The sequence below is a fragment of the Podarcis melisellensis genome, assembly GCF_964234715.1.
Source record: "Podarcis melisellensis genome assembly, chromosome: 6".
NCBI classification, from domain to species: domain Eukaryota; kingdom Metazoa; phylum Chordata; class Lepidosauria; order Squamata; family Lacertidae; genus Podarcis; species Podarcis melisellensis.
In genome coordinates this window covers 25,368,739-25,440,827 of record NC_138538.1, presented here as the reverse complement: position 1 = coordinate 25,440,827, position 72,089 = coordinate 25,368,739, and positions in this window count along the sequence as shown.

The window sequence follows — 72,089 nt, the reverse complement described above, 5'->3', positions numbered from 1 at the left end:
GCACTTAGGGCTGATTTCCTGAAGAATGGATACGTTTGATCTTCTTGCAGTCCATGGGACTCTCAAGAGTCTCCTCCAGCACCATAATTCTAAAGCACCAATTCTTCAGCGATCAGCTTTCTTTATGGTCCAGCTCTCACTTCCATACATCACTACTAGGAAAACCATAGCTTTAACTATATGTACCTTTGTTGGCAAGGTGATGTCTCTGCTTTTTAATATGCTGACCTCATATAAGACCCTTTTAAGGGTTGGTCTCCAGTCTGAAAGAAAGGGTTAAACTCACTTTCCATGCTCCCTTGTTAGTCCATCCTAGACCATGTCATCTTCCTCTGGCACTTTGGATCCTTGTCCACTTGCTCTGGAATTTAAGCACCAGCCTCTCTGGACCTCACTGTCTGTCTCTAACGCCACTGGAGAGCTTTCTGATTCCTTGGATCATTAGACCAGTGTTTCCCAACCTTGTGCCTCCAGCTGTTTTTGAACTACAACTCCCATCATCCCTGACTAGCAAGACCAGTGGCAAGGGATGATGGGAATTGTAGTCCAAAAACAGCTGGAGGCACAAGGTTGGGAAACACTGCATTAGACAACCCTCCCTCCACACCATATTCTGCACCACACACGGTAAAAAAAGAGTTCAGGCGTAGAAGGAGAGAGGTGTTATTAATTGGCTGTGTCCATTTCAAGACTTTGGCATTTCAAATTTCAATTTCAAATGAGATAGTTAAGGTTTCCACAAGTTTTTTTGGTCATCCAGTGTTCTTTGTTCTTCACAGGATGGAATTTGAAGCTCCGTGATATTCAAGCAAATAGATGATCTTTCAATAATGTAACAGAATTTTGAGATTCTTCTGGATGCAATGTATTACCTCACCAAAAAAGTCAGTTTTTAAAAATAAATTAGGCCCTCAAATAATTATGAGAACAAACAGATCACTAGCTATTTAGGGAGGTTCAGTTTTTATAACTAACCCAATGACATTGCATCTCCCTGCCAAAAGAAAGAAAGAAAGAAATGCAAATATACAGTTTGCTTCTTAATGTGACTTTACAGTCTTAATGGAGTTGTTGACTTCAGGAACAAATCCAAGTTGCTCCCCAACCCCATAAGAGTGACTCATTGGCTCTCATCAGTGAGCAATTGGAATAATGATGCTGTATAACGAGCACATTATAAATTGTAGCAGAAAACAGTTCAAGCTAGAAGCTGGATTCAAACACTGAAAGAGATTGGATAAAATCTGGGCATTTTTCTATCAACCCTACATCTCTCCCTACAAACTGCTTTGAGTCCCACCCCCCTACAATCAAGTCACAAATAAATGGTATGAAATAGCATAAATAAATAAATCCAGTTGAATTTCTACTGACAAACTTTTTTAATCACAGTAGGATTTGCCCCTCCTCAAAGCAGTTTCAGCAAAGACATGTCCCTTCCTGATTGGGGAACAAATGGCTATTTTTTAGTGGTGGGAGTGTAAAAAAGTAAAAAGTTTCTGGGAAATGATATACAATGAGATGAAAAAAATGTTAAGATATACCTTTGTGAAAAAACCAGAAGCTTTTCTTTTAGGGATGGTAGGAAAGGACATAAGAAGAAAGGACTTTAAACTTTTCCAATATGCTGTAACGGCAGCCAGAATCCTGTTGGCCCAGAAGTGGAAACAAGAGGAGATACCGACGATAGAAGAATGGAGACTAAAATTGACAGACTATGCGGAACTGGATAAATTAACTGGGAAAATAAGATACACTAAAGACCAAAAGTTCATTGAGGACTGGGGAAAATTGGTGGATTATCTGAAAAACATATGTGGTATAAACACAACGTTAGTGGGATTTCAAGAGGCACTGTAAAAAAACAAATAAGTATTGTTTATTAAAAATAATGGGAGTAAGGAGGAATAATGGCAATATGAAAAAAGGGACTGCGTATTAAAGATATAAAAATGGATGACTATCAGAGACACTGAAGGAAGTTCAAAACAGGCATAATTTGTTGTATTCGGGTTAAAATGTATAACTGGATGAAAATTAATAAAATTTATTTTTTTAAAAAAAGGAATAATAGCCCCATTACAGCTGGGAAAGTAGTCTCCTAATGCTGTACATAGTGCTTTTGCAACATAATAATCAGTCATTTGTTTCCAATCATTAATATACTCTTGTTAAAAAAAAATGGCCTTTTTTTCAATTTAACTTTATTTTAGATTGCAAATTGTGACTGAAGTAATCCTGAATATGTACTTTGTAGAGTCTCATCTTCATACACACTGAAGAGCAAAACAGGTACAAAAATTGACTTTCATCAATTAATTTATCAGTGAGAAGTCAACAGACAGCTCGGAAATTTGTTTGCACAATGAGGCTAATCTGCCATGGATGTAGGTCACTACAGCTTCTTAGCTGCCAGTGGTTGCTAAACTCACGCACACCAATCCAGGAGTTTGTCCAAAGTGTTATCAAATGTCTATGAATAATGGATAAATTCATAAAGCTGAAAGTCTTTTCATAGATAACTCGTGAACACAAAAGGAATGAAAATTTGCTGGATAAATTATTCTTGGTGCATAATTTTGCTTGCTTTAGTTTACAGATATTATGTAAAGTGATTTTTAAATCTTAGTTTACACAGCCTTTATAGCTAAATAAATGAGGAGCAAATTATATGTAAATCGATGTAAATCACTCATCTATATACACACAATATTTTCCATGTGGGATATTTCTAATAATAATAATAATAATATTTTACTCTTTCTTGGCACCTTTCATCAGAGAAGCACCGAGTGAATTACAAACACTGACTAATTAATTTCTCACAGGATTATATGAGGGATGTCCATTCATGTTGCTTCATTCCCCAATGCCCTGCTCTGTTCTGAACAGGAATGAAGATGATCAGCATCATAATAGGAAGAGATTTCAGCAGGTAAGATTATGTGAGTCCTGGGAGGGTTCTGCCTTTTGTCTGTCTGTGGCCTCTTTCCTTCAGTTGCAAAGTTCAGCTAAGGAACTAGACACCATTTACTTTGACCTTGTGAATAAAACCTGGATTAGATGACAGAACGCCAGCTTTTCTCTATTGTACCCTTGTGAAGTGCTTAGAACTCACAGCTTCCTTTTAAGCACATACACAAACAGAGACTGTACACAGCCCCATGTGTTAAGATCAGCAGCTGATGACCTTCTGGTTATTCTGCATCCAAGGGACATCTGTTAGGTGGCAAGTCAGGAAAGGACTTATTCTGTGAGGGTGCCCTGATTATGGAATGTCCCTCTTGAAATGCAACTGGTGCTGATGAGCTTTCAGCATCGGTTGAAGGCCTACCTATTTCAACAAGCATCTATGGATTGACAACATGGCTGGATTTTGATTATTATTGTTGTTGTTGTTGTTGCTGGTGCTGTGAATTTATCTTGTTGTTGTTGTTTAGTCGTCTTGGTCATGTTCGACTCTCCGTGACCCCATGAACCAGAGCATGCCTTGGAAACTCTCACTTTCTTCTCAGAGCTTCTCCTTTTTTTATGTCCATGGAGTTTTCTTGGCAAAATAATGGAGTGGTTTGCCAGTTCCTTCTCCAGGTGGATCACATTTAGTCTAAACTCTCAGCTATGACCTGTCCATGTTGGGTGGCCCTGCACAGCATGGCTCACTGCTTCTTGGGGTTAATGAAGCCTCTTTGCCACAACAAGGCAGTGATCCATGAAGGGGGTGATTTTATAATTCCATATTATGGAAGCACTTTGACGTGCTTTCGAACTGCTGGGTTGGCAGGAGCAGGGACCGAGCAACGGAGCTCACCCTGTCGCAGGGATTCAAACCGCCAAACTTCTGATCAGCAAGTCCTAGGCTCTGTGGTTTAACCCACAGCGCCACCTGCATCCCGCAATCTTCTGTATAGATCTTAACTTCACCCCCGGAGGCACACTCCATTCTCTCTCATGACAATGCCAACAACAACAAATATTGGTTTAAGTTTATATTATTGTACCATGCCTACGGCTAATCAGAGAGGGGCTCAGATTTAGACACTTTTTAATTGTTTGGTGTTTGATAGATTTCAAAACTGGAGCTCAGGTGAGCACACCCACCCTACCCCACCATCTGATACTAAGCATACCTCAGATTTGAAGGCATGAGCTCTGCCTCTTCCCAAACAGAGAGAGAGAGAGCTCTCCGGCTCTCCTCTACAGTACTTACTTCCCTTTGTTCCAAATCTGTTGCCAATCCATGTCATTGACCGGCTAGCCTTTCTTGATGATGAGAACATTTCTCTTAATTCCATGCTTCCCTTCCAAACATTCTCACTACAGTACTCCAGATTTGTTCTCCCTCTGTCCTTAGAAGCACAACATGTTGCTTTATCATAGCTCAAAATATCCTGGAGCACACAGAACACTCTTGTGTTATCCTTATTCAATTCAGCAGCTACAAAGACAGTTCTATTTGATGAGTAAATCCACTCTCACATATTAATCCCAGAAAGCTCACGGAGCATGCTCAGCAGACTTTCTGAAATAAAGTAACTGGCCTGTAGCTAAGACAAAACTGATCCAATTTCTGAAGGAAAAATATCCCAGCCTTATAGGAGAACGAACTGTCTTGAAGATGTTCTCGATGTTTTCTTATCTCCGGGCCATGCCTGTAGAGCTGCATCAGCATGAACAGCTTAACAGCCAATGTCCACGATGAGTTAATGCCAGTTAAACCAAGAAGAAAAGAGCATAATTTGCTTCCTCAGGCTACGGTCCTCAAGTTGGCAAAGTACCTCATAAAGTGAAGTGCCTTTGAGGGGCACAGCCAGAATGGAGAACTGGCACTGATTCAAGCAGCAAGGAGACAAGATTGCCTATGGGATCCAGATTAAATTTGGGAGAAGCTATCCCAGCCGAGGAAGTTGAATTCTTTTTCTCTCTTTAATTAATTTCTTCTCCCTATCTAAAATGTACCGCGTTGCCATCACTTAAACTGACAGAGTGCTTGGTAAAGTTAAAAATGAGCACTATTATGCATCACGAAGAGTCCTAATATATGATATTTTTTCCTGCTGAATCAACTTCTCCCTCAGAAAGGGATGGCATAAAGCCTTCACTCGTATGGACAAATAACAGAAACATGCGATGAAATTCAGGCAGTGAGAAGCAGATACGGTATAATGTTTCTTCAGAGGCACGTTGTCTTAATAATAAATGTTTTAGCTGTTTTTATTTGTTTGATGGTGCATTTCAAGATGCATTGTTGTTTATTTTTAGATTTATTTGGCTGGGTTTTTTTTTATTTTCTGTTCTGCACCCTGCCCTGATCATCTGTATTGATGAAAGCTGAACTATAAATACTTGAAATGCAAATACATGGTAAGGATGGAGTAGGTGCGATTTTATCTCAGATGAGGCTCAGGTGGCAAGCTGTGGAGTTCAATGGTCATGGATAGGAGCTCAAAGTCAGCATGCATCAAGCAGCCAGACCCCCTTTTCAGTAGAACTGAGCTGGCTATTAAAATCTTTCCAAAATCTTTATGAAGATGTTGCCTGGGCTATGTTGCTCTTCTTGTTTTCTAACATCATCAAACCCAGATGATATGCCCAGATTCATTCATGTCTATAGAGACCACAAAAGAACCTCAGCGGTAGATGTTGTGATACATCTGCACCATGGCAGGTGGTCAGAGATGGTGGGGCTTGTAAACCTATTTCTGATGTGTACCAATTTCACATATATTCATAGAATTATAAAGTTGGAAAGAATCTCAAGGGTCATCTCTTACAACCCCTTAGAATGCAGGAATCTCAGAGCATCCATGAGAGATGGCCATCCAAACTCATTCATAAGTTTATCCCACCCCATGTCTGCATCAATCTGCAATTTTTAGAAAAAAACAACAGGAAAATACATTTTTATACGCATGTTATCCTTAAATATACTTGTACACATTTTATAATTAAGCATGGATGTTAGTATGCATTGTCACCTAAAACTAAGCATTTTATATGCATCTTGTGAGCCAAGAACTGTATTGCTGGAAAAGTACAAAAACCAAAGGATAACTCTGCCCTAATCCATGTACTAGTCTGGAAAGTGCAGATCAGGTTGTTTTTCTTAAACATGCTGGCTGAACATACTTCCAGTGACTTCCTTCCAAAGGAACCCCAACCTGAATAAGTGCTCCAGCCCCCTAGAATGTCTCCCCATTCAGAGAACTGGGATGGGCGTAACAATATATTTGGTGTGACTCAAATCAAAGCTTCTGCTGTCTTCAAAGCATCTCTGAATGTCAGGAAAAGGAGAAAAGTAACAAGAGCCATGCTGATACGACACCCATTTAGAAACATCTATTCTCTCATAAATGTCAGTGTTGCTCATTCTGCCCCGACAGAAATGTGGTTGCATCTCCTGAAACCGGCAGAATGATTTCTCTTCCGATCAGACTGTAAATAAAGGTGGCACTGGGCTTTCTGCACAGCCGTGTGGACATAAACACACACACATACACACAAACACACACACAGTGTGTGTGTGTGTGTGTGTGTGTGTGTGTGTGAGAGAGAGAGAGAGAGAGAGAGAGAGAGAGAGAGAGAGAGAGAGAGATTTTGTCATAAAACACCATTTGGGTGTCAGATTTGCTCTTCTTTTGATATAAAAGCAAAAAAAAAAAATTTGCATTGTATATCTCAAGCAGATATTACCACTTACACCTGGTATATGTAAATCACATTGCTGTGGAATGACATTACAGAACGGCACAGGGTTGCTTGCTTTAAACAACTGTCAATAGTTACAACCATAGGAGTCCAGCAGTAGATGAGTATATAATGTGTTCTGAGCTACAGGGCTCAGAATATTTATTGAATCTATTCCAGCTATTGAATTGTCATAAAGAACTCTGTCAGGCTGATGGCATTCTATCAGATCAGAATGATCTAGCAAATTCACATGCACCTCTTACACACTGGAAAGAGAACATTAGTCAGCATATGCCGTCTGTGTGCGTGTGTGTCTTTCTGTGTGTGTGTACAAGTACTGTATGTGTACATGCATACACACATACATGCACACACTTGAAACAATGACTTCAGTTAGTGCAGATCACAATGTAGGATTATAAACCAAGACAAATGGGGTCCAATAACAATGGCAGTTGGGAATTGTGAAACCTGACTGAATCCATATCTTTTTTGGGGGTAGGCAAACAAATACTCAAAAACTAGTTGGATCTCAGCTTGGTCACATCAATCATCACCATCATTTTACCTGCCTTTCATCTCAAGGTCCCAGGGTGACTCATACATGGACTCTTGGGTTTCATTATACATAGGCAGGGGAAAGCTCAGTGTAGTTCGACATGCACTATGGACTTTAAAAAGACCAATTTCAAAAACATTAGGGAACTACTGGGTGAAGTCCCATTGTCAGAAATACCCAAAGAGAAGGGAGTCCAAGATGGATGGGAGTCTCTTGAAGGTGAAACACTGAAGGCACAAACGTAGACAATTCCAACAGGAAAGGAAAGTGGGAGGCATCTAACGAAACTGTTGTGGTTGCACAGGGAGTTTTCAGATGAGCTGAAATGTAAGAAGGGCTTATATAAGGAGTGGAAGAATAGGATGAATACTGTAAGCACAATCCTATACATGCCTACTCAGAAGTAAGTTGCACTGGATTCAGTAGGGCTTTCTATGAGATAAATGAGTACAGGGCTACAGATTTTCTATTTACTATTTGATGAGGTGGCCAGATGGTCTTCAAACCTGGACTACATTTCCATCTGGGTCCCCCCAAATCAGCACCCTAAGGCACACTGCAGATGTATAAGAAAGTCTTAGCTCTGATCAGGGATATTAGTTTAATATTTAAATATTATGCAATGGTTTCTAAGTGTTGGGCATCCTAATTTTCAGAAATACTTGTTTTATTTTATTTATTTATTGCATTGACATGCTGGAACAACTGATAAATATTTTCCATTTCCTTATAATTTTTCAGAGCCTAGAGCACAGTGGAAGAGGAAGGATAATTAAATTAATTTTCTCGTTACTGTAGTAGCAGAATGCAAGGCAGCCATATTTGAGAGGTCATGTGGGGCCCCTTGGCTTGTAGTAGCATATCTGTGAGGGAGCGGGTGGTGCTGTGGTCTAAACCAATGAGCCTCTTGGACTTGCTGATTGGAGGGTTGGTGTTTGAATCCATGCAATGGAGTGAGCTCCTGTTGCTTTGTCCCAGCTCCTGTCAACCTAGCAGTTGGAAAGCACACCAGCGCAAGTAGATAAATAGGTACTGCTATGGCGGGAAGGTAAATGGCATTTCCGTGCACTCTGGCTTCTGTCATGCTGTTCCGTTGTGCCAGAAGCGGTTTAGTCATGCTGGCCACATGACTCGGAAAGCTGTCTGTGGACAAACGCCGGCTCCCTCGGCCTGAAAAGTGAGATGAGCTCTGCACCCCATAGTCGCCTTTGACTGGACTTAATCGTCCAGGGGTCCTTTACTTTACCTTTGTATCCCAGTAGCATATCTGAACCTTTTTGAATCAGTAGCACTGCAACATAATTGTACACCAATTCTCTTGTTGTGAGACCTCAGAGACAATCCTGGCTCTACATTTCTGCCAGTGTAACTGGTGAGAACAGGACATACTATCTCCAAAGTAGCTATTTCCAATGCAGTGAATCTGTGACACACTATTTACTGAGTAATGGGTCCCTCCGGGATATATCATGGATACAATGATTATCACTGAGCTATATCCAAATTCTTCAGTCACATTCAATGGTCCTGAATCCATTGACTCTCTGAACTTCCAGTCTGCTACTAACCCTCCCTTCCCCTTCTTTCTTAACAAGGGGTGCATCCTGCACTGTAGCCACTGTATCATGCTCCTGTACATCTTTTCCCCCAGGATTGGTTTATATAATTTTGGAGAATCAACCATTTTGTCCTGATCATCTCTGTACATCATTTTGCTTTATGTCATCATGACACAAAGTCTATTCAATGATGTATTACTATTTAGATGCCTCAATAACTTTGTGTAACATTCAAGTGACAGTGTAATCCCTGAATTGATTTCCCCCCACCATTACATTTAAATTTCAATTTAAGTCTACAGATCTCTCTCTTTCTCTCTCTCTCTCTTTCTTTCTCTCTCTCTTCCTCTTCCTCTTCCTCCCTCTCTCCTTGTTGTTCAAGAGATATTCTGGTGGGTATATTTTGGATTAGCATGAGAGAAGCCGTCTTCAGGTGCATGCTTGGGAGTAAACATGGTGGGGAATAAGCATCAGGAATAAGCACATTAGCTCCCCCAGCCCCATCACTGGGAAAATCAAGATTCTTAAATGTGTAGGGAGCCTGTTTTGCAATGTGGGGACAAGGTCAAGAGTAAACTATTGCTGCACTGAATTTTCATGATGTTCTGTTTGCAGTGCAAAAATTGCCATTTGAATTTAAGAGTTCAGAAAGGTGCATAGAAATCCCCTTCCCAGCTACACACAATAGAATCTACTTTGTCAGAATGTGTGTATGTGTGCGCGTGCACACGCACATGTGTAAAAATAAAAATTGATCTCCCAAGTGCACAAATGTTTTGTTGTCGTTTTAGTCCATCAAGTTTCAAACTGAGCTCTTCCTCAGGGGCACTCTTGAAGAATCAATTTCAACCTGGTCTTTAGAGTGCTGGGCTCGCTTTTTGTGTGGGGAAAGGACTTTGTTTGCAATTCTTTTTCAGCCCCATTGCTGCGAGCTAAAAGATATTATTTAAAAAATCTTGTTGTGTACTGTTAAAATGGTTAAAAAACATTTGTGGAATTAAAAGAGTAATCTTAAAGTCTCTTGATATGGGCTAATGTTCATTAAAATGTGCTTTTTAGAGCTTGTTGTTGATCAATAACATGCTTGCTAATGCACGTTAAGCACTCTTTTAAAACCTGTTGATGTGTGCTAGTGTGCATTAACATACTTGTTAAACCCTCTTTGCTCTGCACTGATGCACAGTGATGCCTGGAGTTAAACAATAAAAATTCCCCTCTGTCAATATCTTCAAATCTTTGGTTTTATTTTTATTTTTTTTGCTGTAATTGCAGATCACTTTCCTAGGACTGTAGAAATGTCGACAAAATTCTTTCCATTGGGTCAGCTCAGCAACAGACGCCATACTTTATTCCACAGTCCATTCAAAACATGCAGAAATTGTGTGGAGACGAGCTTCTCTCCCCTTGCAATTGCACCACATTTTGGTACCTCAGCTCCTCATGGGAGGCATGTGTTCTTTCAGACATGGCACAAAGTTGCAGTGATCTGCAACTAGACAATCACACAGCTAGTGTGGCTTGTAGCTGTGGCCAGCATTAAGGACATGGAGCCTGCTATCGCTACAGGGCACAAGGCTCTTGTGAACTACAAGTGGAATGATGCTTGCTGCACTGAGAAAGGTAAATAGTGGTACCCAGTGGATTCCCAGATGATGTGCCAACGACAATTGGCTAAAGCTGTGTCAGAACATTCAACTTGACTGCTGAACACCGGCAACACTCACAAGATGTACAAAGGCATTTGGTCTTCGGATATTGTACTAAAGACAACCTTTCAAAATACAACTTAGGTCTCTCTTTCTCTGATCTTGCCCTCGAAGATCATCTCTAACTTTCTAACTGATTCACTTTTGCTCCAGAGTTGGCTAAAAGCTTCCTGGAGTTATTTAACCACTTTTTCATCTCTCCTTCAGTGATATAGTACTAAAGTTTATAATCCGACTTTACAAGACTTCCACATGCTAAAACTTTAAAGCGTGGACACTTTGGTTTTAAATTGGTCGTGTCACTCTGTCCTTCTAGTTTTGGAGAGGTACTATTCCCCATTGGGATGTATCTACTGAGAATGACTGGACTTCTGGTTTTGCTAGCTTCTATCCCTTAACACAACCCTTAACACAAAATGTGAAGTGCTCTTTAGACTGGCGCCAGAGAGGCTTCATTCTAAAGCCCGTTAAAAGAATATACGACACAGCTGCCTATATGAGTTTCAGCAGCCACCAACACTCTGCACTTTCAAATCTAATCTCATTTCTGATTAAACTCCCCCCCCCCCCGGTCCGATTTGTAACCCATGCTTGGCAATATGATTTGTACAGCTCGCTATAAATGTATGCTTTGGCATTAAACTGGGTCAGCAATTCTGACAATGATTTCTCCTGGAAATTGGGCTCAGACAATTTATTTGGCTGGGACAGATCATTTGAAACATATATGATGGAAAGACTATAAAGCGGTTTTTGAAAATCATTACAGGCGGAGATCTCATTTGTGTCTCTTTTCAAGGGTACAGTGAAGATCTCCATGGGGAAGTGCTGCCCTCTGGCAGAAAGTGAGAATGGTGTTAAGCCAGAAAGCAAATAATATAATAAAGAAAGCACCAAGATCTATGTACTGATAGCAACTCATATCTGCCAAATGTCCCAAAAGAAGGAAAGTTTTATACAGCTGCTGCTATATTATTATTATTATTATTATTATTATTATTATTATTATTATTATTATTATTATTATTTCTATAGCACCCTTCAACTGAAGATCACAGGGCGGTTTAAAATATAGAAACACAAAAATACATTCCATAATAATAAACAAAACAATCACTTTTAACCCCCCCCCCCAGTTTAAAAGGCCATAGGTAAAGTAAAGGGACCGCTGACCATTAGGTCTAGTTGTGGCTGACTCTGGGGTTGCGGCCCTCATCTGACTTTATTGGCCAAGGGAGCCGGCGTACAGCTTCCGGGCCATGTGGCCAGCATGACTAAGCTGCTTCTGGCGAACCAGAGCAGCGCATGGAAATGCCGTTTACCTTCCCGCCGGAGCGGTACCTATTTATCTACTTGCACTTTGACGTGCTTTCGAACTGCTAGGTGGGCAGGAGTTAAAAAACCATATCTTGTTTAATTAGCCAAAGGCCTTGGAGAAGAGGAATGTTTTAAAGAAATCAAACCATGTATTTCTTATTGCTGAAAGAGTTCTTCACTGTGCACCTCTTAAATGCACAGGTAAGTACAAAAGAAAAGAAAAGAAAAAAATAAATTTAGCAGTTATTTAACTGCTAAATGCCCAGTAGGGATAAGTTAATCTATTTTGAGCTCTCCACATTTTCACATCACTTTGTGAATGTCTTTTTTAAAGAGTCCTCATGAAAATTCACCAGATTTTTTTACTGTGAATTTCTACTAAGAAAGACATTTTTTTGTATCCAATTGTGTCTAACGTCCACATCTTGAGCAAACCATTTCCCCTAATATAATGTGTTTTTAATGTTACTTTCACTAATAGGGGTGTTAGTATGGATACTTAGCCTCAATATATGTATTTTCGCACAATTTACTTTGCTGGAGAACTGTGCTGCAATATTTGGAGAAGTACGAATGTCAAAAGAAGGCTGCATTTCAGTCTGGTGGTTGTTTTGGGATATTCAAATGAGGTTTGTTTGCCTTTAAATGCAAACTGAAATAAATTTCTCCCCGTCTCAAAATAGGGGAAGATTTGTGCCCCCCTCTGTTTAAAGAAAAGCTTTAAACTTTCACCTTCAGATGCCTCTTCCCTTGAAGAGTAGACAACTTCTGAATCATATTTCAGGGCACTGTTCTCTTCTGATTCATGCACACCTTTCTGGAACTGCATTCAGATAGGCATTAATTGATATAAACATGCTCTATTGCTCCCGGATGCTATATTCTTTTAATTGCCCGCAATTCATAGCATGCACTAGCCTAATAATTGTGTGGCAAGACCCTCAAACCAACCCCCCATTAAGGTAAATAAATTCACACAGACACAGATATTTTCTTTAAGGTTTTTGGGCCAAAATGTGGCCAGAACTTTATTGATTACAGGAATGAGAGAGAGAGGTACAGTGGTACCTCGGGTTACATATGCTTCAGGTTACATACGCTTCAGGTTACAGAGTCCGCTAACCCAGAAATAGTGCTTCAGGTTAAGAACTTTGCTTCAGGATGAGAACAGAAATCGTGCTCCGGCGGCGCGGTGGCAGCAGGAGGCCCCATTAGCTAAAGTAGTGCTTCAGGTTAAGAACAGTTTCAGGTTAAGTACGGAGCTCCGGAACGAATTAAGTACTTAAACCTGTTGGTTTCTGCTTTCTTCTCTGTGCAGCGAAGTGCTTGTCACGAGACAGGTTGTTTACATTCCACAGAGTCTGTACTGTTGGAGGTTTTCCCACGGGAACGGGAGACTGGATGTGACGTATACTGGTTTCCTGTTTTTCCCTGCTCTTTGCAGTTTCAGTTGGTGATTCTCTCCGTGCCTTAGAGGAGAGATGACGCTTTCTCTGCTCCGGCAGAGGGAAAATGTTTTTCTGTAACTTACCAGCTTTGAACTGTAAATAAAGTAGTATAGAGCATGTTGGCTCATACTTCTCATCATTCCGCTGTGCACTGGACACTGCTTATCAACAACATTTGGTTTCGGGCCCAGAAAAATGCAGTGTTTTGAGGATGCACTTCAGAAGTCGGGCTCCTGGCAGAGGAACAAAGGAGCAAGAGACGAAGTGCCGGCAAAGCATCGGAAAGCGGCAGAGAGACGGAACGCACGGTATCTGCTCTGCGCGTCAAAATGATTGATGAAGGTATGTGCTACTGCTCCGGGCAGCCTGCCAGCTTCTAATTAATGGCTTTATGGCTGGACTTTGAACTTTTAATAGCCGGTTTTGCCGTGGCACAGGCAAAAGGCTACAAGAAAAAGGGACGCTATGCTGGGAAAGTGAAAGTAACTTTTAGAAGTGCTGTTGTTTCAAAGCAGCTGCAGAATTCAGTGATGCAGCAGGAATTAGGACATAGAGAAAGCACTTGGGGACTTTCGCTTTTGAACTTGCTTTTGGAATGCAGTTTGAAACAGCTGCAGATAAGCAACGTAGCATACAGAAAGCAGCACAGGCAAGGCAGAGGCTGTTTTGAGATTGCCTTTGGATTGAAGCAGCTGTACACAGAAGCAGCATGTATACAGCAGCTTGATTTAAAGCAGCATAGATGATGCAGGAGGCAAATGCCAGAGTCATGATGGTTAGCTGCAAAAGGCTGGATGAGACAAGTGGGGAATTTGATACCACTGATCAGCCAAATGCTCAACTCACAGTAGCTTGTGATACTGCCATGATTCAGCATGAAGCAGATCGCCGAGGTGCTGGCTGCATGGGAAAGGGGGAGACTTCACAGACGTCATCCCATAGTGCAGTGGAACCACCAGATGGCGCCAAAGCTTTGAAGGCAGTGAAATGCTACTCGTGTGGACGTCTAGGCCATATGAAGAGGGAATGCAAATATCCCAGGGCCAAGACAGAGCAGCGCAGTGGAACCTCATCGCGTGGAAAAGGCCAGAGCAAAGGCAAAGGTCCGGTGTCCAGGACAACGCAGCACAAGGCAATGGTCTCACGCTACGCTCCAAAGGTTACAAAGGTTGCAGAGGTTGCAGAGGTCCAGAAGACGTCTAGATCTTTCTTCGTTGTTGATTCAGCTGCAACGCATCACATGTGCAACGATAAGCGACTGTTCGTGTCTTTTACACCGCAGGAAGGTGCGATTCACCAGGCGGATGACCACACAATCCCCAGTAAAGGCTACGGAACTGTTGTTCTTCACAGTTTGGACTTATCGATACAGGACGTGCTTTATGTGCCAGACGCGAAACATAATCTGCTTAGCGTTGGACAGCTGATGGAGCGGAAAATAGACATTTCCTTTAAGAACAATAGATGCATCATCACCAAGAAAAATGATTATCAGTTGTATGCTGAATTTGTTGATCGTTTGTTTGTTTTGTATTATGATGATGTTGTGCAGGATGACACTTGTTGCATTGCAGGTTCTAACAAAAGTTTGCATGCAGATTGTATTCATGCTTTTCACAGAAAATTTGGACATTTGCATTTTGAGGCAGTATCAAAAATGCCTGCCTTGGTTGAAGGTATGACTATTAAACCCTGCAGGTACCACATGAAGTGCAAGGCATGCGCAGCAAACAAGGTGAAAATGGCTGCGAAAGGTAAGGTGTCTAGTAGGCAAGCTACAGAACCATACCAGGTTGTTCATGCTGATTTGGTTGGACCACTAGCGCCCTCTTTGGGTGGGAATAGGTACTTCATGGTTCTCATTGATGCATTTTCCAGGTATATTTTTGTGTACAATCTCAAGCAGAAATCAGAGGCTTTTCCTAGGTTCAAGGAATTCTGTGCTTGGTTGGGAAATGTGCATGGTAAGAAGATAAGGATTCTTTTCACTGACCGGGGGGGAGAGTTCACTTCTCAGCAGTTTGAAGCTTTTCTGGCTGAGAAAGGAATTCAACACGATTTGTCTAGTCCTCGCTCGCCATGGCAGAATGGACTTGCGGAACGGGCAAATCAGACTTTGCTTCAAGGGTTAAAAACCTTGCTGCATGATGCAAATCTTCCAGAGAGTTATTGGGCCGAAGCTCTCTCATGTTTCACTTACAGTTATAATCGCAGGTTATCTTCAGCGATTGGTTGTACCCCCTATGAGAAGATGTTTGGCAAGAAGCCATACATCAAACACATGAAAATTTTTGGTTCGGACATGTGGATTCACTCACCACAAAACTCCAAGTTAGACAAGCGTGGATTGCATGGTATCTTTCTAGGTTATCAGAAAGGGTCTTACAGAATAATGATGACTGACTCTAAGGAAATTAAGCTCACAAGAAGTGTTGAGTACAATGCCAAGTGGGGGGAGAATGTGGGAATTTTCCAATGTTATCCTGATGACAGTGATGAAACTGAGGATAGTCAAAAGCAACCGCAACAACCCACACCCACTGATGAAGGTTCTGATTCTGAGTCTGAAACTGAATCAGATGATTCAGAGGATTTCAAGAGTGCGAAAGCCTCTATGCGACCCTCTGAAAGCTCTGATCAGGAATTGGAGGAACCATTGTTCACAATAGGTCACTTTTCTCCTAAGAAGGAAGAGGAGAGTGTTGAAGACCTAAGGCTAATTCGTAGGTCACAGAGAGCCACAAAAGGCAGACCTCCAAAGAGATTTGCTGATGAGTTTGCTAAGATAGCAGTAACAGCTGTTAAAAGCTCCAAGAAGGTTTTTGAACCTTCAAGTTTCCAAGAAATCCAGGATTTGGATTCAAAGGAAGCTGAGCCATGGTTAAATGCCATGAAGGCTGAGCTTGATTCCTTGGAAAGGAACAAAACATGGGAGCTTGTTCCAGTAGTTCCAGGAATGAAATTGCTTGGAAGCAAATGGGTCTTCAAAGCGAAGACTGATCAAAATGGCAAGATAGTCAGACACAAAGCCAGATTGGTAGCCAGAGGATTTGCTCAGGTACCAGGTGAAGATTATCACGAGACCTACTCACCCACAGTGAGGTATGAGAGCATTAGGCTTATGCTCAAGCTAGCTGCAGAGGAGAATCTACACATTAGTCACCATGATGTGAATACAGCTTTTCTGTACGGATCTCTACATGAATCACTTTATATGCTTCCACCTGATGGCGTACAGGTAAAACAGGGATTTGTTTGTGCTCTGAAAAAATCCCTTTATGGTCTCAAACAAAGTGCACGGTGTTGGCACACAAAACTCACTGAAGTATTGTTTTCTCTAGGTTTTAAGCAAGGGAAATCTGATCCATGTGTATTTGTCAAAGAGGAGGGGCAAAAGAAACTGTATTGTTTGTTTTATGTTGATGATCTTTTATTCTTTTGGAAAGATGTCACAATGTACAATAACGCCCTAGCTCAACTGAAAGAGCACTTTGACATGAAAGATCTTGGTGAGGTAAACAACTACCTATCTCTGGAAATAGAGAGAGATCAAGATGGTAACATTCTAGTACACCAGTCACGGAAAATTGCTGATGTGTTAAACAAACTAAACCTGATGGATGCTAACCCTGTGGACACACCGATGATAACAAGTTATCAGGTAGATGACACTGAAGAAGCATTTTCTGACACTACACTGTACAGAAGTGTGCTAGGCAAGCTAAACTTCATTGCCAGATGTTCAAGACCAGACATTGCTGTTAGCTGTAATTTGCTAAGCAGACAAGTCAACAATCCTACTGTTAAGGATTGGAAAGCTCTGAAACGCATAGCGCGGTATTTGAAAGGCACTATGCATTACAGACTGAGATTTAACAATCAGAAGTCTGGTGGTCTTGAGATATTTGCAGATGCAAGTTTTGGAAGTGACACTACAGACAGGAAAAGTACGTCTGGAGTTTGCTATAAGTACAATCAGGGTCTATTTGATTGGTCGTGCAAGAAGCAAACAACAGTTAGCTTAAGTACTTGTGAAGCTGAACTGAATGCACTGTCTTATTCACTTAAAGATTGTGAATGGTTGTTACAATTGTGCAAAGACATGAAAATTCCTGTCAAATGTCCAATCCAGGTTTACCAGGACAACAAAGCATGTTTGGCTTTGCTGAATTCTGAAGGTTGTAAGCAAAGCACGAAGCACTTGCAATTGAAGTTGCAACATGCTAGGGAACGTATTCAGAAGGGACTCGTAATGGTGTCCTATATGCCAGGTAATGAAATTCCTGCTGATGTATTGTCCAAGATTGTATCAAGGGATCAACACTGTACCTATGTGCAGAAGTTGGGTTTGTACTGATATTGTACGAACACGCTGCCCAGAGATGTTCACAGAAAGGGGGAGGATGTTGGTTTCTGCTTTCTTCTCTGTGCAGCGAAGTGCTTGTCACGAGACAGGTTGTTTACATTCCACAGAGTCTGTACTGTTGGAGGTTTTCCCACGGGAACGGGAGACTGGATGTGACGTATACTGGTTTCCTGTTTTTCCCTGCTCTTTGCAGTTTCAGTTGGTGATTCTCTCCGTGCCTTAGAGGAGAGATGACGCTTTCTCTGCTCCGGCAGAGGGAAAATGTTTTTCTGTAACTTACCAGCTTTGAACTGTAAATAAAGTAGTATAGAGCATGTTGGCTCATACTTCTCATCATTCCGCTGTGCACTGGACACTGCTTATCAACAACAAAACCGAGGTACCACTGTATTGGGTTAGGCATTGGCAAGACTATATCTGACTCCTGCCCCCTTTGGAGAAGTCTGTAAGGGTAAACCACCCAAAGGGAAATTGCTTCGGAGGAACCCGCCTGCATCTCCCCTGGTGTTCCCAGAGGCCTGGCATGGCCCTAGCCCCTCAAATGGACTTCGAACAGGATCCAGGCTATGGATTCCTTTAATGGAATACCCTTGAAATGGAGGGGCCGGCGATGGCCGACCTCCCCTCCCCCATTCACCATAAGCCAATGCCTAATCGCCAAACCTTACAAAGTTGTGACGATTGCTAAGGGGTAGGCAAAAACCAAGTGGCCCGTGCCAATTTGCCAAATGGAAAAAAATCCTACCCAGCCCCCAACTCAAGACAGGCAACCAACCAAAGTCCAAAGCAAGGCCAAAGGATCTAAATTAAAGGGAGGGTGGGTGGGTGTTCGGCAGCGCAAAGCAGTAGACTGGCACAAGTTGTGCTGCTGCTTTTATACTTTTCCCCACCATCACCCAATAACATGACTGGGCAATAGCCCTGGGTGATTGTGGTGCCACCCTGGCACGAGGGCAGTAGCTCCACCCACGCCAGGGTGGGGGGAACCAGGTTGAGAGCCTGCCCACAACCAGGACCATCTTTTAAGATGATCCCATTTACCACAAACAGAAATGCATGCAGACAAAACACCCTGTTTATGTAAGAGAGCTGGGATAGTCAACCTTGTGCCTTCCAGTTGCTATGGGGCTAGCTCCCATCATCCCTAAGCAGTACACAAACATCTTGATGGAACCACATCATGTGATACAGGAACAGTAAACATCTTCTGAATGGTGTGGTACAAGAGGAGCAAAAAAAAAAGGCTAAAGGGATTTTTGAAGTTTTCAAAAGGCATCTGAATTCTTTTCAATCACTTTTGCTCCTGCAACCAAAACCACTTGGTAACTCAGCTTTATTTTATTCATCTACACTGAATGTCTGAAATTCGTTAAATATCATGATTACTGCAAATGTTAATAATCCCAGAAAAAAATTCACAAGCATCCCGAAAATTCTGCCTAGGTGTATTTGTCATGTGTAGAATATGGTACTTTCAGATAATGTACAAACTGGGACAGTGTTCAGTGGTCTGTGTCTACAACAGTGGAAAAAGGGGAATTATGTATTATTTTGGACCTCCCTTGATTTCAGGTTGCCGTCATTGATTTTGTTAATATTTAATCAAATTAAACAATTTGGTGATGTGGAATCCAAGCCTACTGTAGATCAGGGAGGCTGCATTCTGCAATAGAGCCTTGAAGATCAATGTTTTACTGTGGACTTCAGTGGATGATTATACATGAAGCTGAACAAATGGTGCTGTGACTCAGTTCCTGTTTAGGCTATGCTGATTTACTGTTATGTCGACTTTTTTCATAGTATTTTGAAGCAGATGTTTCAAAGGTTTTAAACTGATATTTTACTGATTATGTGCTGGTGTGAATTTTGTGTGCCACTTTAGGAAGAAACGTGAAGAAGTGGGTGACAAGCTTGTTTAATGAACTTTAAACATTTTCAACTATCCCAATTTAAGCCCTTGCCATTCCGTATTGATGTATTCCCTCCCAAAACACACACACACACACACACACACCATCATCAATCCTTAAGAGATCACACACCACAAAATATCTATTGATAGGCCTGGCCGTGTAGATTCTGAATCTGTTCCAAAAAAAATAGCAGCATCAAAACACATATTCCTTCTATAATCTAGAAACTAATAAGCTATTTTAGGTGACTGAAGAAGCCCATCAAAAGAAGAATAAGAAGATAGTGTAAATGATTGTTAACATAGAAATCTGGGATTATCAAGTACAAGAAATTAACTTCAGCATGTGGTAGTGGTGTATTTTTTTTAACTTGCAGAAATGTATTTTAAATAAAGCATTTAATAAACGATTATCTTAGTAAAATAATTTCCCCAACATCTTACTGAGGTGGTAGACAAGCTCAGCCAATAACACCAAAAGAGCACTGACCTTTTCCCATTTATCTTCAGCTTCAAAAGGCTGTGCTTGACAGGTAACCTACCAGCTTCAAGCAAAAATACAAACACCCAGCTTGAGTAATTGAAATGTAATTATAGGGTTCACCTTAGAGAGCTGTCTCCGAGATTTCTACCATCTAGACATAAGCCTGGAGAAATGAAGGCGATGCATAATTACCACGAAGGACCACCTTGGCAAATTCTTGAACTAACATCTATTAGACAGTCTTCGGGGGGGGGGGGACACGTGGGTTTTTAATAAGCTCTTGCAAGAGGTTTTTTTATTCATAGTGGACATTCACAAATGGCTTACATGCTTTAAAGAGCCATTTCATTTCTGAACATGTGAGGGCCACATGTAAATTTCAAATGTAGAAGATTTGTGTTCTGTTCACGGGACAATAGCTAGGTAGAGAAGAGCAGATAAAACAGAATCTCATAGTGCCCATGCTGTCTGTCTGAGCACTGTTATGGGTCTATGACATACTTTATTTTTTTCTGTCTCTTCCCCATTGGAAAAAAGTATGTATTTCATAGTATATCAGCAACAGGTATCTCAAAACAAACCCACTGTTTGATCTGGGTACACCAAAGTGAAAAGCATAGAATCACACTGTCCTATGTTAAGTTACACTCATCTATCTATTTTGGGACAGGAAGTTATATAGCAAATGAGATTGCCACATCATTCAGCTTTTCCTTCTGCACTCTTGCCATTATATCCTTGGCTGTATATATTCACAGAGGAAACAGTAACCTAATCAGTCCATAACCTAATCAGTCCAACCGACAAACATATCTACATGCCTCTAGCTACCATCCCAAACATACCAAACAGTCCATTGTATATAGCCAGGCACTACGTTACAGCCGCATCTGTTCCAATTCTACAGACAGAGACTCTCACCTAAGAGATCTACAGCAAACCTTTTTAGAACTAAAATACCCAGCAGATGAAGTTAGACAACAGATCAACAGAGCCAGACTGATACCCAGAGAGAACTTGCTGCAAGACAGACCCAAAAAAGAAAATAACAGAACACCTCTAGTCATCACATACAGCTCCCAAGTTAAAACAGTACAACGCATCATCAGAGATCTACAACCTCTCCTGGACAATGACAGTTCTCTTTCTCAAGCTCTGGGAGGAATACCTTTCATTGCCTACAGACAGCCACCCAATCTTAAACAACTCCTAACCCACAATAATACTACAACCAGACCTAACACGGACACTGGCACCAGAGCCTGCAATAAACCCAGATGCCAACTTTGCTGCCACATACACCCGGACAACACCATTACTGGCCCCAACAACATCACACATACCATCTCGGGACTATTTAATTGCTCATCGTCTAACATTGTGTATGCCATCAAATGCCAACAGTGTCCTTCAGCTCTCTATATTGGACAAACAGGCCAGACCTTACACCAAAGAATAAACGGACATAAATCGGACATCAGGAATCACAAGACAGAGAAACCAGTAGGAGAACACTTCAATCTCCCAGGACATTCTATACAAGATCTCAAAGTAGCTGTTTTACTACAAAGGAATTTCAGAAATAGACTGGAAAGAGAAGCTGCTGAATTGCAACTTATCACCAAACTTAAAACCATGGAGACACCTGGTCTGAACAAAGACCTTGGATTCTTATCTCATTATACATGGCAAAGCCATTTTTCACCTTCTCACCCCTTGCTTTTTCCTGTAAGACCTATTGCAGTCGTTAAGAGTCGTCAACAGGCTCATCACAGCTATCTGCCAATCACCCATTTCCACCACCCTTCTGAGTAATACCCCTCCCCACCTTCTCACTATATAGAAGGGTCTGGAAACTTCTATTTCAGTGTATCTAAAGAAGTGTGCATGCACACGAAAGCTCATACCAAGAACTAACTTAGTTGGTCTTTAAGGTGCTACTGGAAGGAAATTTTTTTTGTTTTGACTATGGCAGACCAACACGGCTACCTATCTGTAACCAGTCCATAGTTAGTTTCTCTGAAGTCTCCTCTTCTTCTTTGGCAATCAGTCATAGCCAAGTAAGATTTTCTTCCATAAAAAAATGGTTTTAACAATGAGTCAGTCAGAAAAACAACAATAAACCTTGGAAGTCGGACATTTTGGAAGTCTGACCGACTTGCAGAACGGATTCCGTTCAACTTCCAAGGTACGTCTGTATTGATCTCCATTTCCCCCCTGACCTCTTGGACATTTTCCTCTAAAAGCAAACAAAGCAAAAGCATATGGCTATGGGCCTCACTATCTGGCTAGATACCCCTTCTTCTTCATTACTGTCTTATTGCCTTGAGCTATGGGAGTGCTTTTTGGATGTTTTTGGGTGGGATACAGTAAATCAGGGATGGGGATCCCAGTGCCCTCCAGATGTTGTTGGACTGCAACTCCCATCATCCTTTACTATTGGCCATGTTATCTGGGGCTGAAAGGAGTTAGAGTCCAACAGCATCCAAAGGGCCAAAGGTTCCCCACCCGTTTACTCAGTCCTGCCATGGTAGACATATAGTCCATAATTTAGAGGTTTGCTGTTGTTTTTTCTGACTGGCAGGTCCCTTAACTCAAAATAGGAACTACCTACTATGGAACACTGGGTAGGGAGGGAGCTGCTGTAGATCTTACTCTGTTCCCCCTCCTTTCTCTTCATCCACACTCCTCCCTCAAAGAAATTCTAATTGTGCTCCATCACAGTTACATGTGTTGGGGCAGGTGAAGTGAGGAATGGTTTGCAGCATTTACATTTGCCTTCACCATTTCTTTGTAAACAATATATGCAGCATGGGTTAACTCTCTACAAAACCCAGCAAGTGGTCAATCTCAGATTTTAGGTAAGGAACTTGAATGGGGCAAATGACATCTTGGAGGCTGAAAGTCAGAACTGTGTGTTTAGTACAACGTGGAGGAAGGGATCAGTCATAAATCTGCTGGAGTTTTGTAGATTTTCTTTCCTCTGGTATTGTGGCTATATAATGCTAAAGCTACCTGATAAGTAATTTCATGTCCCTGAATGGTTTAACTGAAAAAGAGCAACCAGCAGCACAACAAGAACTTATTTTCTAACTGCTCTCCAATCCCAGGCAGCCAAATAGGCCAGCTGGGGCTCTGTGTGCTACAGCAATACTTTCCTGATGTACATTTCTATCCGATGTAATAACTCCTCTGCCTTTCCAGGCAACATCTTGAAGCAAAAGAGTAATTGAGGCACTCAGGACCCTGGCACCTACTAGTTTTGTCTGCCATCATAACAAAGCTAAATGACTGTACTTAGCAAGAAAGCTCTTCATCTGGATTAGGCTGCTTTCCTTCCACATCCCTTCCTCGGAGAAGTTTAAACATTTGCACAATATTGCCAAATAAAAATAAATTCCTTACTGAGCACAATCATGGCTTCATGAGGTAATGCTTGGGGAGGGGGCCAGAGAATACAGAGCGAGACACAAAGGGAAATCCACGCTCTTGCAGTCGATAAAGCAGAGGAAGACTCTTCCACAACAGCAACAAAGACAAATAATTAAGATGCAGTCAGCGCTGCAAAATGTTTGCTAGAATTCCTTTATCCCAATTTGGCAGTGCTTCCCACCTAGATTTATTGAACCCTAATAAAGGCTTTACATTTCTGAAAGATAGTGCAATAACATTGTTAAAAAATTTTCAGAGGCACCAAATGGATTATGTTTCTATAATGTACTAAGAAAGCCAATTAGAGATGGAAAAAACAGCTACCCTTCAGTAATAAATATAATCAAGATAATGGCCTGCTAACATTTAGCTGAAGCAGAGAGGCATATGGGGTGAAAGATTCCCCCAAGCTGCTAAAAGCACACCTGCTTTTCAGCAGTTGGAGGGGAGCTGCAAACAGGGGCAAAAAATGTTTCCCCGTTCCAAGTGAAAGTGGGAAGCATTGTCCTCACTCCAAATTGGCTTTGTGCTGTTGTTACACTGTAATGCCATTGGCTCTGTGGCACTACTGTTGTGTCATAATATCCTCAAGATAACTGCATGATCATCAACAGGCTCGCATTTCCTAGCCAGCATGAAGCAGCCTCATTGTTTTTAATCAGTGGCAAAGCAGCTGCTAATTGAGCATTGAACAGCAGCAAAAATACAGCATTTCATCATCTCCAAGAAACATTGTCAAACTGAATATATTAAAACACAGGAAAGGCCCTGTGGATCAGACCAAAGCTCTATCTTTCTCTGCTTCCAAAGTGGTCAGAAAGTCCACAAGCAACAGAGTCTGAAGGCAATAGCCTCTCTTGTTGATGCTACAACTGATATTCATAGGTGTACTTTGAACCTGAAGGTTGCATATAACCATCACAGCTAACAGCCTGCAAACATTCACCATAGCCCTAATTGCATTTCCTGGTAGCTGCAGCTCTCTGGCTGTCACAAAATAAATACTTAAGAATAATAATAAGTATGGAGCCCCATTTGGTGGGAGGAAGGAGATTCTTCAGCCACAAGTTTCAGACTATTTGCAACAATTCCTCTGGAGTATCTGTCAGCTCGTTAACTCCACATGGTAAATGACTTTTATAAACACGCTGGTGGCACTGTGGTCTAAACCACAGAGCCTAGGGCTTGCCGATCAGAAGGTCGGAGGTTTGAATCCTCGCAACGGGGTGAGATCCTGTTGCTTGGTCCCAGCTCCTGCCAACCTAGCAGTTTGAAAGCACGTCAAAGTGCAAGTAGATAGATAGGTACTGCTCTGGCAGGAAGGTAAACGGCGTTTCCGTGCACTGCTCTGGTTCTCCAGAAGTGGCTTAGTCATGCTAGCCACATGACCTGGAAGCTGTACACCGGCTCCCTCGGCCAATAAAGTGAGATTAGCACCGCAACACCAGATTAGTCCACGACTGGACCCTAATGGTCAGGGGTCCGTTTACCTTTACCTATGTCAAAGCAAGAAACAGGCCCCAGGATAGAGCACAGCTGGAATCCTTTTAAGAGCCACACTGTAGTGACCACTGATCTGGGAGCCACTTGCCAGAGGTAACAAGTGACAAGGGCAACAGATGAAAGTTTTAACCTTTGTTTTGTAAACTATTCCAGCCCCACAAATTTAAGAGTTTTTACACCCCTGCCCCAACATCTCTCCATCCAAGCAAGCAAGAGGCATCATCAGGGTCCAAGGACAATTTCCAGTTGGGAAAAGCACAATGAAAGTGTGGATCTGGACCTGGGGGATTGCAAACAGGGTTCCGAATTTAACAGCTCAGAACCAGCTTTCTTGAAAAATTGCCCCATATCTACTTACTTAACTGCTTCAATCTGCAGAACTTGCACTTTTACAAGTGCCACATAATGTTTATGAACACTGCCTAGTTCTTTTTCTTTTCAAAATAAAGAAATAAAATACAAGTTGCACTTACAGATGAAAATCCATAGAGTTTCACCTTCCATTAATGAGCAAAGTCAGGGGTACAACTCCACCCCCCTTGCATGCATTTGAAGTTCATGGATGTGAGGGTGCAAACTTTTCCACTTCAATCAATAGGACTTAAACAGAGGAAACTTGTCCCACAGATTTCAGTTGGACTTTGGTAGGGCTAACTTTCATTGGACTGGGTCGTCACCTAAAATTGAATGATCTACAGTGGTACCTCGGGTTAAGTACTTTATTTGTTCCAGAGGTCCACTCTTAACCTGAAACCTTTATTTGTTCCAGAGGTCCACTCTTAACCTGAAACTGTTCTTAACCTGCCACAAGAAGTGGCAGAAAGACATATCCAAATTTGTCTGGCAGGGCAAAAAGCCCAGAATAAAATTTAAGATTTTAACTGACGCAAAAGATAGAGGGGGCTTTGCCCTGCCGGACTTAAGACTCTATTATGAATCAGCAGCTTTTTGCTGGTTGAAACATTGGCTGCTTCTTGAAGATACAGACATTTTGGATTTGGAAGGGTATGATAATAACTTCGGTTGGCATGCATATTTATGGTATGACAAGGCAAAGGTGTATAAAAGTTTTAAAAACCATATTGTTAGGAAAGCACTATATGACGTTTGGATTCGATATAAAGATTTGTTGGAAAGTAAAACCCCCAGGTGGTTGTCACCAATGGAAGCTAAGGCGGTGAAAAAACTTAATATGGATTCTAAATGGCCAAAATACTGTGAAATCCTAGAACAAGATGGTGAGAAGTTTAAACTTCAGAGTTATGAGAGACTAAAGTCCAAAGTTCGAGATTGGCTACATTACCGTCAGATAAATGAGACATTTAAGCAGGACAGGAAAATAGGATTTCAGAAGGAGAGGTCAAAGTTAGAAACAGAACTGTTAGAACCCAATACTAAGAACTTGTCTAGAATGTACAATTTGCTGTTGAAATGGAATACACAGGATGAAACAGTGAAATCAGCTATGATTAAATGGGCACAGGATATCGGTCATGACATTATGTTTGCTGACTGGGAACAGTTATGGACCACCGGTGTTAAATTCACGGCATGTAATGCCTTAAAAGAGAACATAATGAAAATGATTTACAGGTGGTACATGACCCCAGTCAAACTAGCAAAAATATACCATTTGCCCAATAACAAATGTTGGAAATGTAATGAGACTGAAGGTACCTTTTACCACCTTTGGTGGACCTGCCCAAAGATTAAAGCCTTCTGGGAAATGATCTATAATGAAATTAAGAAGGTCCTTAAATTGACTTTTCCTAAGAAACCAGAGGCTTTTCTCCTGGGCATGGTTGGCCAATTGGTGCTAAAGAAGGACAGAACCTTTTTTATGTATGCTACCACAGCAGCAAGAATTCTTCTGGCAAAGTATTGGAAGATGCAAGAACTACCTACTCTGGAAGAATGGCAGACGAAGGTGACAGACTTCATGGGACTAGCAGAGATGACCGGCAGAATCCGAGATCAGGGGAAAGAGACAGTGGAAGAGGAATGGAAGAAGTTTAAATTATATCTTAAAAACTGTTGTAAAATTGAGGAGTGTTGAGATGTCAAGGGGTAAGAAGTAGAGAAATACAGCTGTAAATATTAAGTTTAAAGAAATTTAATGAAAGGGAACCAATAGATAAACTGATTAAAGGGTTGCTAAAGAACTTTGGAATAAGGATGCAGCGAAAGGGAGGTACGGGGAAGTCAGTATATGTTTAATGTGGAGTATGTTTTTGTTTTGTAATGTGTTTGTCTTTTATTATGTGTTGGAAAAATCAATAAAAAACTTTTATTAAAAAAAAAACACTGTTCTTAACCTGAAGCACCATTTTAGCTAATGGGGCCTCCTGCTGCTGCCGCGCTCCCAGAGCACGATTTCTGTTCTCATCCTGAAGCAAAGTTTTTAACCCGAGGTACTATTTCTGGGTTAGTGGAGTCTGTAATCTGAAGCATATGTAACCCGAGGTACCACTGTATTAGGCTACAGTTTATGCCAGTGGCATTTTTCAGTGGTTAAATTTTACTATTGGTTGGGTTGGGGCAGATGCTGCCTTAGGTCCTTACTTGATAGAAAAATTGGAAATATATAATTTAAAATAAAGAGTAGGTTGGCAAAAAAAAAAAAAGTTAATGGATTTCAGCAAATACAGCCACACATGTCAAGATAGCCTTTTCATCAGGGATCTATGACATTTTAATATCAGGCCAGGCCAAAGAAGCAAAAGATAATGCACTCTGAGCTGATCAGTAAAAGGTTGCAAGAGATTAATTTTTCAATCTGAACTAAGCCAAATGCTACTTTTTTATTTGACTGTTTTCAGCACATCCGATCAATATTTCAGAACAGAGACATCAATCAACACAGACAACTTTTTCCAAGTTTCGGCCTTCCCCGCCTTGTATTGGGGGGTGGGAAGCAACCAGTTAGGGTTTTTTTTCCTCTGAACACTAGAAGTTAAAGCATTACAAGCCAACACTAAAGGGTAACAATCTTCTCTTGTAGTTCTAACAAGCAGCTTAGTACCTGCCCTAGCATTTGAACTAGATCCAGGAATGTCATCTTGAACAGAACCAATGTAAAAAATAAAAATAAAAATCATTATCATGTCCATATGTTGTATCCTCATTGTTGGTGCTTATTCTCCTGTTTGTTCTGAATCCTTTCTCTGTAGAGAGTGCATTTTCTGGTCCTTCCCAGCAAAAAAGCTGAGTCTAGTTGCTTTCATTTTTGACTAAGCCACAATTTCCTATTACATGTAAACTTGGATAACTGTGGTTTATTAACTTCAGTTAGTTGAATCAAACCAGGATCTAACCTTGCCCTCAAATGAACAGAAACTTTCAGTTTCATAATGCTAAGTACAGTGGTACCTTGGTTTTCGAACGTAATCCATTCCGGGAGTCCGTTCGACTCCCGAAACTGTCCAAAAACCAAGGTGCGGCTTCCAATTGGCTGCAGGAGCTTCCTGCACTCAAGAGGAAGTCATGTCGGACGTTCGGCTTCCGAAAAACGTTTCCAAACCAGAACACTTACTTCTGGGTTTGCGGCATTTGGGAGCCAATTTGTTCAACAACTAAGCGATTCAAGAACCAAGGTACCACTGTATTTGTAATACATTCAATATTCAATCACATGTATTTTTTTTCTTATTTCAATAACCAGTAACGTATTACAAAGTCTCCTGAAGGCTTATGAAGTTCTTTTATTTATCGTGCAATCTATCCCTGTTGTCAGTCTTCCACAGCCATAATATGATTCAATTCCAGGCCCAGAAAAAGAGGAAGCTACATTAGCACTTGGAACATGGGTTACACCTTTTATCTGGCTTTTTATTTCACATTATTTTTGCAAAGAGATCTCCTGCAACCTTGTTTAAATGCTAAAAGTGATTATGGTCACCCAAAAATATGTTGTGTCTACAGTACTTCCAGCTAAATTGTGTGATGTATCTAGGCACAGCAGTTCTTGTGGTGTTTTAAAATTGCAATCGAATGCAATTCTTTGGTGCCTGTAGAGGAGTTTTTTCAAAACAAGGGAGAACAATGCCCATGACACACTCTCTTTCTGGTTCTTGTTTCCCTTTCCCTCTACATCTGCTTGAATGAATAGCTTCATTTTCTTGTCTCTGGTTATTGAAAGTCATCATGCATTAGGAGTGAGGGGGGGACGACTTGAAATAGGCATTTTCTATGAAATGATGTTTACGTTTCTCTTTAGAGATTGTACACCATCCATCATTTGTTTGCTCTGCAGTATAATCATAATTCTTAAACACAGCTATTTCACTGTGTGTACTGCAGACTTGTTCTGCTTTCTTTTGGATTGGACTTTATGTGGTTTTGGAGAAGGGGCATAATTTGTGGCAATTGCCTGCATTTTTCCTTTTATTATTTTTGGCATGTTTGACTTAAGCCTCTCCACATTGTTGGAAGTTTTCAGTGAGGTATTCACTGGGCTGTTGCCTGCTTTCTTTGTTACAAAATTGCCCACTGGCATCCTATCACCAGGCACCTTAGATTTGTTTAGTAAAGAAAGGGCCTGCGACAACCTCATTCCATCAGCAGTAAACTCTCCTCACCTGCGTGCATAATAGTATTTTATTGATCAACAAGAGAATCCAATAATCAGTATGCATACAGAGAAGATAGACAACTATCTATTAATCCCCCGGAGAACTGAAAATAGCAAGAGAGCATATAGGAAAATAGGTTAGTCGGAAAAAAGGAGGGGGAAGCAAAGCCAATTCTTGGTTCAAGTGGACTTCTGATAAAGTGCCATCTGGCACTCATAACCCGGACATCTGTGAGTCCTTTCCTGGCAGCTTAATGGCAGCAGCAGTGCCATGATTATTGCATACAACTGGAAATTAATCTTGAATATATTTTGAATAGTTGAGTGTGGGGTTTTTTTTAAGCAGTTTTAAATTTTGTCACATTTTAATTATATTGTTTTGCTTTATGATGCTGTATGGCCACTCGGAGGGTGGGGAGGTGAAGAGGGATTTAAGCAGAGAGTTATAGAAACATCATTTTTGATGTGTACAGTGGTACCTCAGGTTAAGTACTTAATTCGTTCCAGAGGTCTGTTCTTAACCTGAAACTGTTCTTAACCTGAAGCACAACTTTAGCTAATGGGGCCTCCTGCTGCCGCTGTGCCGCCGGAGCCTGATTTCTGTTCTTATCCTGAAGCAAAGTTCTTAAGCTGAAGCACTATTTCTGGGTTAGCAGAGTGTGTAACATGAAGCATATGTAACCTGAAGTGTATGTAACCCGAGGTACCACTGTAGTTCGAGGAGGAGATACCTGATTGCTGCTGCTCCTATTAGCGGTGGTTCTTTAGCAAGGTGCTTCCAAGGGATTGTGTTATGTTATGGATCTTTTCTCTATTTGTCTGTTGTAAACCACCCTCTGTCTTGCGCAATGGGCAGTGTAAAAATCATTCAAATCAATCAATCAATCAATCAATCATTGTTATCAAATGCAATGTGCAACTGCAAGCTGCTCATTATTTTAAGTGTACCTCAATGGCACAGTGTCATGTTGTTCTGGGGCATTGTGGAGAATTTACATGATAGATAGTTCCCATCATTAGGTAAAAACGGAGACTGGAGGGAATGGACAGGAACAGAGCCCATCCCATTTCTGGAGGCGGAGTTGACTCTGGGGTTGCCAAGGAAACTTCTATGGGTGATCATGGGCATCACATTTGCACTCCCTGAACTGAAGGCTTGCAGAATTAACATCTCTGGCCTTGGTTATACAGATAACTCACACATTTGGGAGGGGGGCACCTGTTAAAATGGAAAAGGGATTTGCTAAGCCTGATTCCTAATCTGTTAACCACCACTGTCATATAAAAACTGACTAGAGCAAGCCTGGTGCCATTTCTGCTGTGCTCAGAGTCTCAGCAGTTGGCTCATGAGCAATTATCTCAGACTACACATGGTAGAAACCGCAGACAGGTTTGTCGAAATGAATTTTTCTTCTGAAGTTTATTACCTCGTTATAAGATTTTATGAGAGAGAGATTTAATAATGCCCATATATGTGTAATAAACCTAAGCCACTAATGTGACTCGCTATTGAAAACCATTGTGCCATTGTATACTTCCATTTGTCAGGATAATCTACTAATTATTCTGCACTGGAAACAGCATGGAAAATTGTGCTTCAAAATACAAGGGTGGCAGCTCATAAGGGTGCTAGCCTTTCCCCATTCATTTTTACATCAATTCCCATTCTTTTCTATCTGCAAACAGATCAAAAGGCCGGGTACATAAATACACAGATATTCAGCAAATAAATATTTGAAGTTCACTGTTCACAGCATGTCATTTAATTATATTCTCATGATAGCAATACTATTTTTAGGACTACGGGTGGATTTTCTGATGATGCTGTGTTATATATTTTAGAATATATATTTTAGATCTATGCAAAGTAAAAGAAAACTAGAAAGAATAATTTAATCACTGATATAAGCTCTGTTCTTCTTAACTCCCATAACACAGAAGAGTGGTGTTCAACCTGTCCAGACACAAGATTCACCTTATATCTGTAAACTAGCACACACTTTCATAGTTTCCCCCCCTTTTATTAAGAAAAATATATTTTAATTTTAATGTCAAGGACATGCGAACTTATATAAAGTGCATAATGTCCTTACATCACACAGACCACCTTGAGCTCCTTGAAGGAATGATAAGAGGAAAAAATGCAATCAATAAAATAAGAATATTAATCCATTTTATTCCACTATTTACAGGAGTGAGGAAAAACTAATACTTGTGGTACCTAGTGTCATGCATAGTAACTGCACAAGGGAGCTCAGCATCATTATTCCCTTTTCACACATGGAAAACTGAAAATGAGAAGACTAGCAGTAGTTTGCTGACAGATACCTGCTGAAGTGGGATTTAAATCCCTCTCTCTCAGATCCTAGTATAGTCCTCAGTCCACTGAACCACATATCCTATCTCCATACATCTGGGATTGTAAACTTTCAGGGCCCTCCAGCAGGAAAGGGCCATCCTGTTTTGCCACCTGAGGTCAAACAAGTAGGTGCCACTCTGCCACGGAAGACCCCTCTGCTGAAGCCTCCTTTACCTAGGTCACACAGTAGCATCTGCAAAACAGCAGCAGTGGGTTCTATGGAGACTTCACAAAGCTCTTGCGACATCTCACAAAGCATGCGAGATCTTGTGAGATCTTGCCATAAGTCACCGGAGCTGCAAAGGCACCATCTCTTGGGGATTCGCTGCTGTAAATGTCTGCCTCAGTCTGCCTCATGCATGGGACGGGCCTGCTCGCCATACGCTAGCCAACAACTGCTACCGCTTCAAGTGGCAATACCACTACTCCAGCCAGCCATGTTCCTGGAAAAAGGCATTGAAGGCAATACCTGAACACCTCTTATGTGATGACACACAGTCATTCCCAGGGACATTCTTCAGGGGGAGCAGGGAGATGGACAGCTGCCCAGTATCATTCTGCCCTGCTCATCCCAAATCCTACAAAATTTGGCTTAGCCAGATACTTCGGCCTAAGAGGACTACCTCTTATCTCAGCGCCCCACAACCCAAATCAGGCTTCTGATGACACCTGACACAGACTTAAACTCAGGTCTGGGCAGTAGGCAAATGATGATGAAAGGAAAAAAGTACCTTTGAAGGTTACACATTCCTCATGTTGTCATGGATAGTGTGAAATATGGTGAATTTCCTGAGACACCATAGCCAGTTTTAGATTATTATTATTTTTTGCAGATGTTAAAGCAGCAGTTATTTAGAAGTGTTAGAATCAAACAAAAGCAGCTAGTTTACAAATAGGTGTGATTTCTTTCTCCAAAATAATGAAACAAGACAGCAAACCATAGGTGACAATTCCCTCCGGCACAAACATGTGACTAAACAGTTAGTTTAAAATTATCTATGTCACTTTGTGGATAACCCCTCCCCCTGAAAAGGGGGGAACATAAAGTTTAAGGCACATATAAAAAATAAAAGCAATATCTTTGCTACTCGTTGCTTCATTTCCTCTTCTATTCAAACTGGAAATATATTTGTTTTAAAGTCAGAGCGCTCGTTTGTTAAATCATGCTTCACCAACCCAGATAATCCGGAACCACAAAATTAATGTGATGATGTCATAGCAGTGCAGAGTTCATCAGATTCACCAACATGCTCACATCACAGAAGGCAACGTTGTGTATCTGCATTGGTGATTCTAGCTAGTCTAGAATATGAGGGAAAATAAAGCCTGTTCGGGTAATGCTTCTGGAATAGGTGGACATTTTCATTTCTTTTGCAGTGATCTAAGAAAAAAAGCAAAATGGAGGAAGCCACAAAATGGCTTCATAAAAACCTTTGCTTTCAGCTCAGCTCTGGCTAAATCTTCACCAAGCACAACCAAACTTCCTATTCATCTCCTTCTGTAATACTAAATTGAATCCAACATCTTCACATGCCAAACAAACAAAAGGAAGAGGCAGAAAGTAGGCTTATGTCTTCCCCTCAATAGCTGTACCCTTAGACCCTACCTTGGGCATGCAATTTCAGTTTCGCACAATTTCACAGTTAATTTTTATCTAAGCAAATGCTTACTTCGTGGGCTCAGTTCACATATCATGCTAAGGCAAACCTTGGATCACCAAGAAAGAGCAAGCATGTGGCTACTCAGAGTCAAGGTCAAAGCTGCTGCACCTCCCTTGGTACTGCTGTTTCTGCACTACCCAGAACTAAGTCATTGTTTGCAATATGTAATCAAGGTTTGTTCTGGGCTTCCGGTTGATGGCAGGTTGGGAGTGAGACAAACCATGAGCCTGGTTTTGCATGACTAGGGCCCATCTCCAGGAAGTGTGGCTACAGCACAACCAAGGGAGGTGCAAAGTGGCCACGCTTTTGGCCTTGCATTCACATGGAAGTTTATTCCCTTTTCATGACATTTCCCTGACTGTTAGTTTCCATGTTATAATTGAGCACAATGTTATAATTGAGCACAATGTTATAATTGTGTTACCATGTTATAATTGAGCACAATGTTAAAGCCATTCCCGGAATAAAAGTGGAATACTGTGGAACTATAGTAGAATGTAGTTCAGCACTCAGTTCTATATTATTTGCGAAAGGATTGTTTTCTGGAAGCAAATAACATGCAAATCAGCACTCAGTTTGCACTACTTTCCACTATCATTCCAGACGTGGCTTTTATGCTATGCGAAAGCTCAGAATTTACCAGTAAAAAGTTGTGAAAATGAATTAAACTGCCATGTGAATGCAGCCTAAGGTATGATTTGGCTTAGACATGTGAACAAGCCCAACGTATTTGACATAGTTTCCTAAATCTTAATAGTTTCTAGTCTAAATGCTAAAGGATATATTTTCCCTTCTACCAAAAGAATGTAGTAACAAATACGGCCTTGCATAAATCTCCTACTAAAACAAAAAATGGATGGAAGGAACTAGAGAAAATAAATTAACTGAGAAAGATCAGGTAAAGGTTCTGAGGTTACAAATCATATTTCCTCCACCTTTTGTTGTAAGCATTATAACAAGTATAAAACAAGGGGAGGGGAAAGAAAAGAGACAACATATTTCATGACTGACAGATTTGCAAGTTATTACTGATTTGGAAGTGAATATTTAGCACTTCGGATATTCTCTTCATTTCTTCAACAAACTGACTTTGATCTCTTGGGATCCCACTGAGAAATGAAGACCACTTTCTTGTTCTAATCACATTCTGTCTCCACAAGCAGAGAGATGCCGACTCCAGGGACAGGTCTTCTATCCCCCTGGACCACTTGCACACAGATAAAACCAGTGGGCCCAATTTAATTGGAGATTGCTCTTCCATGTAATACAGGATCTGGAGAGAGGGTCTCTAGTGCTAGCTTGGAAATGTGTAAATTACTTTTTGTGTCCTGAAATGAGGGAGAAGCAAAAGGGACATGGAAACATACTGATTTTAAAAGTCCCTCCATGACCGTCAATTCTCCATCTTTGACCCAGGACAAAAATTAAGCCAAGAAAATCGGGGTGACCAAGTTATTCTGACTCCCCCTTGTGGCAGGGACTACAAGTATGGAGAACGTTCAGTTGAGCTGCCCTTGTAAGCACCCAAGGTCACCTCCTTGGAGGAAAGATTATTGGCTGCATAGGAAGGGGGCACCCCTGGCTCCCTGAGAGGCTTATTCCTTTGAATGCTGGATAGTTGGCAGGGGAGATATGAACCTCTCTGATGTCCCCTCTTGCATCATTTTCACATGAGCAGGCAAAGGCACTGGTAGTTAACTCGCTTATCTGTTGCCTGAAGTCAGGGGGGTGTTGCCCAAAGAGAGAGGCGGGAGAGTGTGACCAGTGCCCCTTTGTCAGCAATATTCAATCAATCAAACCTTTATTGCATTAGCATACAGCCATAGCAAGATAAGAAAAAAAAATGCTAGAGACAAGCAACCAAACAAAATTCAAGGCGATTATTACTGGCGTTATGACATTTAAATTACCCTAAGACAATAATGTAAAGATTTAGTTGCCAGCGCCAGGAATCTAAAATGTGGATATATATAAAGCATATAATGGCCCCAAAATGGCTCGGCACATTAGGTTAAAAGGTAATAAAAAGACTTCAAACAGGTCCAGGTCTAGGACACACTACCCAGTCAGAGTAGCCCTGAGTTTCAAAGCCTGCACTATAAAGATTGCCACCCCACGTGAAATTTGGGGATTTGCGTCCACAAGAAGCAATTTCAAACAATCTTCCTTAGATGTGATGGTGGACGGGATCAAGAGGAGGAGCTTAGTTCTTATTAGCTCATAAATAGGGCAGTAGAAAATATTATTGTTGCATTAGTTAACTTCAGTTTCTGATGCCTGGGATTGTGTTATGGACTGAGTTGAATAGAATCCAAAATGCAGCAGTCTGATTGGTCCTTGAACAATAGGATCCAAAATGCAGCAGTCTGATTGGTCCTAGAACAATAGGATCCAAAATGCAGCAGTCTGATTGGTCCTAGAACAATGCAGCAGTGTGATTAGTCTGTAGAAGCCACCCAGTCCAGCTCCAGATGGAAGTGAATCCACAACCTGATTGGCCTACAGGAGAATTCCAGAATTAGCCAATCACGTGCAGCCCATTGTGTAAATAATGTATATAAAGCAGATACTTTGGGGGAACTTTCATTCCTCCTCCCACTATGAGCTGAATAAGGTAAGGGTAAAGGGACCCCTGACCATTAGGTCCAGTTGTGACCGACTCTGGGGTCGCGACGCTCATCTCGCTTTAATGGCCGAGGGAGCTGGCGTTTGTCGGCAGACAGCTTCCAGGTCATGTGGCCAGCATGACCAAGCCGCTTCTGGTGAACCAGAGCAGCGCACGGAAACGCCGTTTACCTTCCCGCCGGAGCAGTACCTATTTATCTACTTGCACTTTGATGTGCTTTCGAACTGCTAGGTTGGCAGGAACAGGGACCGAGCAACGGGAGCTCACCCCGTCATGGGGATCCAAACTGCTGACCTTCTGATCAGCAAGTCCTAGGCTCTGTGGTTTAACCCACAGCGCCACCCACGAATAAAGAGCATGAAATCCACTCTCAACTCTGAGTATATTTCAGATTGAATAAAATTGTAGCCTTAACTCCAGTTAGGTCTTGCATTTTAATTTTGCAGCTGGCTCCATAATGTATCTAAAGGTTGTGTCTAGAGAGAGTTTGCAAGCCAAGCAGGTCAGAGACTGACCACTCTGCCTGCTCCCATCACGCCATTGCATGTGTACAGATTCTAATCTCTGCACATTTCCATTTACTCTGCATCTACCACTGGTTTGGGAAGCAGTGTGCGCATGGCATTAACCACAATCCACATCCATTTTAATGAAATGCTATATTTTCATGCATTTCTCCCCCAAACCAGCTTCGATCTGAATTCAAAACAGAAATGACCTAGCTTTGTTTCAAGCCAGGAATGTGTACACAGCCTTATCCTGGAATAACTGAACATCCTCCTACTTCTTAGAAAACAGATACCATGTTGGTTAAATAGAGACAGTTAAAGGGAAGGAAAATTGGATAAATTATGGATAATTGCCCGCATCTAGAGAATGGGATCTGCTTGCTAAAATACTTTTCGATGATCAGTTCAACTCTGCTGAATGCACAGAAACCAGATATTGGGAAAGGGAAGGGAGAGAATTATGTGCGTCTGTTACTGTTGGATTAGGATGCTCCAGCAATGAGGGAGCCTTTGATAGCACTGATCTTGTTCAGGGGGTTAAATCAAAGGGGAAGAATTGCCCAAGTTATGTTTTGTGCCCTGGACACAAAAATCTTCACCTAAGAGTGCTTTGTGATCTGTAAATGTAGGTACATGCTCTCAAGGAATGGGGAACTGCATATTCAGGGGCCAAATGCAAATTTTCGGTGTCTGGTCCTTGGGAGTCTCCCCAGGTCACACCCCTTCTCAGCCACACCCACCCTCCTCAGGCCACATCCCTTATTGGCTCTACTTTGCATACGCCTTGAGGGTTTTACTTAGCTAGAATGTGTGTTTGAACTCTGATCATGCTTCCTGCTTGCCTGGATGAAGAATAGAGAAATACAGAATCATAGAATTGTATGGTTGAAAAGGACCCCAAGAATCTAGTCCAACCCCATGCAAAGCAGGAATCTCAGCTAAAACATCCATGGCAGAAGGCCATCCAACCTCCTATGAAGGAGAGTCTACAACCTCCCAAGGGAGTTTGTTCTACTGTTTGCAATGTTTGGGGGCGGCATGTGCTCATCATATGCAAAGCCAGAGGCAAAAGTGAGCATAGCAACAAACTGAATTTTATCTTTGTACAGCAGGCTATTTTCTGAGAGGAGGTAATACAGTGGTACCTCAGGTTACAGACGCTTCAGGTTACAGACTCCGCTAACCCAGAAATAGTACCTCGGGTTAAGAACTTTGCTCCAGGATGAGAATAGAAATCTTGTGGCGGTGGCACGGCGGCAGCAGGAGGCCCTATTAGCTAACGTAGTACGGCAGGTTAAGAACAGTTTCAGGTTAAGAATGGACCTCCAGAACGAATTAAGTTCTTAACCTGAGGTAGCTATCTTCACTTATCTAAATGGCTGTCACATGAAAGATGGAGCAAACATGTTTTCTCCTGCTCTGAAGTCAATGGCTTCAAGTTACAAGAAAGGAGATTCCGACTAAATGTCAGGAAGAACTTTATGACAGCAAGATCTTTGCCTGCTGTCCAAAGATAAAATTCATTTTGTTGCTATGCTCACTTTTGCCTCAGGCTTTGCATACCATGAGTACATGCCACCCCCAAACATTGCCCAGAAGCAGATAGAGGCTCCCCATCCCTGCTCTATATTCTTTAATAATAGCCCCAATGATGCTTCATCTCAGCAGCCCTTCCTCAGTCTGCATATTCCCTTCTGTTTATATTGACAATAATCAGAGTAACTCTTGTCACGCGGCCAAGATACCCTAAACCACACCATCCTCTTTCCTAGGTGACCAGGAACTCTTTTCAACCACCAAGGCAAACTCAAACCACCAGGATCTATCTAACCACTATACCATAGCACTTTAATCTTCCACTTACTAAAACGCCACTCTGTTTTTATACATGGTGATAGAAGCTCTGCACAGGAAAATGTCTGCAGATTTCCTTCACTAATTGAAGCTAATTAAGGTATTGTGATGGGGAGGGGGGAAGGGAAAGGAAGACAATGTTTATTCCATTAATAATAACCTCTCTGCTCTTTCCGCCCACATACGGTTGCAGCACAGTTCCTTTTGTGCTAAGCCAGTGGTGTAAATAATCAAATGTGATTTGTCAGGGGATTAAGGAACATGAGAATGGATTCTTTTTCAACAGAAATATCAGACAAAATATTATCGACAGATGGCACCTAAACTCTATTACAGGCAGATGGGGTCCATGTTTTCCATTATAGTTTCAAGTCTGGTGTAGCCTTTTCACAGTTTGCTGGAACACTTCCGTGTGACTTGCCTTTCTCAAACAAATCTATTTACAAAAGGGGTGGGGAATCTCTGGCCTCTGAGCCTCTCTGTTTAGTCCATGAGGCCATTTTGACCAAGCGATGCCCACCTGCCCTATGGATAAAAGAAGCAGTTGAGCCAAAGGCTGTTTTCAGGCACCACTAATCAGCTGTTTTCTGGCACCCACAAAGTCTATAGGAAGTGTTTTTAAATGAAAACAAATAAATACATATACAGTGGTACCTCAGGTTAAGTACTTAATTTGTTCCGGAGGTCCGTTCTTAACCTGAAACTGTTCTTAACCTGAAGCACCACTTTAGCTAATGGGGCCTCCTGCGCCGCCAGAGCACAATTTCTGTTCTCATCCTGAAGCAAAGTTCTTAACCTGAAGCACTATTTCTGGGTTAGCGGAGTCTGTAACCTGAAGCGTATGTAACCTGAAGCGTATGTAACCCGAGGTACCACTGTAAACAAATCTGGCTTCTATCATGCAGCCAAGGGGCTGTTGACTGAGTAGAAGTTCACCTTCTCTATTGGACCTTAGCTTTCCCCTCCTCACCAGTCTTCTAGCACACAGAAGAAGGGAGAAGGACCCTCCCTCAAAGAGCACATATAGGATTTGCTCCATTTTGCTTATTTATGTTCTTGTTGTTTTCCTCCCTTTCTGTTTCAAGTCAGTAAAGCCAATGTTTCCTTGGCAACCAGAACAAGAAAAGGCCTGCTACCTGCAAGCATACCAGGAGATAAGATCTCATAGTCATTTGATACATGAAAGAAGCACTGGCCTTCTGACACCATCCCTTCATCATGTGATCTGAGCCAGGCCACCTTGGAGAAAGAGAAGCTATTGACTCAGAAGAAAGAAAAGAACCGGTGGATGACTTTGAATATGTTCTGAACTAATCACAAGAATATGAGCAACGTCTGGTGTCACTTCCACTCTGCATAGATAGGAGACCAACATTTTTTTCCTTGAGCACTTGAGTTGCACCAGTGATATGGTGTGCTTTTAATAAATTACAGTAAAGCAGTTTGGGATTCTTTAGTGGAGGGCGATATACAGATTTAATAGACCTTAAACCATAACCTTTTGGAGGAATATGGAAGAAGAAATCTAGCCTACCTATTATCTTTCATTTCTGTTCGTTCCCCCTTACGACGCTTGAGGCAAATTTGGGATTGTAAAAGTGTCTGTTAACCTTTGATTATTGCATTCAAGCTGCACCCAGTGTTGGTAACTTAACTGGTTTATTTACGAATTTATATAGCTCCTCAGCAGAGATCCTAACCTAGGCCTGTGGCAATATTTCTACTATAGTTTGCTTAAAAGGAGAAGCTGGAGAGGTGTAAAAGCTAGTTTGTCAGGGTTAGGGCATAAGGGCCTGGATATAACACAGGCAGGGCTGGTGTCATAGGTCTGAGTCACTGGGCACTTGCCAAGACCCACCATTCATTAAGAGTCCAATGCAAATTTCTAGATCTCCCTTGAGCTGCTTTCCCTCCTTCAGGGAGTGGTCTGAAGACGAGGACTGGGGAATGCATTCTATGGCAGACCAGCTTCTCTGTGATGGAGAGCTGGAAGGGGAAGAATTGCACACACACACACACACACACACACACACCAGTTCACAGCGTGTTCAGAAGCAGAGAGACAGGCAGAAGCTAAACAGCTTGGGGGGAGTTACCCAGTTATGAGATAATGGCGACAGGACCAGAAGGGAGGGGGCAGCTAGCTGAGATGTCTCTTGAGAGTGTGGGGAACCCCCCCTCCCCTCAGACACGAAGGTCCGTGTGGGAATATTTAGGGATGCAGGGGAGGATATAGTGTCTAAGATATCCTATCCCAACTTGTCTTTACAAGTTCAACAAAATCAGCAGAGTTAACATTCCCCTTCTTTAAACACATGCACAGCAGATAGCCTGCTTAGATTCGTTAGAGTCTCTGTAAATATTTCCTGGTATTTCCCCCATTTAATCCCTCCTAAAATAAGACGCTACACAGTCTTCTGTAAAGTATAAAATGTTTACTCACAAGTAATCATCTGTTCACACAAAGGTTCCCAGAAGGCAGACTTAAAAGGTTAGAACATAGTTTAAATGTGGTGACTATCTTCTTATTCCCATAAGGAATATGGGAGACCCCTTTTCTTCTCTTGACCTGGAGCCAAGGGTGCATCTTAGTAGTGCTGTTGTTAAGATGGCATCGATAGAGACAAGAAAGACAAGATGATCGCCAGCCTGTGGTTCTGGTTCTTTCTACTTACCCATCTCAAGTTACACATAGGAAGTTTCATCTCAGTCCTGGAAAGCATGAAGATCTGGCTGGAGGACTGAGACAACCTTCATGTCTACTCTAGCAATGTTGTGTTTGACTGCACCTGATTCTTACATCCCACAGTCCGAACGTATCAGAGAACAAAGGAGTCAGAGGGAGGGAGGAACTTCCTGTTGGCACCCGAAAGGCTGTGAAAGCCAGAAGGATGATTAAACTAGGCAACCGTTCTCCTTGCGGAGAGCCGTGTATTTATGCTTGCAACATGACACTGTAATAAAAAGTCTATAGATCTATCAACTGCTCGTTAATTCTTACCTGTGACGTTACCGAAGGGAGGGGAGGACTCTCCGCGCCTGACAGCATGTAACCAGTGACAAGAAGCAAGGAGAAGGTCACTTCTTGTGTTGCCCTCTCCTATGAGTGTCTGCGCATATTGCAAAAATGAACGAGCAGTGCAATAGCAATAAGAAAGAGGCAAGTCTGTGCAGGTCACAGTGCCCAAAGGCTGCTTGACACCTGGACCCAGCAGTGAGCACAGAAAGAACAGCCTCCTTATCCAATATAGAATTTTCCCATCTTTGCTCTATGGTGAGATGCAGAAAGTGGCTCTGCATTGGAAGATTGTGCATATCTAAAGTGGAGGAGAAGTAGGTGTAGAAGTTTAACCTGGCCAGATGATAGGGGTGAGAGTTAAGGGCTCCTGCACATTCAATGGATATTTAGGAACTATTAGACAGCATCTTAAAAAGCAGAGACATCACCTTGCCAACAAAGGTCCATATAGTTAAAGCTATGGTTTCCTAGTAGTGATGTATGGAAGTGAGAGCTGGATCATAAAGAAGGCTGATCGCTGAAGAATGGGTGCTTTTGAATTATGGTGCTGGAGGAGACTCCTGAGAGTCCCATGGACTGCAAGAAGATCAAACATGTCCATTCTTAAGGAAATCAGCCCTGAGTGCTCACTGGAAGGACAGATCCTGAAGCTGAGACTCCAATACTTTGGCCACCTCATGAGAAGAGAAGACTCCCTGGAAAAGACCCTGATGTTGGGGGAGATGGAGGGCACAAGGAGAAGGGGCCAACAGAGGACGAGATGGTTGGACAGTGTTCTCAAAGCTACCAGCATGAGTTTGATTAAACTGCGGGAGGCAGTGGAAGACAGAAGTGCCTGGCGTGCTCTGGTCCATGGGGTAATGAAGAGTCAGACACAACTAAACAACAACAAATATGCAGGAGCTCCAACCTTTTTTTGTCTTGCTACCTTATGTAGAAGAGTTTTTGGGGAAGAAGATGAAGGAAGGCTGGGCAGTTTCTCCTAGCAAATCCTTTTAGGGCAGAGGGTAGAAAACCTACAGCTCTCCAGAAGTTGTTAAGACTACATCTCCCATTATTCCTGACTATTGGCAATGCTGTCTGATGCTGATGAGAGTTGGAGTCCCATAACACCTGGGACAGGGGGCAAAAGTTGTCCCACTCCTTTAGGGCTTGCTTGCAGATTGCATGGCTAAATGCTGGCAAAAAAAAAATGGAAAAAGCTGCCCTAAAATAAAATTAAACAAAGTGGCATTTTCCTATCCCTGCCCTGCAGGTGAAAATTCTACCCAAATGATCTGGGTGGTTTTGGCTCAGTTCTGGGTCACATCAATACCAAAGAACCCTTAACCAATTTAAGAGACAAGGCTTCCCCCGCAATGATCATGAATTTGTTAAGGCTGCTTGAAGTGGTACAAGAGTGCTTTAAATGCATGGTGTGGATGTGACCTAGACACAGACTAGTTTTTGCTTACAACTAGCTGTGCCGTTAAGCCAGAAAATAATGAGTAGGATTCCGATATGTTGATGCTTGAGAGAAGAGGCTTCACTCCTTACTGTCCTGGGTTTTGTTTCTTCTCTTGACCTGATAAGAAATATAGTGCAGAAGAACATGGATAATAAAAGAGGGAAACTGAAGGCAACACACACACACACGAGTGTTCTTAACTGACCTAAAGGAAGGGGAGGATGAGGAGAGAGAAGTCATTAAATCCAAATCACAGCCGGTAAAAAGAGAGAGCTTTATCTTTTCTTGAGGGATTTGCGAGGAAGGAAATAAGATGGTAAAATGAGTCCTCAGCAGACCATCTATATGCTCATAATTGTGTTATTTGGAAGGAGAACGAAATATATTGGTTCATAAATATATATGGTACTAAGCTCTTTTAATTTGTATAGGTTTGGTGGCACATGGGGCAAGAGGCACAATTACCTCAGAGGAATTCAGTCTTAGAGAACGTATCTGGGATTTGATTTGCTTTTGTCCCAAGGATAAAAGAAAGTAGCAGATGCTTGACATCATAATAGAGTTCAAGTGCCTTAGCAGTATATCAGCTCTCAAAGAATTATGAAAAAGGAAAAAGGGGGGGGGGAGAAAGAATGTACTCTGCAGCCTTGTGAAGTATAGAAAAGAAGAGCATTTTACAGCTCCTGCAGATAAACAACCCTTTGCCTCCTCTCCCCATCAACTGAGGCAGCTTTTGGACAATGTGGCACCCTTGACCCTAACCTGAGCAGTGAGAATCAGTTAATTAAACAGTCAAAACAACTGCAGACTGCAAAAGGGAGAGCAGAAATGTGCAGGAGACAATGGGAATTGCCACAAAAATCCACTTGAATTGAGCACTCTTTGCAGACGCATTATAAAAATCAAAAGATTGGTTCCTCCACCCCAGCTGCAACTTCCATATGGAACGCAGGAACTACAATTTCATATAATAATTTATTTTTGCTTTTCATAATGTGACAGTTTGAATGGGTTTTTTTGTTGTTGTTTTTTGTTGGTTTTTTTTTGGTCAGATGCAATTCTAGAATAATAAAATATAGTGTTATTTTTCAGTGGTGGCTTGACCTGCACCAGCTCTGCCTTCCAAATAAATTTCATTTTTCAAAAGATCACAATTTGGATTGTGTCGGCGTTCTATTTTCCTTCCAGCTAAGTTTGCCAAACATGAGAGAAGGGTTCCCCCCCCCATCCCCTTCCTTCAACCCTCTGCTGCTGTTAACTTTGTGCAATGGTTTTCAAAGCATGACGGAATGTTGGAAGATTCAGAAAAGATGAAAGGAAGTACTTCTTTTCACAGCATGCAATTAAATTATGGAATCCACACCCACAAGAGGTGGAGATGGCCACCCACTTGGATGGCTTTAAAGGAGGCTTAGACAAATGGGGGATAAGGCTGTCAATGGCTAATAGCTCTGAAGTCTATGTTCTACCTCTTAGGCAGTATGGCTCTGTACACCAGTTGCTGGGAATCACAAGGAGGGAGAGTTCTGTTGCATTTCGATTCTGTTTGCAGGCTTCCCATAGGTACCTTGCTATCCACTTTGGGGAAGGGATGCAGAACTAGATGGGACATTGGCTTGGTCCAGGAGGCTGCATATCTTTTGACTAGAAACCCTGTTGTTTGCTGAGAGGAGCTGAAGTGTGCCATGAAAATCTAAGCCGCCACATTGGGTGCATCAATCTCTGTATGCCTATCGGATCAGACTTCAGAAGCTACTTCTCCAGTTCAGTTACGAGCCAATCCAAATTCCCATCCAAAGTGTAGGCTGGTACATATTCAGCTTCCTTCAGGAGGTACAGAACTCAGCTTTCCTTCTTCCATTTTCCTCTTCCTACCCACATCAATATAAGCGTGGAGAAATGGAGAGGAAGAGGAAGCTGGTGAGCGTTCTCTGTGACAAAACGTAAGGTTATGAGCATGCTCAGCAGCCAGCTTCATTCACCACCAGCTATGATAAGCATTCATTATGATAAGCACTGCTTATTTCCTTTTTTTCAACCTATTAATCAAGGTAAAATTAAAACTACAGATCCAAGCATTCCTGATAACGATGGAGGCTTTTGGTCATCTGTTTTGTGATCAAGATGTAAGCCAATGGCCTCTTTTGAGAAGACCACTTTACCAATTTCTCTGGTGAGGAGGGTGGGTCAGGGAGAAATTCTCCAATAGTTTCTGAGGGGAGAGGCTCACCATTAGTGGTGGCAGTAGCACTTCTTCTTATTTCCCCTCAAAAAATATATACCATATTTTTCGCTCTATAGGACACACTTTTTCCCCTCGAAAAATTAAGGGGAAATGTGTGTGCATCCTATGGAGCGGATGCAGGCTCCTTGGCTTCAGCGATGACAACGCGAAGCCTCCCCCCGCACTCCGGAGGCTTCGCGTTGCTTTCGCTGAAGCTGTCTTAAGCCCCCGCTTCACTCAGAAGGCTTGCAGATAGCCGTCTGAAGCCTGAAGCCCTCAGAGTGCAGCGCAAACTCTCGCTGCGCTCCAGGGGCTTCAGGCAGCTATCCGCAAGCCTTCTGAGCACAGCAGGAGTTCCCACTGCGCTCCGAAGGCTTGTGGATAGCCGCCTGAAGCCTGGAGAGCGAGAGGGGTCGGTGCACACCGATCCCTCTTGCTCTCCAGGCTTTGCTTCACTGGAGAGGCGCTGCACAGTTTTCCCTCTCTGCGCAGCGCCCCTTCAGTGAAGCGGGAGGAGAAATGGAAGGGGCTCCATTTCTCCAGCCACTTCGCTGAAGGGGCACTGAGCAGAGAGGGGGAGAATTTTTCCCCCTGTTCTCCCCCTCCTATGGTCCGCTGCGTCCTATGGTCTGGTGTGTCCTATAGGGTGAAAAATACACACACACACACACACACACACTATATATATATATATATATCGGCACCTGCATTGGTAACCAGGCCACTATTTTGCATCTCCCACAATGCTCTGGATCTAGTATCATTCAAGGGCATTGGAAAGGATAATGGTGCCCATCACAAAATGGGAGTGCAAAAAAGAAAAATCTCAAATATTTTCGGGGGGGGACAAAATATTTTGAGAACCTTTGGCATGGCTTCCCCAGCAGCAGGGTGAAGTTCAAGATAGCCCTTCTGCTCCCCTCAGACTTTCCATTTACTAATGATGACCCTCCCCACTGGCATCCCTGAATGGTGTCCTTATTCTGCAGAAAATTCAAACGGTAAGTCTCACTAGCTGAGTTTCTCACCCCTATTCCCGTATCTAAAAATCCATAAGCATTCCCTTTTGGGAGCCAGGAGTTAACAGTCCTAATTGCTTTCACTGTAATACTGGTTAGTAGCAGTTATTATAAGGTAACAACTACAAAGAACATTCACACCAGAAGGAATATTATCTTATAATGTCAGCACCTATTTGACGACTGTTTTAATATGTGAAAACTGCAGTGTGTATCTGACCTTTTGCTTCTTCCCATCCCTGGGTGGTGGAGCTGCAGTTGTGAAGCCATCCCTCCAAACCACTGGCAGAACCGAGGAAGGGTAAGCAATGCCATTAATAAATTTGTTTGAAATTTCCCATTATATGTATCGAGATTGCTGTGCCCCCAACAAAGACTTTAATCAGAGTGTGTTGGACTGAATAAATAATAATGCAAGCATTTGAGGTCCTTGTTCCTACACTAGCGCCTTCTCCTCTAAAAATAAACTGCACTTAGCCAGGAGAGGTGAGCAAATTGCTTCTTGCAGTGCAGTCCTGAAAATAAGGCCTGTTGAGTTCAAGGGCGCTCACGCCCAGGTAAATGTGCATAACATTCCACCTTGAGAGTGCAATATTAACCCCCCCCCCCCGGTGTTGATGGCTGTGTGAGAGGATTGCATGTGGTCTCCTCTCTACTGGCCTCCATCAATGGAGGGGACCAAACACTGCTGTTTGGAGGGGGTTCTGCTGCATCAGAGAACCAGCTTTGAAGAGCTGGGTGGTTCTCTTGCTGGTGGTAAGTAGAAAGTCCCCCAAGGTAGTGTTGTTGTGTTTTTTTGTGTTTTTTAAAGGAAGCAGGACAGGGCTACAGCATCAGTGGCTCTGGATCCAGAAAATGGATCTCCCAAAGGACCTAGTGCTTGTGCCCATCAGCTACACCAGCCTGGAGCTGGCTTAGCAAAAAATAAAAATTCCTCCCAGGTACCCAGGATTGCAGACTTAATAAGCCAAATGCCGTAACAACTATGACAGCACCCTAATATTTTGAGATACTTTATGTCCCATAAAATGCTCTCTTACATCAGAAACGTTGTACAGTGTAGTCTGAGCGCACCATGAAATATTTTGAATGGATATATACCACCTATAGGTACTGAGGATTGAATTCTTTTTCATTGCCCAGCTTCCCCACGCCTGTTGTTCGCAATAGCAGAAAAGTTCCCATGGGTGCCCCAGTCTCGAATCGGCTCAGGCTCTCCTGTCCTATCCATTCTTACTAATTTATAAAATTGTTTATAGTCTGTCTTTTGGGGAACAGGTCACCCAAGGAGGCATACATCTCATATAAACACACTAACGTCAAACACCAGCAATTTAAAAGCAGTGGTAGGAGTCTTTAAAAACAGGGAAGTTACAAAACAATGAAATAGTGCAAGACAAATGTCATCCATTAAAGAACCAGCCTTTATTAAAAGGCGGTGTGGCGCAGTGTGTAAAGTGGTAGACTAGAATTTGAGAGATGAGGGTTCAAAACCCCATGCATCCACGAAGTTCTCTGGTTGACCTTGGGGCCAGTCACCGTGTCTCAGCCAAACCGCACAAGGCTGTTCTTACGATAAAATGGGGGGGGGCAGGGACTTGAACTCCTTAGAGGTAAAGTGGAATATAAATATAAAAATAAATAAAAGTGGCCCAGAATAAATGTGATTTTAAACCCTGCTTTAAAATGTGAAGAGCTGGGGTCCATCTGCACCTCTGCAGGAAGTTCCACAATCTGGGGGGCCAGCACAGGAAAGACATTGTCTCTTATGACTGTTGATCAAATTGATCCTACAAGTGGGCTTATGGGGTTTGTATAACAAAAACCATCTATACAACACCCTGAAACATGGCAGTCATCACATCTAGTTTAGATTTGAGTGACAGGCAATGCAGTAACCCCAAGTATGCAGTTAGTCAAGATATAAGTAATTTCTCAGGCCACTTGCTACTGCCTTATTTTGCAACCAATCCTTATTTTGCTCTTACTTCCATTCATGTATTCTTTTGAACCTTTTGCACCATTTTCTCTTTGGAAAAAGCCTTCAATCAATATTAGGCCTCATAAAAGACCAGACTACATGAAGAGCAAAAGCTAGAGCTTACCCTCTTATGTTTTGCTGAGGATTCTCTGTCTCTGTCTCTCCCTCTGTCAGTCTCAAAAGAGGAGATTGCAGTATAATTTCTTCTTGTGTACATAAATTCAGTCAGCTGGAATGGAATTGATTAGCTCTCATTTCAGGGGATCTGATTTAGAGATTTCATCAACACTTTACGCTCTTGTTTCTGTGGTGGAACACTGGCTGTTCTGTAACTAAGCTATTGATTCCCTTGTTTGTATGGAATATGTTGCAATGGTATAGACCTAAGTGGAATATTAAGGAAAACATCCTCACTGTAAAAGCAGGAGTTTGCCAATAAAGAGATCTCTTACTCCTAGGTTAAATCAATGGACTATCTAGCTCAAATGACAAATGACAAACATTCAGTTTCCAGTAGCATGTCAACTTGAGTGGTTAAGCTTCCTATTAAAATGATTTTTAACTGGAAATGTGGGGTGGAAAACTTTGGGGGTGGAAAGGGGCTGAACCGTAATTCCACTCCTGTAGGCAACATTGGAATATGGGTAGTCTGCCTGGGGGCAGAAAGTCCCCTCACAATCACAGCCTGCCTGCTAAAATTCAAATATTTTGGGCCAATCAGGGCCCTGGTGGGTGGTGAGACCTGGGTGGTGGACCAAAGTAGTCAATGTTTGAACCTGCTTTCATCCACAAATGAGTCAGGGGAAGTCCGCCTTGCTGCTCATTGGGTTGGGATAGGGCCAGCCCTACCATTAGGCAAAATGAACTGGCCACCTAAGGCAGCTGATTTTTCGGTATCAGGAAAGCAATTAAATTATTAGCTGATTTAGTATTGTTGCTTGAAAAAAAAGCTGACAGGAAGGGATGGAGGTGCTTGTGGAATTTTCTGTCTTACGTACGAAAATAACTTGGCTACTTTGGGGTAATATGGATGTACCATCCTTTTGGGAGTGGGCACCATTTACTGTACTGGCTCAGGCAACAAAATTTCTAAGTCTGGCCCTGGATTAGTAAATCCTCTTTGATAATAGGACCCTGTGACCAAATGTTGCAGAGTATCCATGTTATGTACGCATGAGCATGTGGCTGAGGAGCTGCTGGGTGAGGATAGTGATTTGTCTCCTCTGAACACATCCTCATCTAATTCAACTATATCAAAATCTTGCATGGCCCCAATTGATTTCTATTGGCAATTTTCTGCAGCAAATGGAAACACTCAGCTCAGAAAGAAGACGACTAAATCCTCCGCTGATACACCCTTTGGTTTTGCCCAGTTTAGATTATGATATTTTTGGCTGCTTGGATGGTTTTTCTTCTTACACATTTTTTTTTTTTACATTCATGGTTTTCTATTGTAATTTTTATTTTGACTTCCCCTCCACCTCCAAATCCATTTTTGGATGATGGACGATTTCTCATTTCAAATAGATAAATAATTAGAACCCTAACAACAACAAGAAGAAGAACAGGTCTCTGATATCATATCACACCAAAAAGTCACAATAAATTGTCCTCCCAAGTTTTGTGGGATGCAAATGACTCTACATCAAAAATGTTCAGGAAACAATTCAAAGAACTGACCCATATATATATATATATATATATATATATATATATATATATCCAAATAAAAGGCTGTTTGGTTGGGTGGCACGGTCACATAGTTCACAGTAATTAGTGAGTATTTTGTCAAGAGTGAGGGCTTAATATTAAAGAACTTCTGTGGCTGCCTCTACAAAGAAGCTGACTTTGCAATTCACATAGTTTCACAGCAATTAACAGAAATTGCATTGGAAGTAAAGGACGGACATGAAAAGGACTTTCGCACATCCAGCTACAAAGCTGTTGGCTTTTGGAATGCCTGGTCTGCTGAATGCTGATTGTGGAGGTGCAGAATCTCTTCTACTACTCTGAGTAACAGAAGACCTTCTGGGGGAAATGACACTTCATTTGTAATGCAACTGAGTGTTATCGACTGAGCAAGTTCACATATAAAGCAGGGCCAACCCAAGACTTTTTGGCCTCCTGAGGCAAAGGACAAGATGGCGCCCCCTGTCATACTACACACAAAAGCTGACTGGATTGGCATGTGTGCTGGCACTGGCAATGGAACAATGTCCTTCACTGCCCTTGAGTCATGATATGCACAACTCTTGCCTTTCAACAGAAGGGTCTTAGCAGCAATAGCCATGAAGACTGCCCTTGCTGCTCCCAAGCATTTGCACCTGAGGCAGTTGCCTCACTCTGCCTAATGATAGAGCCGGTCCTGATACATTGCTAGATAATACCAATGCCATTAATAGGCTGAAAAAGGCTGTTTATAGTTTCTGGACACAATACCATTTTGGTACCATTGCTTACCCGCACTATTTTTTGAACTTTTTGTTTGTTTTATGTATATTGCTAATCCTGAATATCTGTCTGCTGATCACTTTGCATGTGGGTTCTTATTACTCCCTATGGCTAACAGTGTCTAAAGAGGAAAAACATTACTGGTGCAGCTGTTGTTCTTAAGCATGTATGTAGCAATTTTGAGTATTCAAATACCCATTAACATAGTAAGTACAGTGGTACCTCGGGTTATGGGTGCTTCAGGTTACAGACTCCACTAACCCAGAAATAGTACCTCAGGTTAAGAACTTTGCTTCCGGATGAGAACAGAAATCGCACAGTGGCAGCAGGAGGCCCCATTAGCAAAAGTGGTACCTCAGGTTAAGAACAGTTTCAGGTTAAGAACGGACCTTCAGAACAAATTAAGTTCTTAACCTGAGGTACCACTGTACTACAATAAACCTGTAAGGTAAGTCAATATATTAACCTTATTTTGCCAACTAAGATCTGAGACTTAGATAGTGCCATGCAAAATTTGGTTTACAAATCAGATTCCTAGAAGGCAATTCTGTGCTTATCTACACAGAAGTTAATCCCATTGTGCTTAATTGGGCTTACTTTGAGGCAAGATGTGCATGTGTACAAGCACTATACCATTAGATCAGCTTAGTTATAGCACAATACCAACCAAACTTCCTCCTGTAAGCAATAATACAGTGTAACATGAATTGTCACTGAGCTGTGCCTTCTTTTTCCAGAGTGCAATACCTCATCTGAAACACTATTCCGTGTGAAATACCTGTTTGCAATACCTGTTCTGAACGTATTAAAACAGAGAAAAGCTGTGACAAGTGAAGCAGTTTCAAATTAACCTTTGGAATTACGCTTTCTCAGCAGATTCCCCCCCCCCCCCCAGTTTCTTTTTCAACAGAGCAGCTATCTCCCCTGCAATTCTATTAAAATGCTCCAAAATAAACCCTATAGCAGCTACAACAGGGCAAATTAATGTCAACACACCAGGACATATGTCTAATTTCAGAGCAGAGACAAAGATTGGAATCCTTATTATAGGCCTCATCAGCTGTTTCCGAATACCCTTCAGGTCTAGAGAGATTCATTTCAAATGAGGAACATCAGTGCAGAGCAGGGAGATAAAAAAGGGAACTGTTCAGATGGCGCATTAATTTCTATCACTCAGCTAGGCTTGTGATGATCATCATTTTGAATTTAATAATTCCTACTGGGCTGCTGTTTGTGCAGTTTTGTGGGCCACAGTGTGCACATTTCTTTTCCTTTGGAAATGACCAATAAAAAGATGGCCCATCGCTGTCAGTCTTGGGAAGTTTTAATGACTGACACATTATGCTAAATAATGGTGCAACCACCCAAAATGGGCATTGTCTTGTTGACGTCTACTCTCCCTCTTTAATTTCATTATCATAATAATTTTATATGCCGCCCAACTGACTGAATTGCCCGAGCCACTCAGAATATTGAGAGCACAATAAAACATCAAACAGTAAAAAAAAATCCCTGCACAGGGCTGCCTTCAGATGTCTCCTAAAAGATAATAAATAATAATAAATAATAATAATAATAATAATAATAATAATAATAATAATAATAATAATAATAATGTGTGCAGGTTACCATCCCCCGAATCACATCACTGGGTGCTATTGGCAGGGGCAAAGAAATAGACAACATGATGATGTCATGACTTTGCTTCACATCACAGACAGACAGAGAGAGAAGGAGAACTCAGCATATAGTTCCATCTAAATTCACAGGTCTTATGTGAGGCTGACCCGAAGCAAACCTATCTGAGAAAGTAGTGGTTTCTGTTAATAGAAAGGTGAATCCCTCCTGACCTCTCTTATTCCTAATCTAGTATATGTGAACTCTGGATGTGGCCTTGAGATGGAGTATAGCCTCACTGTCTGTCAATCAGTGCAGATGGATTAGAACTTCATGTTGTATTAACTAACAGATCTAGAGGGGGAAAATGTTTTTCAAATGCTTTCTTTTCCAATGGGTTTCAAGCCACGGAACCTGTGGCCCTCCAGATGTTGTTGGACTCCAGCTTGAACCGCAATGGCTAGTGGCCAAGGATTATGGGAGTGAAAGTCCAGCAACATCTGGAGGGCCATAAGTTCCCCAAATGTTGCTTAACATCCTAAGTTAATTATCAACCCATTTAGATGCTCATAGAGCTCTTCTTAGCTTCAATACACATACAGGCATACACAGGATCATTTTCCATTTCAACATATATGTTATGTACTGAGTTGAACAGGATCCAAAATGCAGCAGTCTGATTGGTCCTATAACAATAGGATTCAGAATGCAGCAGGCTGATTGGTCCTAGAACAATGAAGCAGTATGACTGGTCCGCAGGAGCCACCCAATCCAGCTCCAGGTGGAAGTGAATCCACAACCTGATTGGCCTACAGGAGAATCCCAGAATTAGCCAATCACGTGCAGCCCATTGTGTAAATAATGTATATAAAGCAGATATTTTGGGGGAACAATCATTCCTCCTCACCACTATGAGCTGAATAAAGAGCATGAAATCCACTCTTGACTCCGAGTATATTTCAGTACAATTAAACAATTATGCTTAACAGTCTGTGCCTAACCTTTGTCAAAGTAAGTCGTTTACTTGGCGTTGTTTGTGATCTTTCAACATCTTGTGGATCTGCCGGCATCAGACCAGAACACAACACGGTGTTGCCAAACAGGCCAATGATAGCCTTTGGCAACCTGGTGCCTGCAGAATATTGATATATACCAACCAAAACATGAGTTTGAAAAATAAGGACTTAATATGCCATTTATTACTGCCTTATACCAATGGCAGCAAGATCAGTCATGGTCAGAGTGTGGGGAAACCTAAAAGGATCATGGCATAGATTCAACTAAATAGCTGCGCTATCCGGAAACAGTGCAATGAGTCCTGCTAGCACAACATGGCTTCCCCTTCCCCCATGTGCCCCCTGAGGAGCCTTCAAATTCCCTTGCAGATGGGTCTGGAGAAGCCTCCGGACAGCAGATCATTACATGTGGCCAGCAGAAATGTATTGATGGAATGCTCTCTGTAGGGCAACGTTAAATTCCACCCCATATGTTTCATATAATTAAATCTGGCATGTTGCCTTCCTGGAAAAAAATTAATGGAGTAAAATGAGACTTGTAAGTGGACAAAGAACAAGTGTCATTCTGCTATGACTTCGTTCAATATACAAACCAACAGCAAATAGCCAGAATATTGCCTCTAGCTTCCACCAAACTGGTGGGTGATATGAGTGAAACAGAATATCATCAGAAGCCTGGAGGTAATAGTCAAAATCCCCAAACTAAAAACTACATACCTATGGAAAACAAACCTAAAGAACCATCAGCGCTTTTAAAGCAGTAAACAGGTTTTATCACATTCTAATAGTCATGGAACTATGATCCACCTGGAAACCAAAAGCTAATTTATGAAAGACTGTTTATTTTGTTTATGATAGCTGTTAATGTGCAATGGTGTTGTTATTCATGCTGATTGAGCTATGGAGGATAATTGTTGGTTACTGCTTTATATCTTTGTTAATGGAATTTTTCTATTTCTTTTTGTTTATTTGATTTTTATGATCTCTTTAAAATTGGATGTATAGTTATGGCAAACACTATTAAGTTTTCCTTCCTGTCTCTCATTGAATTCTGTATGAACTTACTTGAAAATACATCCCATTAAAAATATATTGTGGGAGGGACTTTAACCTGCAGCTTCTGGTGTATTCTGGCATTTATTTGTTTTTGTGTGTGTGTTTTAAAATATCACATTTGTAGCCCTGTTTCTTGAAGAGGAAAGAAACTGAAAATGTATAAGCACTTAGGCAATCTACTGAAGAGTTGGCATTTGAAATGAACCTTTGGTCCTTTCCAGATTTTGGAGGACATGCAGCTCTCATTCTAAGCTACAGATGAGCCCAGAAAGCTTGTGAGGAAGTCACTTTATCCCTATGAAAGTTTCAGGACTCATGATGATCACTTGTTTGCCCAGGCACCATGAACTCACCCTCATCAGGCCCTATCAGTAAAACTAAGGACCACAGATAACATTAGTGGGGTTAAATTAGGCCACAACTTTATTACAGACGTGAGTTTGGCTTGGCGTTGGGTAGGTTCCATTGGCTCCAGCCCTCCTGCTGGAGGGATGCTGTGGATCAAGCCTAATTTGGGGTTGACCTATGCCATATATGCAAGAGATACAACCCACACAGACTTGCCGTGTTGGGGAATGCTATGGCCCTAGTCCCCACCTGGGCATATGCACAGAAGCACCTCCAAGTGGATTCCTTTATCAAGATATCCCACCACCAAGAAGGGAGAAGCAGAGGGTCACAAGTCCCCCACCACCAAAGACTAGGAACTAACCTAATGCCAGGTACACCAAAGTTGTGACGATTGCTGTGAGTTAGGCAAAACCCTCAGACAGGCCCAATTCATCTGATAATGATCACTTGAGCTGCAGAACAATGGCTGCTGCTGTTTTGCAGCTTGGTCACAACTGGCTTAAATCTTGGAAGGCCAAGCAAACTTTGCTACTAACAATGATATGTGGAGTGCTAGGCATTTCCATTAAATCTTCTTGCATTCGTTACCTTTATAGGGAAGAAATTCATCATCAGAGGTAGCCTACAGATCATTTTATCTAGATGGAAACTGAACTCAAGATGGTTGTGTTCATCTACCTGGAGAGACATAGTAACGCTCAGTCACAAACCTGAAATGATCAAAAGCAGTCCTTCTCTGTTTTTCTGCTGTCTCTTCTTGCTTTCCTTCCTGTTTGACAGATGCAAATATACCCAGCAGGAAGCTGCTTCACTCTTGATATATTCACTGCATACAATCTGAAGCATAAATATTTCCCTTTATTCCCTTCAGCAAATGTGTATCAGGTGAAAGATAGTGCAGAAGTGTGTAGGATGGCAAAGCAGGCCTGCCTGATCCAATAATATATGTTAGTCAATCATACTTGCCAGGCCCTCTGCAGTTCCAGGTGACATGCTATGCAAATTTGCCAAAGTAATTGACACACACATCTGACAAGCAGGTGTTTCGATGTACATCTGAGAACATTGGCACCACGTAACTGATGGGTCATTAGCTGGCCACCATTAGCAGAATCCAGCACCCTGAAATGTGGTTCGGTCAATTTCCACCCACCCTGAACAAGCTCAGAATGATGCAAAGTTCATTCTGACAATTCAGTTGAGAAGTGGGTGGTGAAAATGTGAAAGTGTCAGGATGCTGTCAGCGGCTCCCGGCTGGTTGCCCAGGAAAGTATAAAGACAAGGGAAAGTTTCTTACAGTACTTTTTTATTTCAAACTTTACAGAGAGAGGCTATAGACCCCAGCCTCCTGGATATTGGCATTGTCCTGAGTGAATCTCCACCCACACACCCACCCGTCTCTCCCACTTCCTCATTCATCATCATCATCACCTCTTCTATGGGTGCCATTAAGTGCCCTCTGCCTTCAAGCTCTTTGCTCTCCTACTTTTGAGGCTCTCCAGGTTCTGGAAGTTGGTGGGTCTGGAATGCCTGCTAATGACAATGTGACAGCCAGCTGCTCTGGCTCTCCCATGATTTCCCAACTTTTCCCCTCATCTGCCTCCAAGCTGCGACATCTCTCAACCCCCTGTTGTAAATCTACACTGTCTTCCTCTTCCTCCTCCCTGGAACAGCCGGGGGGCGGCAGTGTCCACCATTCCTCCTCTGCCCAGTCCCTGACAGAAGACATGCAGTTGCCAGGATACAGAAGCACTGATGTGCCCCTCCTTCTGCTACACTCTCTCTGAGTTAACCTGATGTTCAGTGGTCAGGGATGAAGGAAGGTAGTTAAAAACATCCTGAAAATCATAGGTCATCAATCCCACTATAGATGATGCAATGTGATTGGGAAGGCAGATGGAAACTGTGGTTTGTTTCCAGTCATACTCAGAGCAAACCCATTAAAAAGAATGAAGATGACCAACTTTGGCCCATTAATTTCAATTTGTCTAATCTGAGTAAAACTTAGTCAGCTACAAACAACTCCCTCAGCTTTCTTTTTCACTAGTCTGCTCTAGAATGGCAGAATGCTTTGAAAATCTTTATTAAACTGAAACTAAGAACTTAGATGAATTGATATGCTAGTCAAACTAATGGTCCACTTCATGAGAAACGACCAAAGCAAAACCCTAGGGATATTCACAAGGAGGGAACGCTGACATATCTGCTTCCATGGTAGTCAGAAATATACCTTTGCTGAGTACAGAGTCTGTGCTTCTGATTACAGATCTACCCTCTAGGTATTTATCTAATTATTTAATTAAAACAATTTACAATAGTAACTAAAGCAATGTTCTGTGGTAATTAATAACATAGGATAATTATGCATTGCATGAAGAATATCTGCTCACCTGGGGCTCTGGGGGAGTGGCAATGGCCGCAGAGCACAGTCTCTGCTTGGTCTCAGTGAGAGGGAAGCCAGGTTCCATGCCAGAACAACAGGGGGGACCTGTCTAGCAGGTCACGTGGAAGGGGGTGAGCCAAGACTTCCCCCACTGTATTTAAGAGGATGGCCTCATGTGGTTTACCCTCTTGGGAGGTCAGTGAAGGATTCACCACCCACACATCCAGGCTGGAAGGGGTCTGCCAGAAGGTGAATGGCCAGGATTGTATTAGGATCCTGCTATGGTGGGTTGCATTATGGGTTAAACCACAGAGCCTAGGACTTGAAGGTCAGCGGTTCGAATCCCTGCGATGGGGTGAGCTCCCGTTGCTCAGTCCCAGCTCCTGCCAACCTAGCAGTTCAAAAGCACATCAAAGTGCAAGTAGATAAATAGGTACCACTCCGGCAGGAAGGTAAATGGTGTTTCCATGCGCTGCTCTGGTTCGCCAGAAGCGGCTTAGTCATGCTGGCCACATGACCCGGAAGCTGTACGCCAGCTCCCTCGGCCAATAAAGCGAGATGAGCGCCGCAACCCCAGAGTCGGCCACGACTGGACCTAATGGTCAGGGGTCCCTTTACCTTTACCTTTACCTTTTATGGTATTATTCAGTCACTGTATTCAGGGCCAAGGAAGAACTTTTCCTGCAGATAATTTGGCCGGTCTGCAGGTTTTCACCAAACTCATAGCAACTGCCACAACTCTGGCAGATAAGACATTGGGTTGGATCCTTAATTGAGCAGGTAAATGAGTGCAGGAGGGGTGACTCTGTCTGGGGGCCGATGGGCAAAAACATCCCTCCCAATGGCGACCTAGGATGGGGTTGCTTGATACTGGCGGGTTGCTTGATACTGGATACATATCCAATTCCCTTGCCAAGCCTACTGGCATCAGTAATCAAGAAAATTGTGGCCTATTTCAACCCAAATATCAATTTCCTGGGTTTATTTCATGGTATGCCCCACACTGCACCATGGACATCATGCGCTTGTGGCAGCAAGTAGTTCCTTCTACTCTGTTTCCACTGACTACCCGAACTTTCTTCCTATTTCATTACTAGGATGTTCAGGCCAAACTATAATAGAAGTCATATTCATTTGAGTATATTGAATTAAACCAGCAACTTCTTGGGTATCTTTAGAAAAAGAAGAAGTTTGTAGCCCTCATGACTGAGCAGAGGTGGGAATAAAAATATATAAGCAGTTAGGCAATCTACTGGAGGTTAAAGTGAACTTTAGCAGAATTTCAAGTGAGAGAGAGCAGCGTTGGTCCTATTCCGTGATTCCTGATTTAGACACCTAACTTTCCCTGTTGCCCCACATCCCACCTAATCTTTCAACACTCATGGTGACATTTCCACTCTCTTTTTACCCCCAAGCCATCTTATTTATTTACTGCAATATTTTATCCTGTCCTTCCTCCAAGAACCTTAGGACAGCATATTTACTCCTCCCTATTTTATCTTCACAACAACCGGATCTCTGACATGCACTCCACCACTCAGGTTATTTACGACTTGCAAGTATGTGATTTGTTTCTTCCTGCAGAAAGTGCCCCTCCCCACCCCATTTGTCCCATGCTGACTTTTTCTTAAGACAGCTTGCATGCATGCTTTTGGATACCTGTCCTATTTAGCTTATATGTAGACAAAATTCTGCCTCCTTTCATATGTGACTCCTTGGGATTAGGGGGGAAATGGCTATACTAAAGACTGGAGACTATCAAATGGATGTGTTGTTTTCCTAAGCCTGATTACCGCTGCCTTTATAGTACCATTTGGATAACAAGACATGTATTCTCTTGCCAGTCATATTCATTAATCAGACATTCCCCAAGCACTAGCATATAAATATCCGTAAATGTTATATTTATGGATCAACTCATGTTATAATTTCATTTTAAAGGTAGATCATCTATGTATAATTGCCTCACTTTTAAATAGGTTAATGGTAGGAATCCATTAATCATGCAAATGGAATACAAATATTTACTAGTTGATGCTGTTTCCCAAACACCTCCAGCCAATTTCACCACTCCTTAGCTGTTACACAAACATACCAGCCCCGGGGTAGTCAATATCCTGCCCTCCAGATGCTGCTTGACTATAACTCCCATCATCCCTGACTCTCGGCCCTGTTGACTGGGGCTGCTGGAAGCTGGAGCCATCTGGAGTACACCACCTTGGCTACCCCTGTATCAGCCGAACATCTCTTCTGCCACATATGTAGCAGTGTGGTGGCAGAGTGGTCCAAGCTCCTTTCCTCTATCACACAGTTTCCTATGTGAACCTGGCTTCTATTTGTACATGTGATGGCATAGAGGCCCACTTGGTGTGCTCTCCTCTCTTTGGACATTTTAAGGAGAAGAATGGTGCAAACCAGGTCTCTGCATGGCCAACAGCACACACAGAGTGCTGCTTGGTCCAAGAAGAATGGAAAGCAAAGACATAGAACTAACTATGGCTATGGTCAGATGTGGAATTTATTGCATTAGTTTTACTGGTTATAATGCTAGTGCTTCTGTCCTCATTTCTAAGGTCTGATTTACATTGCAGTACCTGTTGCATTAAGGGACGCAGGTGGCGCTGTGGGTTAAACCACAAAGCCTAGGGCTTGCTGAACAGAAGGTCGGCAGTTTGAACCACGCGACGGGGTGAGCTCCCGTTGCTCGGTCCATGCTTCTGCCAACCACAAAGTGCAAATAGATATATAGGTATCGCTCTGGCGGGAAGGTAAACAGCATTTCCGTGCGCTGCTCTGGTTTGCCAGAAGTGGCTTAGTCATGCTAGCCACATGACCCGGAAGCTGTACGCCGGCTCCCTTGGCCAGTAAAGCGAGATGAGCACCGCAACCCCAGAGTCAGCCATGACTGGAGCTAACGGTCAGGGGTCCCTTTACCCTTTACCTTTACCTGTTGCATTATGGAACTGTGGCTTTTTGATAGATATGCAACAGTGTCACACTAAATTTTAAATGGTGGGAAAGAGCTGTATTCTGGGATAACATCCTAAATTTCATCACATAAAATTACAGTGCAAAACTCCCTTCATTTTTCTGGGTTAACAGATTTGCAAATGGTTTTGCATTGTTGTTTTTTCTGGAAACAAAATCATCAAAATGAGTGCTAAACTTCCACTTGCTTTCCAGGAAGTTCACACAGAATGTGGAGATTATCACAAAACTTAGAATCATAGAATCATAGAGTTGGAAGAGACCACAAGGGCCATCGAGTCCAAAAAAGTGTTGTCTGAATGAAGCCCAAGTTCTACCTCCAGAAGCGAGAGGCTGCTCTTGCATTCGAGGCATGCATCTGGGCTTTTTGTAAACATCTGTTTGGCCACTGTGAGGACAGAATGATGGACTAGATGGGCCTCTGGTATCATCCAGCAGGGCTTCTCTTGCATTTTTTTAATTATAGAACACTAGTTTAGGCATGCAGGAGGCCACTGCACAGACCACTGTGGAATAGCCTGTTAATTTAACATAATTTTGCATCTTTGTGTGTAAGAGAGAAGAAGTGTAAATTAAAGGACTTAACAGCCAATGTCGCTTTGACCTGTGTTGATGGCAAATGCAAAAGATCAATGAGAAACAATTATAGCACTCTAATTACAGCAGTGGATTTAGAAGTGGAGATTCTGATAATATATCCCTAAAGTGAAGCCTGGGATGGTGGTGGTGAAGAAGATCAGAGGGAACATGGGGTTCATAAAGGAAGCAAATCTTACAGAAGTGGAGAGCCAGCTGTGGAAGAGACCTACAGCAGTGGAGTTAGGCCTCTAGACAGGGTTCCAGTACATGGGCCCACAGTAATCATTGGCTAGGCAGGTCTACTTCCATGATTTAAGGATCCTTAAGGATTTAAGGTCAATAAAACCCCAACCAGCCCTCTTTTCTAGTGGTACCTCAACTCCAGTCTTCCTGTCCTCTTGCAGTCTGGTCAAACTCATGCTGGGTAGCTTCGAGAACACTGTCCAACCAACTTTGTAACCAGAGGTTCAACTGAATAGAATCTGAATCACATGCACCACAAGGCCTATGTAGCCTCAACTTAAGATGGCTCCCCGGCCTGGCTTTGCACTGCAAAGTTTGCAGCAGCACGTGCAACAAAATGGCGTCCAGCATTCAAAACACCCCTCAGCTTGCATTAAGTGGCCACACACACACAGCCTCCCCCCCTCGCCATGAGATCGCCAGTCACCCACCATTTTAGTCAACCAGCGCCTTTCTTTCCCCCCATAAGTCAATCGAAGGAGCCTCCAAAACAAATTCAAAAGCCCCCCCTCCCACGAGATCTCCTTTCTTTTCCCCCCACCATGTGTCCCCGCTCCAGACAGACCTTTTCACCGGCAAGGGTGAGTGGGCCATCGATGACGTATCCATCCGATTCCTATCCAAGCACTCAGCACAGGTATGTTCAACTTCTGAGCCCCTCTGAGCCAAAGGCAGAAAGCCCAGCCAGCAGCCAAACAAAGCCTCAAGGAAAACCACCATCACCTCTCCGCTGGGAAGCGCAGAGCAAAGGTGAGTCCCCAGGCAACACAGCCGATTTGATCAGCACAAGGCATGCAAGCTCCACCCCCCAGTCGTTCTTAGACTTCTTATTGGGTGAGCAACACAGCCAAGCAACACAGTTGGAGCCTCCCTCCTCCCTGGCCGGCAGGGAAGGAGGGAGAGGAGCTGCTTTCTTTGAAATTTAAGGGACATCATTTAAGGGACATCCATCAATAAGGGACAGCAGCGGGACAGGGCGCTGGAATAAGGGACTGTCCCTCCAAATAAGGGACGCTTGGCAGCTATGCATTTACGTGCTCACCTGGGTGAGGTATGAGGCTGAGCTCAGAAGAAATGTTCTTAGATTTAGCAGCCACATACCTATGGCAGTTGGGATTCTTGCAGTTCTTTGGACCCCTGGCTCAGGGCAAATATTGCAGGCAGCAGTTTAGCTGTCCTCTTTCCATGGAGGCAGGTTCCCCCTAAGGGATGGGAGGAGAAAATAAATTCAGCTTGCATTTGAAGGGGTACCTACTTTATGTGTATTTTCAGGAACGAGAACCAAAACACAACCATCATTTGAAATACACACTTCTCTGAATTTTGCAGTGCAATTCTGCAGCCAAGTTATATGTACAAAAATGCACATGTGTATCAAAATGTGTATGTTAGTGAAAATAACATACAAAAAAATATATATTACGGAGCAGTTACAAAATTCACTATACCAGGGAACATTCGCCCCCCTGAACTAGCTGCTGCACACGGGTGCAGTGGAGGGTTGTGTCCCATCCCCATTGATGAAATAGGATTCACCTGCCATTCCAGTGGGATTCTACATGGAAGTCAAAACAGCAGGCCAGACCAACCTGTGGATATTATTATTATTATTATTATTATTATTATTATTATTATTATTATGTCATTTCGCAATTCTGAAGCATTTCAGGGGAATTTACAAAACGAGAAATACATCTCCGGATTTCTTAATGTTGTTTTAACAATTGGAAATGCATCAAAATACCCTCTGGAAGTGGTATTTTGGGATGACATCTGACAGGTTACTGTCACCCCTGTCTGCACAGCAGGAAATGTTTCTGAAGTTCCATCACTGGTCATCATTTTGATATCCTCTACTTAGCTACACTGCAAATGAAAAGAGACATGCAAATTTGATTTGCTTGGCAGTCTCCGGGGCGTCAAAAGCAATATGTAGGTGTCAAAAGTGCCTAATAAACATGTTCTTCAGATTCTTTTTGGCTCAATGCATTATAAATGTGCATCTTTTTAGATTAGTGAAGGGGGTGATTAAAATAGGAAGAAGCACTTGGAATACCTATTGGAAAAAGCATTAGGAACCTGAACTTCATCAATAGAGACTATTAGTCTCAAAGCAGGTTTGATGAATCAAAAGTGATTAAGATAAGAAAATGCCAACTGGGTTTCCCCGAGGTAAACTCTGAAATTAATTATGTGTCCTCAACAGACATTTCAGCACACCTTTTTTTTGCACAAGTATAGTGGATGGGATGGGGCCTTTTATTAGACCGGGGAGGGGTTTAAATTAAACATTGCTTTAGTTTTAGCCTACAAGTTCTCTGTGATTAACATAAGAACATAAAAATAGGCTGCTGGATCAGGCCAGTGGCCCATCTGGTCCAGCATCCTGATCTCACAGTGGCCAATCAGATGCCCACAAGCAGAACCAGAGCACAACAGCCCTTTCTTGTCCTCTGGTTTCCAGCAACTGGTATTCAGAAGCATTGGTGCCTCTGCCTGTAGAGGCTGAGCATAGCTATTATGGCTAGCAATCCTCTCCTCCATGACTTTGGGTTTAATCCTCTTTTTAATCTATATTGGTTTGTTGGGCATCGTTGTTTCCTGTGGGAGCTGCATTCTAAGGTGTTCAGAACAAAGCTACTACAGATATCTTGGCTGATTCCCGATTTTATTTCAGTTTTTCACCGAATGCACTTTCAATGGCTTGGAAGTCTGTAACCATTAAAACAAAAGCAAGACAAAAAAAGAGAGAGCATGATGGCTTCACCCATTGTAACTCAGGACACAACCTGAGTACAGGCAACAGTACAGGCAACAGGGGTACCAACTTGAATAAAATAAGCCCTGATCCACATAATTAATCACGTGATGTGGTGTACGCACACCATTTGAATGGCAATGCCCATTAACTTGGGAGGGGGCAGCCCCTCAAATATTTCATTGGGGGGAGCAAAGGGACCTCAGCCCCTAGGAGTTGACTCCTATGACAGCAGCATGTCAGCACCAGGTATCCACAGGCAGTTGCTGGGACTCCAATGCCCTCCAGGAATAGGAGGGCACCATCTTGTCATTTTGCTTCAAACAACGAAATGTCTTGTGTGGTGTAGTGGTTAAGAGTGGTAGACTCGTAATCTGGTGAACTGGGTTTGCGTCTCCGTTCCTCCACATGCAGCTGCTGGGTGACCTTGGGCTAGTCACACTTCTTTGAAGTCTCTCAGCCCCACTCACCTCACAGAGTGTTTGTTGTGGGGGAGGAAAGGAGAATGTTAGCTGCTTTGAGACTTCTTCGGGTAGTAATAAAATGGGATATCAAATCTAAACTCCTCCTCCTCTTCGTCTTCTTTTTCTTCTTCTTCTTCTTGGACTGGCCCTGGCCATAATGTGTTGGGGTGCTGCTAATCAGAGAATCCATCCTTAGCCTCCTAGCAACAGGCTTTTTCACATTTTCAATATTTTCTCTGCGTAATTTGCTTCTGGTTTTCTCCATGGTCATATGGGTTAGAAACCTGCCTATTTAAAAAGAATGGTTGAAGTTCTCAGGTCTGTAAGGAAAGGAATGAGATTCTGCAACAGAAATATGAACCTGGTATATAATGGCATATATATATATATATATATATATATATATATATATGGCGTTTCCGTGTGCTGCACTGGTGCTGGCTCGCCAGAGCAGCTTCGTCACGCTGGCCACGTGACCTGGAAGTGTCTCTGGACAGCGCTGGCCCCCGGCCTCTTAAGTGAGATGGGCGGACATTTTCAGGCTTCAGTGAGCATATTTAATTCCTTTGATCTGTTCTCATAGCTCAGCCCCTTTGGTCGGACAATTGTTTTGCCAAGTTCTTACAGGTCTGCCTGAATTGTCTGATAAAAGGGCAGGATCTCATCGTTATTTATCATTTCACTTTAAAGCATTTCCCTCTTTTCCACTTGCAGATTGTTGTCCTTTTCCACTCGGTAAATATCAATAGTCCCCACAGCCTATGGTGTGAAAGAGACAAAGGTCTGTTTAAATAACCCTCAGTGTTGCCAAGTGCTTTATCAAAGCCATGCATCTTTGTTTGCACATCCAAATCACTAGCTGCTGTTTGCACAGCCCCTGGGAGAGCTGGTGAGGCAACTTGTGTGGCTGAATTTGTAGGCTGCTTAAGCAAGGCCTGCAAGATAAAGATAGCCATTTCTGTACATTTCATCCTGACATTTAGCATTTCAGAGAGCAAGGTAACCAAGCATCAGGGTCAAACGAATTCTATATTGATTGAACAAGGCATTCAGTTACCACAACTGAGTGCATTGTGAAGCCTATGGTTATAACCTAAGTCAGAATGACATGTGCTATTCCAAAGAGCTAGGAGAGCTGTTTTGATGTGGTTCTTTGGGAAATAATAAGTGTCTTGATAGAATCCGAGGTCTATCTAGTGTTCCAAAATATGGTTTCCAGCCAGTGACCAGCCCTATGCCTGCAGGAAGCTTACAAACATGACATGAAAACAAGAACAAGGGAAGAGTACACCTTTGGGGGCGAAATTAAACTGGTGGAAGGTTCCAGTGCCTGCTGTGTGGATGTAGAGATCGATATGAGAGACTTATTCTCTCCACCCCATCATACATCTTGTAGTGCCCCTATCATGGTTACCCTCCTTTTCCTTCATCTCCCCATTCCTCAAGCTGCACCCCATCTTCAAGTTGTTCTCCTCTTACTTGGCTTAGCAAACAGTTTTTTTTGTGCACCTTCATTAAAAATACAGTGAGGGGAAGGAGTCATCTTCTGCCCAGCAGTAGCCTCACTCATTAATTTCTAACAGCCAATTGCATCCCCTGAAGCCTTTTGCATTCCTCTGATTTTCAGTCTTATGATGTTCCTTATTTGAGGTCACAATTTCACTTTGGGGCAAATATTCTAATAGTTTGGCTTCACAAAACGTGGTTGCGCTGCAATCAATCCATACAAATACAGAGTCACATATTCCAAAGCACCTCTCTCCCTCCATCCCAACACCACCAACATTCCTTTAAAAAAAAATGAAGAAAACTCAGAACTCTCAGAAGTGATTTTTGTGTGTTGCCTGTGTAATAGGTCCGTCAATGCTTTGAAGTAGAAGGTGCTAAGAAGAAATAAATGATTAATTGGATTTCCTCCCATAGTCATTTGAAGTTTTTCTCATCTGAGTCCAAGTCTTGAGCTTTACCCCATGTAATAATAATAACTATTAATCATGTTTGTTTGTTTGTTTGTTTAAAAAACAAATGGTGGAAGAAATGAGCAAAATATTGATGCATTAATGAAGCAACTCAGCAACTTGTGTCACAAATTAGCCAATCTCCTTTTTCATTCAGGAAATCATCCACCCTGTTTCTAATTAGTTGAATCAGCATTACCATGGTCCATTCAGGAAATGTGCCCACTACAACAATATAATAAATATTAAAATGTTTCCGTCCAACTTGGGAAAAGATTTGCTGATATCATTTATTAGTCTGTGATTTCAATGCAGGTTCTCAATTGAGACAAAGATCAAGGATTCTATCCTGAGATATTGTTTGTGTGTGTAACTTCTGCCTAATCAGGTGCTATGGAGTTCAGAATAAAACTTGCAGATATTTAAGGTGAACCATAATAATAATAACTGGGTAGAATACAGTCTCCTGGTTTATCCTTCTATCTCTGTAACTAAGAACACATTAGATATTTCCCTATTGGGAAAGAAGGAGTTGGCGGAAATGAATCTTACTTTTGACAATATATGCAGTGCACAACCTTGTTATTACCAACACACTCTTTTGACAAAAAAATAAATAAATTCATGGAGGCATCCTCGGTCAAACCACTGGCACCTCTTCGACTATGTTATTGTCCGTGCTAAAGATCACTGTGATGTGCTCCTTACCAGAGCTATGATGAGCACCCACGACTGCTGGACAGATCACCGACTAATATGATCCACGATGGCTATCAAGATTAAACCTCAACGCAGGTTTCAAGGAAGGAAACCAAGGCACAAAATGAGCACTCAAGCCCTTCAAGATCCCATTAAGCAGGATTGCTTCAAAATGACTCTTAAGGACTATCTACTTTCAGAATTCCCTGATTCAAGGAACACTGGACCAAGCTAAAAGCATCCATTATTGCAGCCTGAGAACAAACTATTGGATACCAAACCAAGAAACACCAGGACTGGTTTGATGAGAATGACCATAAGATTGAATGCCTTTCAGATCTGGCAAAGAACTGACAACTGGGAAACACTGCCCTGCAAGCACTCCAGTTGGAGAACAGCCTTTACCAAAGGTGTCATGGGCTATGAAGACACTCAAACTCAGGACGCAAGGGAGAAACACGCTAGGAGGAAGGCACACTTGGCAAATCCACACCATGATCAACTCCTGCCCGGAAACTAACGTCCCCTCTGTGGAAAGATGTGTGGATCCAGAACTGACCTCCACAGTCACTTATGGACTCATTGTTAAAATCGTGTTTATGGAAGAAAATCTTACTTGGCTACGAGTGATCACCAAAGAAGAAGAAGATACCCCCCCTTTTTTTAAAAAGGAAAAAAAACCTTGAAAGATGCAAGAAGCACCACTGTTTGTCCCCTTTCTAAAGCAAAGCAAAAACAAAAATTCAGAGGCAGAGATGTTGAAGTATGTAATCAGTGGGGTCAACAATGGACAAGATAGAAGCTATCTGCTTCCCTGACAACACTTATTTTTATTTTATTCCACCAAGGTGCCGAGCCATTAATTCCAGTTTTGAACCATACAAGCAAACAGGCAGACTTTCAATCAGAATTCTACACAACAAACCTCCCCTGCGTGATTAATGAAGTACTACAGGAAATAAATGTACAGGGGCTCACTCGGCAAAGATGCAACATTTCAGAAAAAGCTTTCGATGAGAGAAAATCGCTACAAATTAAGAGCTCTCCGGAGCAGAGACAGGCCTCATCTGTGCTATAAATTTAAAGCAGCATCATATCACTTGAAACAGTCATGGTTTCCACCAAAGCATCCTGGGAACTGTAGTTTGTTAAGGATGATGAGAATTGTTGAGAGACCCTTATTCCCCTCACACAGCTACAATTTCCAGAGTTCTCTGGGAAGAGGGACTGATTGTTAAACCATCCTGGGCACTGTATTGGTCTGTTCGCTGCAGCCTTCCCAGGTGTCCATAATTAAATTAAAGCTCAGGAGAAGACACCATGAGATAGTTTCTTCCACGGAGCTTTTTCATATCAGCAGGCAGGGGCAGCCAAGGAAGTTGCAGAGTGGCACAGCAATATTTACTGTGTTATAAGAATTTAAGGTCTCAAATATATAAATTAAATGTCCGTACATTTACAAGGCAAACACATACATAAGCATGTAAACCACGTGTCTGAAATAGTGCAGGAGAACAATCCTGAAACCATTTTGACTCTCTCAAATTGACCTCAAAGGTTTCTCTGCAAGGAGGAAGGAAATGGGAAAGCCTCTCAATTGTCTTTTGCTTACCGGTCTTTACAGCATTTTTGTGAATGAATAGGGTGAGCCTGTGACCTGGATTCAGGAATTAAAGTATTTACCATCACAAAATAATGGCCAGGCTGCCCAAGTAAGCAATCACTGGCCATTGTCAGGTATCATGGCAGACAGGATTTCTGTTTTAGACCGCCTCCTTCTGTGATGTATGTATGATGTTTTGGGGAGTGGTCTTGAGCTACAGGGTGGCAATTTCAAAGTCTATATAAGGGTTTGCACACCATTGTTCTGGGTTCCTCCTCCTTCCTGCATGTGGCGAGTGAGGACCCTGTTGCAACAGTTTAATAAAGATCAGGCTTACTAGCTGCTTTGCTTCTCAATATTCTCTGGTTGGCCTCTGTTATTTTCTCCTACCGTTAGGGAACCCACTTAAGGACTCCATACAGGCTCTTGGATACCCCATAAGGGAAAAGGAGCAGATTTTGTTTACATCAGCTGGAAAGAAACACACCCACACACCACCATTACTCTAGGCCATTGCATAACCCTTCAATATTTCTCCGATGAAAATAAAGACATCCCATTCCATATTGATAATGTTACTATTTATACCCCACACATCTTACTGGGTTGCCCCAGCCATTCTGGGCAGCTTCCAACATATATAAAAACATAATAAAACTTTAAACATTTTTTTAAAAAATCCCTATACAGGATTGCCTTCAGACGGCTCAGGGGTCGGGGTCGGATAACTCCATACCCTCCAACATTTCTCCAATGAAAACAGGGACATCCTAAGGGAAAGCAGGACTTTCCGGGATCAAATCAGAAACTGGGATGGCTTCTTTCCCTGGAAAATAGGAACACTTGGAGGGATTGCCATTGCACAGATAAGGAAAGTTCTATTCTTAAAAAGTGCCCTCAGAATTAGGCAGAAAAATGGAACTCTCTTTCACACAGGAAGAAAACTTTTGAGATAATTGGAGGGCATATTTTGGCACAACACTAGTACATACATTCATCCCCGCCCCCACACATGCTGTCAATGAGATTTTGCGGGGTTTTCTAGTACTTTGGGGAAAAAACTTCAAATCTCTTTGACTCAAGATCAAAAGAGGACGGGAGAAATGAATAGGTGGACTGTAGGCAGCATTCATTTCCCCATACCACTTTCAAGTGTCTGAAAAGTTATCATAGGCTGTGTAAAGAGAATGATCATTTCCTTTCGTAGTTTGCCCATCCCATATGCTTTTTCACAGCATGGTAAGTGGGATCAGGGGAAGGTGCACCTCTGACACTGTGCACAGTTTTCAGCTTGGCAACTAAGTGCTCCAACAAATTCTCATATGGTAGCAGATCTATATGGGCTGGAAGCAGGCACATCAGTGGCGTAGCGTGGGGGGTGCAGGGGGGGCCGGCCGCACTGGGCACAACATCTGGGGGGGGCGAGCTCGCACTCGCAGCTCTCTGCCCCTACCTGGCTCGCTCACACTCTCTCACTGCAGTGCTGGCTGTGCGAATCTGATCTGAGCCGCTGGGTCGCCGCCCACTGTGGAGGGGGTGGGTGCCAGGCGTGCGGTGCGGAGAGAGAGCGAGGGACTATCTGGGGGAGGGACAGTGCAGCAGCCGCCCAGCGTAGCGCTGAGCGCGGGAGAGAACCACACCAGACCAGACCAGGCAGCAGCAAGAAAAAGCTGGCAGCGGCGGCAGGTTAGGGGGCGCAAATTACTTGCCTTGCCCCGGGTGCTGACAACTCATGCTACGCCGCTGAGGCACATTTGCACTATGGTGCAGACCAGGCAAGGAAGATGAACATAATAGCAGTTGCATTTGGGGCCAAATCAAAATATGCTATCAGCAAAGGCTTTTTAAAAGAAGACTGAATCAGGCTGCACATAACAATATCATCATAACACAAAGTGTTTTTGTTTCTTCTAAAGGAAGAAGAAAACTAGCCAGTGTGCCACAAGTGAAGTTCATCCATCCACAGTCCCAGTGTGGCAACAGTGTGCAGATGTGTCTTGTAAGGATCAATAGCCACTCCCAGGCCTCGCATGTTTTTGCTACTGGTTTGATTCTGGCTGCAATCCACATCTGAGATATCTAACAAGGAAGGCACTTGTACTGTGATTCAAAATTCCTTGCCGAAAGAGTGAAAACATTTCCATCAGAATGTCAAGGAAGTCTAATCTATTTACGATGGAATCTGAAAGTGTTCTCCAAGGTGAACATCAAAGCCTGCATTGGAGGGCACATCTTGCTCCATAGATGGATATATAGGCATGGTTTTTCAAATGTAGATAGTTGAATTGAACTCTCTGTTTGGTGAGGCCTTGAAAACATGCAACAGCCCTCTAACCATAGTCCAGTTATGCTGCACTATTAGATTCCCTGCTCCCTTGCTCTCTTTACTTTATTATGACTAAAAGCCGTGCCGCCCCACTGCAAATGAGTTTCGGGTCTGCCTGACAGAGTTTGGGAAGCATGTCACAACCTTCAGGCCAGGAAGGCAGCACCAAATTTGACACCTGGCACAAGCAACTGAATGAAACATCCATTTCACACTTTCTTTTTCCCATTTTATCACTATAAGCCCTCCTCCAAACTGGCTGAGGTGGTGGCATATAGTTATCCAGCCTAATCACACTTGCTGTCATCAGCTGATAACTTTCTTTGGAATTTCCCCCCCAGTTGCTGTAAATTGGTATATTGATTTCCTTTCCCTGCTGTAACTTAACACCATTATCCCATTACTGTACTATTGTAAACACTCTAACTTGAGGTGAGAAAGAATGATCTTTGTCAGAGATAGTATAGTGATGGCTAGAGTTGGATTAGGGAGACATGGGTTCACATTTTTGTTCAACTGCGAAGTTTACTGGGTACCAGTGCTTCTTTTCTTTAAAAAAAATGTTTAGGGGTACTCTTATTTTCCTACTCATATTGAAATACCACCCCTCAATGAGGCCAAACTTAGATTCACAAAATGTTTGGGGCTATGTGTACCCCTGCATCCCGCCCCCTGAAAAAAGCACTGCTGGGTACTCTGAGGGTGGAATGGCACCAGTAGTGCACACTGGGAGGACTTTAGGCCAGAGGTCCAGAGCCCCACTAGGGATGTAAGAAGGCTTTGCTTTCTGCTCTGCCCTATATTTGTTGCATGCACCGCTGTTTCCATTCTGCTGCAGTTCATCTTCCACCAAAAACTACATTATTAGCTGTCAGAGACATAGTCAGCAGAGAGGAATCTGCAGAGGGGGAGGAAGAGGCCGAGGAAAACAGGAACTTGATTCTTTCACACAATGAAAGTGAGATAAGCCCTTCTTGCTCTGGACTGCTGCCTGTAAGTTTTCACAGCAGCACAGAGATGAAGGAGCAGGATGCAGGTGATAGGAGGGGGTTGGATTCAACTCCAGAGGATGAGGAATTGGCTGCACCTGAGTCTCCAAGAAGTAGGAGGCGGAGCAAGCAATTAGAACAAAGGAGGACCAGCAGGAAGCAGGGGAGGGCTGGGTATATATTGGAAGGGGCTGGAAGCCAGTCAAGTCAACTGACTCCGACAGTGAGGAATGAGTTGTGGGAAGCTCGGATGGCTGAAAGCCTGTTGTTGATAAATAAACCTCAACTAGTAAAACTGCCAGCATTTCATGTCTTGTGTGGAAGAAGTGCTAAACCTGACATTAGCCCACTATGGCAAAATCATGT